Below are 70,350 nucleotides of genomic sequence, written 5' to 3'. Positions count from 1 at the left end.
GCGTGTTAAACGTTCGGAACGAATCGCTCAGGAGTGAATCATGGAGGAAGGAAAAGAGACTGAGCAATTCGTCAAAAACGATAAGAAAATACTCGGTAAAAAACGTGACCGAGCGTCCCGACGATGGCGCGTTACGCTCGATAAAGGAAGCTGTTGTTGCGCAGCGGTTCACAGTTTACATAACGAACGTTAGTCATCCGTTGGTTCGATTTCGCGAACTCGCGACACTCGAGCCGACGAGGCTAGTAGTACGTGGACTTCATTTTTCTATTCGGCAATACTACCGAGTTGTTTTTTTCTTTTCTTATTTTTTTTCGTACGTGGAAAACACGAAAACCATTTCGCGCACAGCTCGTTTCGAGAACAGACCGGGCAGATCCGCGCGAGCACGATTTTCTACGTGAAAATCGCGAGGTATCGCGTCGCCCGAGTAGCTCGTCGAATCGCAGATGGCTGCCGAAGACCCACTGGCCCAGTTCCGCCCAGTTCGCTTCATCCCCTTGCATCGCTGCACCCTGCTGCATCTTGCGTGACGTCATCGCCCACCCTCGACCACCCGCCGCTACAGAGGCTACCCCTTCCGCGGTCCTACCACCTCTCCACCCTCTCGCTCTCCGCTCGAGTCGACTCGGCTCGGCTCGATTCGGCTCCGAGCTCACCCTCTCCACCTCCTCGTTATCCGACCGAGAGAAAACTGTGCCGCGCGAACCGCGAAATCGAAGATCCCGCGAATTAACCACCGTACGATCGAAAATCTCTATCGACCAACCACGATTACTTTTCCACGTTCACCGTCTCCTATTCTAAATGCAAACCCCGAGAAATTTCGCTTCAGGGGACGGTTCGATCGATGTAAATTAGTCCTCCGAGCTTTCCATCGACGCTCTTCGCGTTTCGGTTTCGAACAGGTTCACTGGGTTCGTTGAGAGTTATTTTTCAATCTCCTGTCCGTCGCAAGGTGGACGTTCTTCACGATAAGAGCACCGGTTCGCATAGTCGACGATGTACCGGTTTTTCCCCAGCGTGTATGCACGCGTCGTTTACTACGGGGATTTGTTTTTTGTTTTTTTTTTCCCTTTTCCCTTTTTCTCGATCGATCGATCGTCGTACAGCTTCGAATAACCAGGCCCGATAATACGCGCGTGCCGCGATAAGAGCGATCGAAGTTCCGCGGGGTACCACGCGGAGGCGCCACCGGACAGAAAACCATCGCATTGCGCTTCGCGCCTGCCTTCTCAACTCTTTTTTGTACGATACGAACGATAGAAACTGCCGCGACGAGCCGATTTCACGGTGCTTCGCAGGGACGAGTCAGCTCGTTTTAATAAAATGTAGATCATCGGGAGCCGTGCATTGTGATTCGAGTCGCTTCCCTGAGGGAAATTATACCGTCAACTATATTTCAAACGCCGCGACCTTTCCACCGTCGTTATTTATACGTTTCCTAGTCAGCCACTCGGGATTTCGTTGGTTCCTCCCACGGTAACTCAAACGGCGCCCGATCGACGTCCCCGACCGTGCCCATTAACTGCACACCCGTGATTCCCACACGGTTCAAACCGTTGCTCGATATTCCCTAATTTTACATTTCGTCGCGACCGTGTTCGACGAAACGCTCGAAAACTTACCGAGCCCATTGTTCACGGTCAGTCCGTAACAGAGACTGGTAAAGGTTGATCTATAATAAAGGATCGAACCACCTTTTATCCACTCGTTTGTATTTCGATCGCGGAACGAAATATTTCGCAACGAACGAATAGAAATCGAACTATTCGATCGAATAAACGACACGAAAGTCCTGGTAAAAAATTCGTAGACCTTTCGATGGCTAACGCGAAAGATTCAAAGGTTGATTCGTTGCGTTACAGAGACGTTAATATTATTATATCGGAACATCGTCGCTAACTTGAAAGCGACTGTACTTTAAAATGAAATTCTGCACCTCGCCTCTCGACAGACGTTGGAACTGTATTTTTTCTTGCACGACAAAGGCGTTAACACATTCGCTACCAGCGTCACGTATGTGTGACGCCCAGATTGGCTATTGAGAGTCCGGCGTCACACATGCGTGACGTCAATTGTTTTTTATGTATTCAACGGGCGAACAAATGAACGCGAATATACGGCCCAACGTCGAAGATGTATTTGCCGCACATTGTGAAACTTGTTTGTTATTCGTATCTACCACATTTGAAATGTGTATAAGTCAAAATCTGCAGTATATTGCGCAGAAATATGGAAAACGTGGCGTGGTGTTGTTGTTATCGCTGCAGTGGAACAGCGACAACTTCGAGTCTCTTGCGAAAAGAAATTTCGCAAATCAGTATTACTCTATCGAAAGTTAGGTGATAACTCGAAAGCGACTGTACCGCGAAAAGAAATTTCGCGAATCAGTATTACTCTAAAAGATCGTCGATAACTCGAAAGCGACTGTACCGCGAAAAGAAATTTCCCATTTTCCTTTACACCGGTAATCGGTACTGTATTTTCTCTTGCACAATATTAATCTACGCTATTGGAAAATTCTTGGCAACTCGAAAGCGACTGTACCGCGAAAAGAAATTTCGCAAATCAGTATTACTCTAAAAGATCGTCGATAACTCGAAAGCGACTGTACCATGAAAAGAAATTTCGCAAATCAGTATTACTCTAAAAGATCGTCGATAACTCGAAAGCGACTGTACCGCGAAAAGAAATTTCGCATTTTCTTTTATTTACAATGGTAATCGGAACTGTACTTTTCTGTTGCAAAATATTGATCCACGCTATTCAAAAATTCTTGACAACTCGAAAGCGACTGTACCGCGAAAAGAAATTTCACGAACGAATATCACTCTAAAAGATCGTCGATGACTCGAAACAGCAGTTTCTCGTTATTATCGTGTCGAAAGATTACCGGTAACTTGAAAGCGACTGTAGCTCGTAAAGAAAGGTTTTCGGTAGCCGGAATACGTCGTAACCGTTTCGTTAGCACCGCGGCTGTAAATATTTCCCGAGGAGAGGGTATCGTGGTACACCCCGAGGCAGGCGTGCCCACGAGCATCGTCTCTCTCCTCTCCCCACTCCCTGTTGTTTTTCGCGACCCACGCGCGGTCTACGTGTGCAACTCGGATGCATGCGTGCATTCGTGCACGTATGATGCAAGGAGGAGACGAGGAGGAAGGAGAGAGAGAAAAGTGGCGGTAGGGAGGCGCGTTGCTCCTAATGAAACTGGCGGGCCGTGAGCGCGATATAGAGAGGCGAGTTTTGCGTGCAAGGGAGGTGATTTACGATGGGACGTGTGTGTTTTAAGCCGGTTGCATACGGGAGCGCGGAATGTGCGCTTTTTATGGCCAGAAAAGAATGGCCGAAGTATAAAGGCATCGCGCAAAGGCATTGAAATTCAGCGGGGCCTTTATGCGTGCACGCCACCGGTCGGCTGGTTGCTACGGCTCCTCGCTACCGGTTCGTCGTCGCACCACCTCGGGGCTTTCGTGGGACTATCGGGCCCGTTGCGCATCACCGTAACGCCGTTGGACAGGGAAAGGGACGAGGTGGTGGCCAAACGAGAGAAGGGGAACCGGTACTACGCGAACCCGAAACAGATACGCGTGCACCGGTGCAAGCATGTGGACAGGTCGAAGTGCAGCCCCCGGGCTGCATCGGTCGCTTGCACTGTGAATACGACCGGCAACCCATTCCCAGGACGCTTCCAGGCGGTTCGGTTTTACGTTCGTCGGGCTTCCAGATGGAATTTTCGAGGCCCGTACCGATTTCCGGGACTTACCGACCATTCAAATTGCACGCGATGCAATTAGTCACCGGCCAACGTACCTCGAACCTTCAAGCTTTCTCAACAACATTATGCGCCAACGAAATACACAGGGTGTCGGTAGAGAAAAAAATTCCACGATCATCGAGCATTGCGCAAGACACAGGTTGAGATGCTGTCGCTTCTCTTCTTCTCTTAAAAAGACGGAAGGTGATTTTGTAAAAGCTTTCTCGCAAATGTATAATCAACGAGATCATCGTAATGTCTTTGATCACCTTTGGCAGAACTCTGGAACCTCTTTCGTGACGTTCTGGCGTATTAGTAGCGTGGATAAACGACCACCGTGACTAGATACAGTATCACTGGCACAGATGTTATTACTTTTGCGAAAATTATCCTCGAGAACCTTGAAACGCGTAATCCAGTAACTTTCACGGGACCTGCACGTGTTGGTCTCTCGACACTCGACGACATAGGCGTGCGAAGCCCTTTTAGTGCTCGTAAAAGAATTTTCTGCGGATAAAAACCGATCGAAGTCGATACGAAACGACAGAGGGGAGGCATCTGGGCGTACCGGGGAGTCGGTGCAGCATGTGTCACAAAATTACTATATTCTCCGGCCATGAATGGTTAAGCTCCTCTCGATGGAGATGCACGGAGCTGGTCTATCTTACTCCTCGAGTTGGGTACACAAAAGGGCGATGAAGTTCCGCGTACCCCACGACCTACATTCGGGACAACGGAACCGGGGATGCATCTGTGGTCCCGAGTATTCGTCGCCTGTATCACGGGGTCGCAGTATCTATCCTGCGAACGTGAATTTCAAGTTTCGATCGATCCGGTTTCTCGTCCTTGCGCTGGTAAATTCGGAGCGCGGAATGAATTGTGTTACAACAGGTAACGGGGGGGGGGGGGGGGACTGGATTCCTTACGCAATGACAGAAACTTTTCGTTTACATTTGCACAACGCGTCGCACCCGGCACATAACTGCACCGATGAAACGAACTTCCTAGTCGTAAACGAGAAATTGTACAACTTTTAGTCACCGGTTCTGGCATTTCCCAGGGTGTTACAAACACGTCGAGTTGAGTCACGATGCACACCTACTCGTTAAACCGATTTTTATCAATATCAGGGTAATTGTTTACGGTGAAAATGACGCGGTAATTGATTTTAGAAAATATCGAGAAGAAAAATTGAAAGATTCTCGGAAGAGTAATCCGTAAAATTCGTAGCTAACTTGTTTTCAAGTTTCGAGATAGATATCGCATACTGGAACGAAACGTGAGCATTCGGTGGTCTCAAGATTCAAGATCCATCGACTTGGGAAACTAAATAATTCCTCCGTTCGAATATCCGTAGAAATTGACCGTAGAACTGTAACCGCTTACACCGCGACACGCGTTGTATGCACCAGCATACGGGCACGGTGGTTGGCTACAAAGTTATTTGAATATCAATGCGCGTGCAGCTCCTCCGTGAATCGTTAGGCGTCAAGGTTACGCCAACCACCGTGATACAAAATTGCCAAGGGTTATTTTCCATCGACCCGTGGCCGGGCAAAATGTCGACCCGCTCGTCTCGGGATCACCGAGCGAGCAGGAAATCGAACCGCAAGCTGACCCACATACTCTACTCGCAGATGCAACGCACCACGGAGCCGGCTAATTTGAATTTTAAAGGCCGTATTTTATTAGCGCGGTTTAAAACGCGGGGCCGGTCGAATTCGTGAAACGTTGTACCGCGAGCGTCATAATTTTATTCCCGATACAGTGCAGGGGGAAGAGAGAGTGGTCGTCGAAGAAAAGGGGCTCCCTCGAGGCGGAATGCCAGAAGGGAAAAAGGCGCCGCGACGAACGGATACCTCTCTCTCTCTGTAGTGCCGTCGATCGGGAATTTCTTTCGTCGTTACTTACGATCGCGCGCGATCGTTTCGACGTCGGCGCCTTCGTTCCTTTTTCGCTCGTCCCGTGTCCCCCTCCACTCGAGCACGGCCTCTTTCTCGCGGAAGAAACGCTCCCGGAACAAAGAACGCACATAAATAATCTCGAGTTTCCAGCAGGCGTACCGATAATTAGATTCCAAGGACCGCCTATTTTGGCCCGGGAGTTACGCTAGAAAAAGAATCCTCTCGGCCGGAGTCGCCCTCGGTCCGCCCCCTCCCCCTTCTGTCCTCTTCGCCCTCTGCGCGACCCACTTTCGTCCGACAGTCCCCTCTTTCTCTTTCGCGTGGTCCTTGGGCCTCGGTCGCTCGCACCGCAGCGAACTTCCAACCGGAGGCAAACAAAGAGTCTCCCAATGGCCCCCATGGAAATGCGCAAGGCATATTTATGGCCGAAAAGCGTCGTACACTCGCTGCCAAAGGCGAACGGGGAGCGAGGAACCGCGAGCGGAGGGGGTGGGGCCCACGGAAGAAAACGATAAAGGTTCTCGAGTCTCTCTCTCCCTCTCTCTCTGTCTTTCTTGAACGGAGAATCGAGCGAGAACGAATCGAAGAAACGGACCAGGTCGACCATGGGGATTTCTGACATCGAGGACGTCGGTTTTACGACGATCACCTACCCCGAAAATGTTCAGGAAGATTAGAGAAATCGTTCCGGGAAATCTTCGGTCTCGAGCTGCTTCTTCGCGCGGTCTGCGCGATCTCTTATCGAATTTTCGGTGGAAGGAGCTACCAGAGGCGTGGACGATTTCATTCCGTCGTAGTATCGGTACATTTAACCGTGTATTTTCAACAGACAACGGGCGCGGGGAGTCCCCGCGCGGAATAGAAAACGGCCTTTGCGGTACTCCATTGAACGAGAAAGAAATAAAGTGAAGGAACTCGAGAACTGCTCCAATTCCGCACAATAGAGCGCGCAGGTAGCCGAGAGGCCCTCCCGTTGTCCTTCTCTTCACCGTTCCTCGTTTCGACGTCTCTTTGCTTCCCGTTCCGTGGGGATTGCAAGAGAAAGAGAGAGAGAGAAGAAAAAAAGAAAAAGATGCGCCCCGTAAGAATCGTTACGGCATAATGGGAGCAACGAGGGGCAGCCGGTGTACCGGTTGCTCGTTGCAGAACGCGATCGTCATAAATTCAACGCGCGAACAGCGCCACAATGCGCGTTAAATCATCCCTGCGCGCTTTTAAAACGGGCCTTGAATTATTGCCACGGCTTGGTAGGCGAAACGCGGTCGTCTTGCGAGTCGGCTCGACTGATTGTGAGAACGTTTCGTCGCGTCGCCGGTGGCAGAGACTCTAATTCGATACGAGCGAGCGAGAAGGAGAGGGAGTGAGATCTCCTCTCGCGGACTCGGCCGTTTCCAGTTTCGTTTCACGGAGATATCCGATCTGTAACGGTACGCGTCGGAAATAAAAGGGACCGGGATAAACCGAATGGCGAATTAAACGGCGCGTCTCTCCAGAGACGATGTCTGGGGTATTGATTTTCCTCTCTCGCACGAGCCAGCCGGGTGTAATAAAGGGCCATTAAAATCGGCGATTCTTCACTCTCTCGGCGACGTCCCTCTCGCTTTTCTCTCTTCCGAGCCGCCTATCTTCCGCGAGGATCTTCGCTCACGAGCCCCGGAGCCTGGTATTGTGTAGTAATAGAAAAACTTTCCGACGCTCTATCGCGCGGTTCGAGGTTGGAACTTTTTGTCAAATATTGCGAATTAAAACTTTCCAGGGGGAAATATTTTTCTAGGGAAAGTAGCCCGAGGAGTCGTGTATTATTTCTAATATCGATTTTTCTTAACGCTTGGTAACTCGACTGGAAACCCCCGATGAAATCTTTTAAATCAAACGTAGTCATCGGTCGTAGAATCAATTTCGAACGTGATCCTAAAATTAAATTTGTAATCCTTTACGGTACACTGCGGGTCGTCCGCGAGCTTACAGAGTGTAGGCGCTTTGTCTGCGAGTGCATACAAGTGCATACAAATGCATACGCGAGGCACTTACATTCTGTGAGCTGTGAGCGTAATCCTTTACAGTACACTGTGGGTCGCCCGCGAGCTTACAGAGCGTGGGCGCTTTGTCTATGAGTGCATACAAGTGCATACAAGTGCATACAAGTGCATACAAGTGCATACAAGTGCATACACGAGGTTCCTACATTCTGTGAGCTATGAGCGTAATCCTTAACAGTACACTGCGGGCTGCCCGCGAGCTTACAGAGCGTGGGCGCTTTGTCTACGAGTGCATACAAGTGCATACGCGAGACACCTAGACTCTGTGAGCTCGCGGCCGGTCCAGAGTGTACCGTAAAAGATTACGCCGAGCGCATACGCGTTTGTAAACGCGTCTTTTTAAAGAGGAACCGACTCCTCGAATCCCACCGTCTGAAAACAAACAAAAGTCCTCGCGCTCATTCCCTATTCTTCCGCTGGAGCGTGTGCCGCGTTGAAAATTTCGTCTGCCACGGGTGTTACGGCACGTGCGCGTGGAATACACGCCGGAAGCTACGCAAGGGTTCGGGGGTGGAAATATGAAAGGTGTTTCGGGGATAGACGGAGGAACGACATCCGACGAGAACGAAAGTGATTTAGCCGTAAACGTACGTGCCACTCGCCGGGACGAGCGAAGACGAGTCTTGAAGGGGGTCGGAGGGGGCAATCGGGGGTGTGTGAGTTACGCGAACGCGTCAAGGCTGTCGGGGAACTCACCGGGGCCACATTTCTCTTGATTTAGCGAAACAATCCGAGCATCTGAATTTCAAATATGGCGTCCACCCTCTCCTCCCTCCCTCTCCAAGGGTCCCACCCTTCGGATGACCTGTGACAGTGCACGAGAGGCGCGCGAATTAGCTCGCGAAAGAATTTCACCCGCCTCGTCTGCCTTTTCTTTTTTTTTTTCTTCTCTCCCCCGGTTGGAATGGAGCAATATTCACGGGGGGAGCGTCGCTTTCGTACGGTCCTCCTTTCTTCTTATTTCCTCGTGCGTATCTGAAGAATTTTTTTGTCTTATATTGTGGTTGACGATGTTGGTCTTCGGGTCCCGGGAAAGAAGGGGAAATTGATGATTTGTAGGGCACTTGGAAGAGAGAAAGACCCCCCCCCCCCTCCCCTCCCCGTTTCCCTCACCGGGGTTTCTTCCATTGTAAAATCAAGTATTCGCAGGGGTAGTTTTAGCAGTCGCAGCGGGAGGACCTTGGGAAAAATACATTCGCGGATAATTTTATTCGCGTACCCTCGGTGTTGGATATCGACGCGCAGCTGCATTAAAAATAATATAAATCGTTCGGTATGATTCTTTCGGAAGCATTTCGGTACGCTTTCCCTTGTTCTTTTATTCTTTTTAAATTTTCAAAGCATCCACGGTATCGTTTCTCGTTCGAATTAAGCGTTTAGTCTTCGCGAATGTCCGTACGATGATATTTCCATCGTTATCGATATTTTCGCGAGTTGTTCGACTCGTCGCTAACTTCTAAAACGGTCAACCTGTAAACATTATGCACCAGGGCAGTGCAACCGACGGCCCGGTAGCCACGCGCGGCTATTGCGTTTATACCACTTCCTTCGTTCGTAGCTGACGATAGTCCCTGCCTGGATGGTGGGGATGTTACTTTGGCCATTGCGGCCAGCCTGTGTGCAGCAGCACCGGTGTAAACGATAAGTGAAACTCGATACTCTGCCTCGAGCTCTTATCGTTTCTCGAAACGCTTGGAGAGCGACTGTTCCGACGTTGAACGTATTAAGGAATACTCATCGATATTCCCAGCACGCGGTGTTAACAAATGGAACTCTGTACAGCGAAATCAATCGCGTTCGGTGAACGAACGTTAAGAGACGAATCGAACATCGCTGGAAATCGATCCGCGGCGGAAAGGTCGTCGCTTTACGTTATCCAGCTATGGTTGATCGTTCGCTGTCCTCGATCCGACTCCGTCATACATCCTCGAGCTTCCAGGGGGGACCGTGAACACCGTGGTCGCGCGTATCCATGGTTTTTCTCGGTGTCCAGCGATTTGTCGCACGAATTGTCGTATTCCGTCGAGCTGTTCCCGATTAAGGGCCGGTTCGTAATATCGGCCCGCGTGAGGGATTGCGATCCATTGAGCACCCGCGTTCCGTGAAAATAATGATCCAACGCCCCCCGGGGTCCTTTCGAGGACCGTTCTACGTACCATAATTCCCGTACCCTCGATAACTCCGACTATCTCGGGCCATCGTCTAGCCCGAGGGGCCTCTAAGACGCATCGAGAACATTTTCCTCGATGTACGTTCGCGTCGGGACGCCGTCGTCGAGTGCCACCCCACTGCGTTTCCGTTTTAATTAATTCCACAACGGTTAGGGGAGTGGCATCTGCGTCCTCGCGAAACCTGCGACAACGTTGCAAACGGTGGCCTAGAGATGCATCAATTCGAAGTAAACGCTCCCAATAGGCCGCGCAAGGTAATTATGCAAGGAGGAATTGAATCTTCGACGAACGTTTCCGTGTGTGATACTGTTTCACTTTCAGAAGGAGGACAGAAGAACCGAGTACGAAATTGGACAAGTAAACACTCCAATGTAGAGAGTTACGGTGCTGGAATAGCGGAGGTTCAGGGATGGATAGATCTTCAATGGCTGACTAGAACCCAGAGACGTTCAATGGCATATAAATTATTCCCGGTAAGTGGTATAGCGATTAAATTTGCGATAATGCTACCGATCGAACAAAAGTTCAACTCGCAATCAACGTGCTAATCATCACCGATATAAAATATTTCAGTATTTTTATCTCGAACAATTTCTTATCGTTGATCCGATAATTGCAACCAGTGCCTTGAACTAGTCTCCGGTTCTATTAGTATCACCGAGGTAGCGAACGCAATTGCCATTAATCTTCGATATTTCTCCCCATCGTCTTCTGCAACAAGACAATGTTGCTCCCCGGTTGTACCTATTCTCTGTCTTAACCCTCCAATCTGACAGCTAACGACGTCTTCCTGATCGCGTTATTTTTATTTCGTACAATTTATCGATCGAATAACTTGCAACCGGTCTTCGAACTGGTCCCCAGGTCTGTCACGACTATCACCAAAGCAGCAATCATCGTCGATCCCCGATGTTTTTGCTCCGTCCTCCTTGCAACGAGATTGCCTATTTACTGCACGGCTACAGTCGACCGGTGATCACGTGTCCGACGTTCACGAAAACGTAATCCCTCGTGTACGCGGGAGGGACGTACGGTTCCTGGTCGGGTGCGTAGAATCCCAAGGTCGCGATAATTTGCAAAAAAGGGGGAGCGGAGAAACACAGGAGCCTGTTATGCGCGTCGTAGCGGCAGCTGGGTAGCAGTAGCCAGTTAGCCGGGTTATGCGGGGCCCAAGGTCTCCCGCTCCTAAGGGCCCCTATTACGTATTAACTCTCTCTCACATGCACGCAACACGCGTGCGCGAGCAACGATTCACATCCGTCCCCCGTTCCCCTCTCGTATCCAAATAGAAGGGGGAAGCGGGGAAGACGCGTCCTGGCCGACCTTCCCGCGAATTTCGCACACGTGCTACGTATGTGGGTCAAGCTGCACGCCCTTCAAAACAAAATAGTTCGAAAGCGCAGAATCGAGCCGATCGTGCTTTTCAACGCGAAAATACGGACCGTTGATCCTTGGAAAAAGTAACGGGGATTGCGAGCCATTGTCCATTTATTTTTTCAACGTTCGCTCGAGGTTACCCAAGTATCGAATTCCGTCTTTTCATCGATTATGCGCAATTTAAAAAACCGACGCAGAGAATATTTTTTAGGCTGAAAAATCGGAACCGTTATATTTCTCTCTTCGTGCCACGGTACTCCCCACCGCTCGTGTCTCGGTTTTTTTCGTTGTTTTCGTTTCAGGACCCCGAGCTTCTAGGTCCCAGGAAGTTACGCGAGAAACAGGGTTACAGAGAGGCGAGGCGCCGTGGTATTTGGGCAGCAGCAGCAGCAGCAGCAGCAGCAGCAGCACGTGTTCGAGCTCTTTTTATTCGCGGCGGTGGTGATCGTAAAGGAGTTTCGGGAACCTTGGCCGCGCGACGATTCCGCAGAAAAATATTTCTCTCGGTCGGTTCCATTTCGGGGGATGCCCTTGATCTCTGACACAGATGGTTCTTTACGATCGCGGCGATGCGCGCCTCCTTTCGATTAACTCGGACGCCGTTTCATGGTATACACCGGGATCGTTACGCCTCGATTCTTTATCGGCGCCGAAGCCGCGTATCGGGTCGTTCCATGGTAACGTTACGGTACGAGGGGCGAGGGGATTAGACGCGAAACACGCGTGCAGCGTGTAATCTCTGCCGGCTAGGCTGCCGTGTACGCGAAACCCTCGATCAGCAACCAGCAATTTAATCTTTAAGCACGATCCTCTGCTACGTCTTCTTCGCTTTCCGCTTGTGTTTACCTTGCCCTGTAGTTAACGAACGTGGAGGGAATTTTCGACGCGGTGTAAGAATACCGCTCCGGTGTGTCCGTGATCTAAAGGGGTCTGCACACGAACGATATTCTTCAAAATATTTACCATCTCGATACAGTTCTGCAATTAGATTTTCAATTCAGAAGTTCGTAAACCTTCCGTCTCGATTCAACGAAGTATTATCAAAAAAAAAAAAAGAAAATCATTATCAGAAACAGTTGCATTTGTGTAGTGTCGGAGCGCGAGAAGAAGGCAGACGAGTGTTTTCATCCCCTCTCTACTCTACAAGTTCCCCTACTCTACTGGTGGGGGAGCTGAACTAGTATGGTGGTACACGCATCGACTTTTTTCTCACGAACGCACACTAGTTGTCGAATTGCAACGTACCGTCGCAAGCGTCGATGATTTATTACGCTCTAGGCTCTGTTATGCACTTGAATAATTTCCTCAGTTTTGAAAGAAAAAAGAACCGATGCATCAAAGGGTTAAAGGGAGGAGACTGGCGCGCAATCCTTGCACGGTTCTCGCAGGCGAGAAATCCCGGCTCGTTCTTCGTCTTGACAAATGCCTGGATCGGCCCCAAGCAGGCAGATGCCTAATTTACCAGTCCTGATTTTACCTCGCACCCCACAAGACGCGTCACGTCGGAGGGTGAAGCCGGAATATAGAGAGGCTCGTCGATGAATCTATATCCAAACCTCTCCCCCCTTCCTCTCGATACGTACGCGTGTATACAGCCTTTTCCATATGACGTATCGCTGTGATTACCTTGATGTAGATCCGTCGCTGCGTTTCGTGCCGATAACGCATCGAGAATACACGAACGTCCCTTTTCTCTTTTCTCTCCTGGTCCGTGTATCGGTGAACGCATCGATCATCGTTGCGCCCGCGATTTTTCATCGGGATCCCCCGGCGTAAAAAAGCCCGCTGAGATTGAAAAGCCATTCCACCGTCTGGGAATGCGAAACGAGGCTTTTTCTGTACACGGGGCCCCCTCCTTCTCCTGTTCCCCTCTTCACGAACGAGCTTTCCGCGCTTAGAAGCGATTAACCCGTCGCGACGCCGCGTAACGCGCGCGAGCGTTGACGGATCGGGATTTTAAATACCGCCGCGACGAAAACGGCGCGTCAACCGAGCCGATTTTATCCCTTTCGAAGCGTAACGCCGAGCGGAAGAATCTAAGAGCCGCGTGGTACAAGAGGGTTCCTCTTGCGTGGAGTGTTCTTTCATCGATGTCGACACGGTGCCGTTTCTTTCACGCGGAAGAAACTTCTTCTTCGCGTATGAAACACGAATTAAAAGATTGTCGAGAAGCTGGTTCGAGAGGTCGACAAAAAGGAGAAGAGAATGAAATAGATAGAAAGAGATATAGATGATAATTAAAAAGAAAATCGTATTAATAGTTATGCAGTTTGCGATTGATTCGTTGCTACCTAGGTTCTTCGGTACTCGTACGAGTCGTTCGGTTCAACTTACGTCTCCGTGCTCGTAGCTGCCAACAATGGTCCCCTTGGCAGATTGCTTATCACCGGCGAGCAAACTCCAACAGCGGTGTTGATTTTTCCTTGAACTTCGCATACTCTTTCAAATCTGTATATATTTCATATACACGTTGGTGTAACATTTTCTACGCACACGTTCACGACCGCGAACCAACAAAGTATCGTGTCACGCATGAGAAAGTTAAAGCTGACCTTGGACACTTGACAAAGGTTGCGCGTGAGATAGTTGAAGGTGACCTTGGAAACTTAATAAACTCCCGTATAAGAAAACCGAAGTAGATCTTGAAAGCTTATATTATATATACGCGCAAGAAACTATCGTCTCGAAAATTCTTCGAAATCCTATTATCGTTGTTAAAGAAAATTTGGATTCATCCTCCAGTGACGAGAGAAATCGAATCGTTAGAACCACTCGGTTCACCCTGTACTCTACAACGATGGAACCACCACCACGCTGGTTTCATTTACACAGTACGGGGGTGGGTTGTATTTCTTACGGCAAAAGATTCCTCCGAATGTTCGGGCATTGGTACTTCTTCTTGATATAAAGCGAGTGTATCCATCGTATACGGATTCCGCGTTTCGCGTCTACCGCGGAACAATCCTGACCGGTGATTTACTTTCTCCATTCGATTTTATGGAAGGCCTTCCACTCTTGGCTCTTGCCTGTCTCCGTAGGAACGAATCGGGGTATCCGACGGTCCGGAAGCACGCGTCGATTCGCCTCAAATCGTCCGTGGCCGGGAATTATTTGCCCGAAATTATACGTTTCGCATGCCATCGTTCCCGGTTCGAACGACACCGTCATCCCCGCGTCGTTGCTTTTCACTCGAAACACCCTTCCGTCCGATGATCGAGCACGCGACTTCGAAGCGTTTACGGGCAAATTTTCGAGGGCACTTCTCCTCCATCCGTGCGAGCGCGTCAACTGGCTGCCGTTTATCGATAAAGCTGAAAAGCGCGCGAAACATCTGCCGCCGCTTTCGCGATCACGAATGGAAAACTGATTCGAGGCGTCCCGCTCTCTTCGACGCGAGTTTATTGCTCGGTCGTACGTCAAAAGTACCCGTGTATCGATCTTGTCTACGCCGAAAAAGTCTCGAATGTATTCCACGAATGGATGAATTATTTATTTACCTGCGGGTGCGAAGCCTTTGACGCCCCTGATAAAACGTGGATAGGGAAAGGAGTGTGATAGAATGGGGATCGAAACGGAACTTTTTGAAAGGAGGTACGAAAGAAACGATTACTTTTAAGTAAAATTTTAACTGAGTGCGACTCACAAATCGGATAGACAATCTTTGAAAGTTTTTTTTTTTTTTTTTTTTATTAATAGTTTACCCGATTTCTCTTCCTCGTAATCAATGTTCTCTATGAAATACGAGACCGAGTCGTTTCCCGCGAAATTACCCTGTAATAATGTTATAACTTACATACCCGGGGAATGAAATTATCTTTCATCGTGGTGCGTCAACCGCCGTCCATTTAACACAGGATGTAAAAATGATCCCGGGTGATGAAAAATGTTGGCGATTCCACGAAAGAACGACAAAACGTTCGCGATCCGCCGCTCGAATCGCATTACTGTCGTCGCGGTACTTTCGCGTGTTATCCGAATGTTATATGCATAAGGAGGGTCGGGAGGGGGGGGGGGGGGGGTAGGGAAAAGGTAATGCAGTCGAAGCAAGCGAATACGAAAGCAGCGTGTGAGTTACGAGCTGTTCTCTAAATTCCACGATGGCACGTCATAAGTCGAGAGATTTAACACGGAGTCGTCCGCGATAGTTTTCGTCAAAGACGACTGGAGAAAAGCGCGCGAGATGTTCCTCGGGGTGCTCGATCGTCGAAAATTTAAACAATATCGTGGAAGGGACCACCTCCGGGTCCGGACGGACCCATAATTTCACCTCGTTTGCACAAATATCTTCGACGAAGGTTCTATCGCTTTATTGTATGAAAACGAAAAGTCCACAACGGGTCGAACGAATGCAAATCATTACCTGTTTAGAACTGTAGTTATTCTTCGATAGTAGTTTCGTACTGTCTCCGCCAGGGTGAAGCACCTAACTCAATTCTGTACTTCGACTGGCCCATATTTAGATCCTACACTGTATTTTTGGACCGCCTGTGATCGAACTGAAAAGTTTCTCCGGGTTTGAGAAGATCCAGGTAAAGCAAGGATTAAACAAACGAAAGGTGGAACCTTGGCGCGGACGAATCGTTATGATCTTCCGAATAAACGAGTTCTCCGTTTGTTTCTAAGAGCAATTCCATAAAGTGCTGCTTGCGCGGCAGTCGGAAGAAAGACAACCGCAAATTACGATGCCTGGCGGGTAATGCGGGGTTACGCGTCGCAGTTGCCTCCATTAAATTCATTTCACCATTAGTTTCAATCAAACGCGCGTACGAAACGTTGCTCTCGAACTATAGGTCATCGAAAATCGTTTCCGTGTGCGCTCGCGAGTCGAACAGGGAGAGCGAGAGAAAGAGGCAACTCTATCGATAAAATCGATTTCCGGGGCAGATGGTTTTCTTCGACCCAGTTCCGTGACTCATTGTTCTTTCCTCGCTTTCTCTGGGTCAGGAACTTTTCAAGGAACCGGTCCATTAATTTTTTTCACCGGTGTACAGTGTTTCGAGGAATGCGAAGAAAGTAAAAAATTTCATGTCCGACGATTCATAAAGTGTACCTTAAAACACCAAAGAAGGAGCGTAAATTTCAATGCTACTAACTAATTCGTTTCTTCTAATTTTCCAAAACGATATTATAATAGTATCGTTAGATATAGATATAAATATAGATATAGATATAGATATAGTAGAAATTCTATAGCTTTCTTAGAATATTAACAATTAGAATGTTAAAAAAAGAAAGTACCGAAAAGTATCTTAATGAATTTTTGTATACTAGGACACACATTCGTTTAAAGTCCATGTTTTTTTCTTCTATGCATCGGTAGATGCGTTTCTATGTTCTCTTTAAGAAACTATTAATGCATTTAGGTTGAAAATCGATCGGTGTGGAAGTTACGATTATTTTTTTCGAGAACTGCCCGACGTTTTTTTCATTTCGTCACGCAATCGGCTGGCGTTCGCGTTATTGTCGGAAGGCTTGCTACTAATTACAGGGCTTTTGCGTGCCGACAAATTTTTATTAGATCGTGTATGGATTGCCACGTGGCATACACGGTACACACCGAGTGTCCACGAAATTTTCGTGACGCGGCGTCGTACGTTTTCGCGAAGCTGCCAACTCTCCTTGCTTATCGGCCCTATCTACCCCTGTCCTGGTCAATTTATTCCACGATCGGTCTCGTTTAACCGTCGTATTTCATTACGATCGGGACCGGTGGCGAACCTCGCTGCGGCTGTATTTTACGCGGCTCCTCTCCGCTTTAATTTCGCTGACATCTGCGTTGGGTGCAGCGTTTAACGACGAGTGTTTAAAATTTTCCACCTCGGTGAACTCCACGGTTAAAAAATTCACAAAGTTCGACGAGTATCGGAGGATTGTTCGAAACAAATCGAGGACGGTCGTTTTATTTTATTCCGACATCAAAGTTAGACCTCGTTTCTAAGTAGTCTTGAACGAAGAATCGGAGCACGTAACGTAATCGTAAATAATTAACGTTGCCTGACAATATTATACAATTTTCATCCGTTACACTTTCCAAGCCTTTTTATCTTCTTGCATCTTTGAGAACCGGTTTGAAATTTAAAACCACTTTACGGTTATATATAATTTCAAACTTCCATTTTATTACACCGAAAACTCAAGATATCTATCTTTGTGTGTAAAATGACACGCAAAAAATTGTGTATATCAATTTGGACGGTGTAACGTAATTGGACGATCGTTGAATTACCCGTTGCACATTTTACGTCTGTAGTAAAAATTGAAGTTGATCGCGGCAAGTATCGGAGGATGATTTGCAACAAGTTTTTCTACTTTGTCGGAATCTTTGATACACCATCTGTGGTTAATATCGGGTCGTAAAGAAAAACCGGGAGATATCGGGGACACGGTAACGTAATTACGTATTTATTTCACTTTTGGAGTCGGTTCGTGAAAATACGTAACACTCTTATCTCCGGTATCGTCTGAGTTTCGTATGCTTTGCGGGACCAATTTCGTCGTAACGACACGCGAGTAACGCGCGGATACGAATTAAAGTAACTCCTATGTATCAACGGGGATCGTAATTTCGCGCGATTCCATCCCTCCACCATTTTGATGGGTCCGTGCACCGTGTAGTCCGTGTGTAGGAACGATTTTACGCCACCTGCGTAAACGTTTCCTTCTTTTCGGTGGATCGCGTGGGCCGGCCAAGGGCGAAGGGTTTCACCGGCAACAGGAAATGGAGAGAGGAGTAAACGAGGACGGGGCACGGGGCTTTTTCGCTCCCTTCGGGCACCGACTTAATGGCGACCGATCGGCCATACCGTTGTTTACGATTAGGATCGTGGCTGGCTAGCCGTGAGACAGATAGAAATCCCAGGGGCCCGTCTTGACGCGAGGTGGGAGCCTTTCAGGGAGAAAGGGGGCCACGTGGAGCGGCGAGCGCTTCCTGGAATCTAGAATAGCGGTGTAACCCGTTTTATGGGATTTCGTTATCGGTCTATTCGGTCGGTTATTACGCGCCGTTAGGACGAAACCGCGATGGCTCCTATCCGATCGCGTTCCACCGATTTACGGATCGTAATGGTCCAAGTGACACGCGAGAATGGCGCTCGACGTAGCTTCGTTCTCGTTCCCCTAACGGAGCCGGAGAACCGGGGAAGATGGAACAACCATCGTGTTACAGAACGCGTGCAACTATTTCTGCGACCCGTATCGCCTACGATAATCTCGAGGCAAACGTCTGTACTCGATCGCCATCTGGTGGGCGTGTTACAGTTTACGGTCGTCGAATTTATACCTACGATAAATTAAATAAAATAAGGGGCGACCGTCGGAACGGGAAAGGGGATAGGTGGTTCCCGAGAGAAGAGACCGTGGAGACTGTGGACAGTTGATAAAACGTGAAAACAGGACTGGAGGAATCGAGGAGGATGGGAGAGTAGTCAGAGGGAGGGAAGAAGGTACAGTTTGCACCTTTTACGGTGTAAATAAATGTCAAATAAATACCACCCTCATGTGGGTCGGGGGTGTAGCACTGGTAACGAAGATAGGTTGAGAAAGTATTGAATATAACAAATTTACTGTTTGAAGTTAACCTACAGGGTCAAGTAACACGGAGTAAAGACCAAGTAGTGTAGAATTAGGTAGGGGTAAGAGGTGTGTCCGAGAGCGTTTCGAAGTGTGAAATAAATAAGAAAAAAAAAGAAATATTAGGATCGAAAAGTTGGTACGGGTAAAAGTGCGTCGCAATTAGGGTTCCCGGCGGCCATTAACGCGTAGCCCCTGGCGGTGGCCGCGAGATAAACACCCCTGGGTCGGACCGCTGGAAAGGGACAAGGTTCAACGGAGAGAGCCAGCCCGAGTAGGGAAAATCGATGTAATTGTCCAACGACGGGCTCGTCTGCGGGAAAAAACGTCTCCGGGCAGTGGTCCCCGGTGCAAACGGGGGCTCGAGTTTTCGGGGCGGCGATTTTTATTTTTTTCGAAGCGAACGCCGCGAACCCCGGCTGGTCGTGATTGACACCGTGGGGAGGACTCCTAGAACACGCGTGCACGTCCAACCCTACGGCCTGCAGGATTGGGGTGAAGAGAAAAAGGAGAGGGGGTTGCTGCTGCTGCTGCTGCTGCTGCTGCTGCTGCTGCTGCTGGCTGGCAGCGATGGCAATGGCGACTCGTCGAGGGTCCTTCAACGTTGCCACCCCAGTCATTACTTCGGCATTAACGGGGGATGATTTTCTCCCTCTTCTTCGCGGATTCACTGGTTCATCGGGACGCAGAGAAAGAAAGAGAGAGAAAGCCAGAGAAGGGGTTTCCCGTGGAACGAGTGTCGAGGAAAGTTAAATCGTCGGATTTACGAGCTCGTCCACCCTCTCCATTTTCTCGTTTTGCTGTTGTATCGTCGGTATTTGCAGTCGTATCGTTGACAACTTTTGCGTAACGAGAGAGATTACACTCGTGGGGAAAAATTGAACCATCTTCGGAAGCATTCCCGTGGATAAGGTTAAGGAGGGACTCTTCTTGCAGCGAGGTACAATACGGTGAAGAAAGTTCGGAAAGTTGTCGTCCGAAATTGCGATTAATTAGATCGCGAGAACCGTAACGAGGCAAAGACCTTGCATTATAAAACGCAGGTATCTCCCCGTTTGGAACGTAACTCTTCGTTAGTTTCAAAAGGGGTGGGCGCTTAATTAATCCGTTTGTTATCTGAAATAAGAATAAGTAAGGTCGGTCGTTAGTCGACGCTTCTTGAGTTTTTCGCTCGACTTTTATCGCTGTTCGACCAGGTGTGACTGGTGCATATTTTCCCCCGATAAAAGTAGCGGCCAGATTGCAGGTTATTAGCCGCACTCGCGTATAAAACTGCGCTCTAACGGGGGATAATTAACGATAATGTCCAGATTGAACAAAATTCGAGATCCCGTGTTTATCTCGTGTTTCTTTTTTACATTGTACAACGTTCAATTAGAACGCAGCTTAGCGAGAAACCGAATACGATTACCTGGTGGAAGTACGTCGGTTCTCCGCCAGACGGCGCCACATATGAGCATCACTGTTGCCGAAGTGTGTCGGGGCCTGATGAGGAGAGCGTATCTTTCACCGCGACACGCTTAATTGTCCATTTTAACCCGGTATTTTTGTTTCAGTTTCGATATTGAACTCTAGTAGGGCACCGGTCTACCGTAGAAGTCATACTCGAACGTCCCAGCAGTACGAAAACCACGCTGGAGGGTATATTCGTCTCGTAGGTAGTTCCAAGATGGCGTCCAAAGGGCGCGAGACGCATCGTTCGCCGTTAAGAACCTTTAATCTCGGTCTCTCTCTGCGGTCGTCGTCCAATTTCGGTCTGTCCATTGTTTCGTGAGAGGTTGTCGACGGAGGATTCGTAGTATCCGTATCGCGTCCCGCAGCTGCTGCGGTTTCCGGGCCCGGTGTGGCCGAAAACGTAGCCAAAATTGCGTTCTTCCTTCGTCCGATGTTCCACGAATCGAATCTGGTCGTCTCTCCGTCCTGTTCTTCAACCGTTTGCGCAACCCGAGGTTTTAAATCGTCTCGCGTCGCGTCACGATTCCGCTCGCGAATTTCTCAGTCACGATCGTCGTTCGTATGAAATTCGCTCGCGAACGCGTTTTGCATCCGTGAGAGAGCCCGACCGAGAGAACAAGTATGACTGGTGTAACGCAGCGAGCTGGACGGTGGGGATAGAAAATGAAAAAGAGAAAAAGAAAAAAAAAAAAGAACGATAGAGAAAAATACTAGAGAAGAAACGAAAGATCGAGGATCGTTCTCCTTTCACGAGTCCTCTTCTCGCTCTCGACGGGACGAGGCGATGGATTATTGACCGGTACGGTAATACGACGCTAGACACGCGCGTTATTGCGCAATCAGACGTCGAACCGCGGTCCTTGGACTCCATTCTGGATGGAAACTGTTCGTTCGCGCTCCTTGGACGGTAGCTCCGCAGCGCACGCTTCTCGGCTACTGGCAGCAGTCTCCCGTGAAACGACCCGGTGAAAGGCTGCAGAAAATGTCAGATCGCGGCGAGCCGGTGGCCACGATCGGCAATAACTTCCTTGTTTAGCGATAAATCGATCGCGCCTAAGACCAAGGAGCGAGGGTAAACCACGCACACACGGCAGCCCGCCTCTCGTTCGACGAACACCCGACCGTTCGGATCGTTCGTCCTGGATAATTTACGACGCCATCTGGACACTTCCAAACGTCCAACTGATCGCGATTGGGCATCGATGGTGTTTCAATCGACGACGGTCTCGTCGATTCGCGGGACCGTGCAAACGAGGTTTCCACGGCGAGAAGTAATTGTTTGTTTACGCCGGTGATGTAACTCACGGCATACGGTTTCTGGGTTGCGCGATCGTCAGATTTTATTCGTTCCGGGATCCACGGTATCCCCGCCACTCGAGGGACACCCATCGGACCCGGTGGCCAATGAAATACGACACGAGCCGGTGGCTACTTTCCGAGGAGCCAGCTGCTGTCGGAGGAATCGTTAAAAAATGATTTTTTTCCTTTATCTTTCACTTCACGCCTATGAAAATATCTTTTTGTACCGCGGCGATGGAATTTTTCGGCCAGAAATCAGGCCAAACGCGATCGCGTTCAGAGCGAGCGAATTATTATGAAACGTTCGCATCGTTGTCTTTAATGGCTCGTTACGTGTGCAAACATTGATCGATTTGCTCGCGGAACGACTCAATAGTTAAATAGTTTCGTTCGATACTCGATTCTAAACCACGATCATCCCTTTCACCCTCGTTCTCTCGGATTCGTTGCTCTTCCTCGTTTGCTTCTGCTCCTACGCGCTTTCTACGATCGAATTCTTCTACTTGATCAATTTTGTACGTTGTAATCTTTTCACGGTGTACACTTTGTTATCTTCTCTTCGTCAACCGTTTTTTCTTATTCGCCCTACACGTTATAAGGTCCTGTCCGGTCCCGAGTCGCATTTAGCGAAAATTTACCGTTTTTACCGTATTTCGTGAAACAACGATGGTTCGCCAGATACGGTACCACGAGTACACGATTCGAGGTTCAGATGACGCGACATTAAACTCGGGAAGAAAATATTTCGTCGAAGCATCTAGAACGGATCGTGAGTCTCGTCACGTCCATATCGGTCGACCGACTCCGTACAATTACGTACAAGTGTACGTAACAGATGTGTATCGCGGTGAAAATGTTTACCATTAGCACCGTTAAAAATATGGAGCAACGATAAGCGGGCACGCGAAAGACCCGAGCACTCGTTCCCGCTCGTAAGTACATCGTCAACAAAATTTTTATCGTTGGCACGTACAAATAAATTTATTTGCATCGGAGACTGTTTGCGCGGCGCTTATCTTTCTTAATTCGGCTCGTGTATTTTAACTTTCCAATTAACTTAATTCACTTAATCGGCGTTTCTCGCGAATCTATGCAAATGATTGCGTTTCTGGCTCGTACTAAAAGCGATTCAACAACATGGATTCCGTATTTTATGAATCAGAATGTACGAGCGAAGCTTGTACAGATTCTCTCGCTAGAGGCGCTCAAAGACGGTAGTTGCTATCTTTCGCCGGGAAGGATTAGCGACACGCGAAGTAAAACAGCATACCGAATCCCGTGTAGAAACTTCGCGAAGAATTGCAAGAATGTAACGTGGCGTCTATAAAAGGTGCAGAATTGCACAAACTTCAAAGAACAAAATAATCGAACACGAATGATCGGAGAGGCATTGAAACCTTTGCAGCACCATCGTAACCGGTTAAAGCTGAGGAAACAATAGCTTCCAATTGCAATGTTTTACAAGTTGTTTCTTTTTGCAGAGGAATCTTCCACCATCTAGGATTCTCAACCACGGACATGCTCGTTGCTAAGATAACTTATAGTGAATTCTAGTTTAGAAGCTACAATGTCTCATCTGACATTACCTAATTTACGTCGCTATTATTATTTATAGCGAAAAGTACTTTCTCCTATAATTGAAGCTACTGTAACAAGTACTAACGATCGTTCCTGCGTTTTTTCAGTAATCGTCTCGTTGCATAGCAAAACTGAAGAAAAAGAAACGAGTTCCCTAAATTCGGGATATTTTTCAACGAAAAACTTGGAGTGTACAATCGTTAAAATAATACTCGACTACCGTGTACAGTTCGTTGGAGTTTGCGCCGGCGCCACAGGTGAGTCGTCGTCGCGCGTCCACCTTCGTCGGTGGATTAATAGAGAGGAGGAGGAGGAGGAGGGGAGGTGAGGAGGCAGAGGGACGAATTCTCGGTAAGGAGTCGGGCGCACCCAAGTCTTTCGCGCCAAGTTCCCCGCTGACACAGATTTCACGAAGGTGGTCGAGGGGTTCCTTTAAAAACGTAACAGCTCGGAACCGTGAAAGGCAATTATCCCATCGTTATTTTGCTCTCGTGGGATTTATGATAGCGATTCGGCTCGTGTGATGTCCCGTGAAGGAACGAGCGAGTCTGATCGGAACCGGTGACCAGGTTCGGTCGTTCAACTATCTGTTGTCAGAGGAGTGCTTATGCGAAAGAAGCGAGTGAAAGTCGAGAACGACGAGTGTCTCGTCGCCGGTTTGCCCAAACGAACGAGTATAGCGTTCTTAGAGGATCTGCTCACAGAGTGGAGGAAGACAAGGGTGCCTTTTGACGAGAGGATTGCGTCAGACCCTCCTCTGGGTCAATGGTAAAACCTGTATTCAGTTTGTAAACCAGTATTTCTCGAGAAGTGATAGTTTCCATCTCCAAACTTGAATCTTCTACGAGTATATGGTACACTCCCTAGAGTACCTTGTAAAGAAAAATTGAATGCCCGGTGCAAGTGGGCCGCAGCTCGATGCCAAGGGCAATACCGATCAAGGGGTTAACCATGCGATTTGTGTTTCAGTCTGGGGTCCGTTGATCTGGTCGATGGCCGATTCGCGCGAGACGACGTCAGGTTCACGAACCTCGAACCAGCTCAAGGATGCACGTGGCTCGCGTTGCCGCGGAATACGTGCCGGTACGCGCCAGCTAGCGAAGCGAGCGAACGAGCGAACGAGCGATTGCATCGCGAGAGGATCGAGGCGCGCGAGCTCACCAGCCTCGGTGAACGCTTCTATTCCGATATTTTATGCCAAGTGGAACGGTTCGCCGCGCGAATTCGCGCGCTGCATGCGAATGACGATAGAGGCGACTCGCGCATAGAGAGAAAGGGCAACGCACTGCGGTGGCGGCTGCTCACGGTGGACGCCGACGCCGTCGTCGCGGCGCGGGGATCGCGAGTTATTGACGCTTATCTTATATTCCGCCTCGTAGGAATTTATTCGGACCAGGTATTCGTCGAGGCTTATCGCGAAGACCGGTTTACTATTTCCTGATAATTGGTGTTCGCCGTGGAGGGTTGGAAGTCGTTTCGAATAGACGTCGTCGTGCCCTTTTCGAATCCACCGATACGAGTATTGGCGGGAAGGATTACTGGAAAGCACAGAAAACTTTAAACCTGTCGATGATTATCTAATCCGTGATTCTGGGCAACGTTGAATGTAGAACTTCCCTGAGCAAGTGTCACGGGACCTCCTGTCGCACAATATTCTTCGGAGAAAATCATTTTTAACGTTACTTATTAATCAGTCTGTGTACCAACCGCATAAAAAATGACAGAGGGCTCGAAAACAACGATTAGAAATAGATTGCTCTAGGCTCGTAGAAGGTGCGAAGGTATTTGTTTGAATTGACAACGATGTGGACGATCGAAATCCATTGACTTTTTTTTGGATCGATGAACGAGAATTGTGTGTCATAAACGATTCGACGCGTTAATTTCTACACACCTATTCCTACCGTCATTCTATACCTTGTACAACGAAAATGAAGCGTTCACCTTTCGTTCACACATAGCTAACCGTCCAGATGATCGAATTTATACGTACCGTATGAAACTGCTCAAAGAAGCGTTCTGTGTCTGTTATACGCATCGTGTGGTCTAGTACCGGCAATCGGCATAATCGCATAAGGAGATTATTACGTGTGCAAGGAGGAGAATTGGCCAATCGGATCGCTGGACCGAGAATTCCAAGTGTTCGACCAATTGAGCTGTCCAGACCGTTGATAGATTCTGCTTCTCCGAGCCTGATATCCGGGAATGGCTGTTGCCTGTAATTAATATCGAAGCAAAGAGAGTCAGTGACAGCGACGCGGCATGGGGATCGTGGAAATGGGAACTCGAGTTTGGTAAAAATACGGTCCGCGAGTTGCAATTTTTCAGCTTGAAAAAAAAAAAAAGAAACGGAAAGAAGGACAACTTGATAATTAACATACCGGGCCGTGGAAGTGCTTCCAATGTATTACTGCAACGATGCGAAGCTCTATTTAAAAAAAAAAGAAAGAAATAATAATTATGCTCGAGTCGCAAGTTTCCTACCCGATAAGCGAAAAGAAGAACCGTCGAACACTTGGTAATTAACACACTGTTCGATGTATCGGCGTTTAAAATTCCACGCGATATTTTTTTTCAATAATGTGGGCCTCCGTTAATCATGCACCTTGACAGTCCCTCCTATCGCGTATCCAGCATAGTTACAGCCGGTTACGCGTGCTGCGCGATAAGCCCGTTCGACCGAGCGTAGCACGCTAGCCGTACTCGCGACATTGTATAACTATGTGTAGAAACATGTTGGAAATTAACGAGAGAGAAATTGCGCACGTGCCAGCCGGCGTTCGACGTTATTGGCCGAGTCTAATGCCGGCGTAACGGTGCAACGTCCGAAGCCGACCACCAACTAGCTCAAGGAGAAAGAACATTGGCTTCGCAGCCAAGAGTTTTCACGCTTCGCGGCGGTTTTACTGCCTTCCTACGTGCGCCATGGTGCCGCGTTAAAGCGCTCTTTCGCTCGTCCAGTTCCTTCCCCGATCGTTCCCGCTCTCCTCGGCGTCGCGCGAAAATCTCTTGTTTATTTTACGCTCCTCGTAAGCTAAATCGCGCGCATTTATTGGCCGCCTTCTATCCGACGAAACCTTTTCACTTTGCTAATCTATAAGGATGAAGAACTATCGATGTCTACTTCGATTCCTTCAAAAATATATGTATTTCGATTCTTTCTGGATTTTCGTTCGCTCAAAAATACAAACGAAAATGTACATTGCTACAAATTTTCCTTTCGATCTAAGTGCCTAGATTTCGTTTCGTTATTCGATACCCAAATGCTCTTGCCTCATTCAGGTGACTCGTTGTGTGCACTGTAGTTTAAACGGTTGCTTCTTTCGTTTCCAATGGTTATTCCTTGTTTCTTTAATTGCATTCGTGGTTTCTCACGTTAGGAACACACTTCTTTTGCACGATCGATTGTACTCCGTGTTGCGAATTCCACTACGCGCGTATTATCTGAAACGATCGTCCCCCCCTCGCAACCCCTGATGTACAGCCAGGAAAATACAGCGACAGTTATCGTCGTTGCCGGACGCGCGAAAGGGGTTTTCGCTTTACCCTCGTAACATCGTCCTCGTACATGTTTCCTTGGCAACCATAAATAGGTACCTTGAAATTTGGCCCGCTCTCGTCCGTTGCAGGTGGTACGCTTGTTTTCTGCTACGAGTTCAACCGGTCCCGTGGTTGGTTTCACGTTTCTCCCCGTATCGTTCTCTTTTAAACATCATGGAAACGATTCGGGCAGTGTCACACGGGACCAGACACCGTTAGAGATCAGTTTCTGGAAACACACTTGGTCGATGATAATTTAAATCCCATTGGTTTCTCTATTGCGAGCTCTAGCTTCGTTTTTCTATACGAATCTTTTCTACACGTATATTTTCTGTATCGTGCGGCAATTCGTAAGGGAAGCAATTTTTCGAAATGGTCTATTCGTTGAAAGCCATCGAGAATCGTTCGGCATGGCCAGTGGTCCGCGGAAGCGTCGTTGTAGCCAGGGACACGGCGAGAGGGTATCCCCCTTTCGCGGTGTAGACGCGTGTGCACGAGTGTGTTACCCTGGCAACGGTAAACAGGCTTCCCTGATATTTTCTCTGGCTCGTATCGCACAGGTGAACACGACCCTTTCACGCGGTACACCGCGGTGTATTCCGTTGGACCCCCTCGCGTTTCTTTCGCGCGACGCGTCCGCCGATCTGTCCGTCGCTTTGGATTAATTTCCAATGGACTCTCTCGTAAAAGCTTTTATCGAACCGACCAGTCCCCCTACCCCCTTCCTGCCTTGTAATTTTCCGTATCGACCGTGTCCGTTGAGATTTCGGCGCGTTACGTCCACGGGAACGACCGCAATCTTCGTAATGGACAGGAATCTGCGCCGCGTCGCTACAGTCTCGACCAACGAGTCTTTTCTCCACGGTAAATCGTCTCGAAGGAGGGATCGTTTCCCGTACGCTTGTCCGCGCTTCCCGTTGCACGACACCCATAGCGATGGGGTCGAGTCTGTCGCGAGTTTCGCATAGATGGCACGATACTCGCTCGGTGCACTCTCGGTCAGTTGCACGTTCCTGCACCGAGGACCTCGTTTCTTGCGTCTAACGTATAGTGGGAACGGTAGCTTGCATATAGAAAGGAACCATGGTGGAGGGGAGAAGCACAGGTATCATAATCGCGTTACTTCTTATAGCGAGGTACAGCACTCTCTCTCTAAGAAGTAGATTTTACCTTTACGATGAGAGCTGGATGTCGACTACACGATAAGAGCTAGATTTTATCTGCACGATGAGAGTAAATGGTCCTCGACGCTCTCTCCTATCATTTTTGTTTCACCTCTAGCTGGAGGGACATCTTTGTTGAAGGAATTAAAAGGAAATTGATTTTTGTACCCCCTCCACGCTATGAAGTCAAGATAGTCCCGAGCTGTTTGCATTTAACGTACTCTATCCTATTCGAATCGTGTCCAAGTGAATAATTATTTGACGAAAATCTTCGCGAAGAGGAGAGATTTAGTTATTCCGAAGTAAATTCGTTGATAGAAGTGGCTAAGTAGAGGGTAGATAATTTCTGTTGATCAACGAGGTAATAAAAAAAAGATCTCTTCATTGGAGGTGTCCTCATCTTGTCACTGTATAGGTAGGTCAGGTTCTGTACCAATACGTTGGCTCGGAGGATGCCAATTCCGATTGTTAATATAATTAAAAAAGAATCTTGGACGTGTTTCACGACAGCCTCGAGTCTTTTATAGGGAGACGCAAAATTCGATAACGAGGAAAACGCGCCACCCGCGTTTTAATTGAGATATAAATTCATGGGTTCGCGACCGTAATCACGATCCAATTTCATTACGGAATTTAATGGCCACTGCGCCTATAAAACCGTTGACGATATTTAGCCAATGATCCGCGTCTCTCCGCAAGATTATTTTTAATCTGTATAATCGAAAGAAAAACGAGGTGAGAAGGTTTGGTGGAGAACCGGAGCAGAGTGAATGAAATAAATTACGTCCAGATGGTAATAATCGACGAGCTTGGACGAAACGAATCTATCTCGTATTTTTACACGGTCCTTTTTCCATTTTTTATTTTCATTTTTTCTTTTTTTCTTCTTTTTACCTTGTTTCCAGCAACGAATTAGCATACGTGTCGCGAGATCGCGTGGATTTACGTCCCGAGTGCTCTTAATTTGCGCGATTATCTTATCGGCGAACAAAGTCGTTTGGAAAGTTTATTACAGAATGGATTGAACGGTTCTTTATCGCTATTTACCGTGCAACTAATCGTCCATCGAGATATTGTTCCGCGTGAAAGAAATAGATAGATAAAGGTAGGTTTAAGTGTTGCAAAACAATAGTTGGCGCGCAATCTTAATTAATCGTCGAGGACGATGAGAGATTTTTCTATTTCGGTGTTTGTTTACGTTCGTTCAAGTATTAGTCCCCTGTGAAAAAAATAATTAAAGAGGTAGCTTCGAGAAAGACAATGTGTGCAATCTTAATTAATCGTTGGAAGCGACGAGTTTTTGTAATTAGACAGGTGGATAAGGAAACTTCGGTAACTAATAGGTTTTCTTTATTTCATATTTTACAGATTTTTCAACGACCACAAAGGATGGTGTTCAACACAGGACAGGGATGATTTTCTGACAGTGAGACGTCCAAGTAGTGTGGAAAACTCGAGGTGCTGCAAGAAGGTAAGTACACTACACTATTCTTACAATAGAAGTATTATTTTTGTTGCTCTATAATTTCTTCTGCTCGAGAATTTTCTATTCCAAGATTTGTCCATTTTAAAATTTTTTTACTTCGAATTGTCTTTGCGTGCGAATTTTTCAAGAGTACATATATAAAATAAGAATCGTACGTTGGTGTTCACGATGCATAAGCCCGAGAACTTCGTAACCATAAGCGTATCCCTGACGAGGAAGACCGTTCCGCTCCGCTGTCGAATGGGTCGCCTTCTATCAGGCGTCGGGGATCGTTCACCGATGAAGTGGTCGCACACCAATTAAACACAATCGGAGGCAATTAGACAAGACTGTCCGGTGATTAAAGCAGTGAAACGCTGTACTTTCAATTGCACGAGACCTCGAGGAATCTGTCCTCTCTATCTAATCGATTGTTTCCTAATTCGTTATCTTGTTTTCGTACGAGCGCAGCATCTAATTTTCCGTTAACTTGTTTCTCGACGATCGACAACGCAGATTGGCATTATCGAACGAAATTTAAATCCACTTATTGCCGTTGGATAGAACGTCTAGACGCAAAACGGACGACCCGTACCGCGAAAGATTCCCAAAAGCCTCCGTTATGGAGGTCTTCGATTTCCATAAATTGTATCCCCGTGACGGTGGTACGCTCGTTCCGACTTTATACGCCCTTCGTGAACTAAATTTTCGACCGTAAATGGACCGTTAGAGGCAAGGACACTTTATATCGCGCTACTTTATCTCGCGAAGAAGCATTGTACGTTTCTGGGTTCCTCGTGATACACGTTTGGAACCGTTTAAACCGTGTCTACTCTCTCGTTCCATGATTTCTCTCTGCTCTCGCACGTGAAGCTTCAATCCCTTCGAACGAGCTTTAAACAAGTAATCGTCACAGTTAGGACATACTATTGTACAATTTAGTATACGTATTCACAGCGATAGGTTCTTAATCATTTCACATTCTCTTCTTTATACTTTCTTCTCCGTTTCTTAACCGTTACCGTTCGAAATGCCACCGATGATATATCTCGCGTGTCTACTCCATCTCCCCAACACACTTTGTCTCGTATCGCAAAAAAAAAAAGAAAAAAAAAGCTTCACGACCAAAGTGAAGAGTCGAGGGGATTGAAAACGATTGGAAACACAGGATTTCGCTTAGGTTGCTGTTTATACGGTTCGACGATTTTCATCCAAGGGGGAGGTAGGTGGATGGTACATTGTTAAAAGCTTCTGCAACGCAATGGCCGACAAGTCCGTCGAGTTTTTTTTTTCGATCGTTCTCCCGTAAGTTTTAATTGGTCCCGGTGTGCCTCTTCTTCCGTTGATTCTCGTTTTGCACGGCTGGTCGATAATCCAGCAGAATCGGTAATTTATGCGGGTGTTTCGCGTTTCGCTGTAGTGGGCTTGTTTGTCCGAAGCGTTAGTTACGCGAGAAAAGTCACGGTTTGCGGAGATTCGATGCGATAGCGATTAAACCTTGGGGTGTGCACACGTGGGTAACGCCGCACGGACAAGCTGCCTCGTACAGAACTTACCGTACGCAACATTAACCCGTGACTCGATAATTTACCACCATCACCTCACCCCCTTGATAAATGTTGCTGCAACCGAACGAACTCGCTCTTGTATCGACCATCGTTTTCTATCAGAAACAATCGACACGTTACTGGCGCCGAATCGACGAGAAACCATTTCTTTCATTCGAAGATTGGAAACACAGTCTCGAAAAACTTATTAAACCACTCTCATATTAATATTTAGTTCAACGCGATTTGTACTTTGGGAATCTCTGCTCCAAATTATTAACCGCGTATTCAATCAACGAGAATGATTCGATTCGATCGAAGACCTTAACACTGGAAGCGAGAATAAATGATCGAATTCGTAAGCCAAATATCCGGTACCCTCTATCGGGATGTATATTTCTTTTTACTTCTGTTTGTTGAATCATTTTTTAAAGCATTTGCTATTACACGCGCGAAATATTCGACGTGGACAAGATGTTCATTTGACTAGCTGCAGATAATACCAAAGGTGGCACAGTGATACTAAATGTTCGCAAAGATACATAATAAATTACGGCGATAAAATACGAAGGCCGAGAAACATGATATAAAAACTGAAAAATTTCATGAATCTACATCAGACTAGAATCGAAGAGTCATCAGGTCAGATTTAAAGCTAAACAAAGTTTTCAACAATGGTTCGTGTCGTTATTATTCTACTCGTTGCTACTGTTTGCATTGGCAGTAAGTAATCCTAACTTAAATCATTTTTTTCTTGTTAAACAATCACAAAATAGAATAAAGGTATACGAATCGAAAGATAAATTTCAACGAAAAAAAAAAAAAAACTTTCAAGTATATCCTATTTTGAGAGATCGTAAATAATAGTTGTAAGTAACTTATTTGGTGATCCTGTTTTTCATAGTGATGAACACAGTGGTAAACGCTCAATGCTCTCCCAATGAACAGTTCAAACAATGCTCAAGTGCCTGTGAGCCTACGTGTTCCAATAAATATCCTATATGCGACAGTGTTAGTATCTTTCTTGGTGAAGTATAATTTCGTGATAAATGAACTTAATTTCGTGATTCGATCGTTTCAATGAAATTTAATTGGTTCTCTTTAGATATGCAGATCACCTAAGTGCCAATGTCAAAGAGGGTTCGTGAGGGACAAGGCTGGAAAATGTGTTCCAATGAACAGTTGTTGAAGTGAATGATTTTATTCGTTAATTGTAAAGTATATCTACCTTTCCAAGGAAGTATTGTAAGTTTTGTGAATGGAAATTAAATAATTGTTTAAGTATTTATTGGTGAATCCGTTGTATCTCTCTTCGCAATTGTGTATCGTCCCGTCTGCTCGATCGATAGGAGCGCCATGAAAAAAGTAAATCTTATCTGCTATCGATGAATCACCGACGGATTTAACTTATCTAACCTGAAGACGAATGCGTAGAATCGACGACGATTCAGCCCCATTTCTTTAACGCGTCACGTTCGTGGAAATTTAAAACACTGCGACGTATTTATACACATAGAATTAATCAGAATCGTACCGGTTAACGTATCGTAAGAGAAAGGAGGTTGAATGAAAATAACACCATACCGTTTAACAATTTTTTTTATTCCATTGTATTCCTGGGGAATTGTCGAAGGGAAGGTTTTTTAACTTTTTACGCGAGCTTATCGTATTTTAACATGTGGCCCACACTTTGGGAACCTCTACAGTAGTGATGTAATAACGCTATCTCGAATATTCCTTTTAAAATTGTCAAATCTTTAACAATATCTAATCTTGCCGTCCAATTAAACACTTTGTTTGCAATAATCGCACAGATATCGAGGATGATCGATTAGATTTAATTTTTTCGCCCGTTCTTCTGCAAGACTTGCTTAATATTTTCGCGATGATCGATATGCAATTCCATAGTAGTGAAACGTAGTTTGTACACTCGAATCTCCAAAGTGACACGTTTTTTGAGTTATCTTACCACACGCGATGTGTGGACGTGTGACGCAACTTTCGTATTATGGTGCCTCGTAACGTGAATTTCCAATGAAATAATACAAGTTTCGGCGAAGTTGCGACTCGCACGAAACGTGCATGCGTCTTATAACGTAAATTTCGTGTTACGGTGCCTCGTAACGTGAATTTCGAAGAAAAATTCGAACGTCACGAACTGTACGATAAAATGCGCTTGATATTTGAAAACGATCGGTTTCGAAACGGGGAATTTAGTCTCGAAGATAAAGTGGATAGAGGTCGTAAAGTCGAGTCGGCCATCGTTGCATTAAGGGATCTCGTCGAGAAACGGGTAATATTTGGAAGATTTCTCGTAAAACTATTCAACCTCGTCCCGTACAAATTGTTACGGTCCTGACAAAGTACTTATGGTTTCCGTACGAAGCCAATATTTATATCCACGTTTCCCGACATGGAAAAGCTTTTCGAATTTAAAGTATATAAAGTTCTCCGAAGTAGGAATCGTAAACTTACGGGATAGATTCGTAATAACGAGCAATGTACGATCAACTAAGCGTGATTAATGTTTATAGAAAAATATATCTCAACCCTTTGGAGACAGTGTCTAGTAACAGATAACGCTTTTATCATTTTGAACCAAAATGTCCGTCCACGAAGGGGTCAATACTAGACTTGTTTGACAAAAGTAGAAGCGTCGTTATTCGATAATTTATAGATAATCGTTCAGTGTACATTAGGGATCAATCGAGTAATTTCGAGTCGAATTGTTAGTAAATAAAAATCTTCTCGTTGAATCGTCGTTTTCCAGGTATTTAACACTCACGAGTGAGGACGCACTTCTTCTCCCGGTTTCTCACGTATCCTGGTTTACATTCGCAGCCGATCTCGCACATCTGAAAACAAAGTGTCACTCGTTAGAGGTCAGATGCACGTTCTTTCGTTTCGAATTGTGAGTTGCAAATGCGGCGCTAACCAGGGTGCAGATTGGCGATGCACGTTTCTCGCAGGTGTCTACGCAAGGCGATCCACAAGTATTGAACACTTCGTTGGGACCACACTCTTGGCTGGTACCGTGAGTCTCGGGATTGGCGACTGCAACAAGTTCAAATTCGGATAGTATACTGTCTTTGTCTGGTATATTATCAGTACGTTAATTGTTGACAATAGCAAGGAAAAGTTTTCAATTGTTCCACTTTGATTTTAACGAGCTTTCGTAGGGTAATAGCAATTTCGAATGCAAAGAAACGAGGATTCAGAGATTATCGTTTGATAACCAACAATAATCAAGAAGGATCGAGGAGAGTATTCGGGAGATGTTGATTCACTCACCGGTGTAAACGACAGCCACGATCAATAAGAGAAGAACTACGCCACGAGACATGGTAGTTGTTTGTATACTCGTAAAACACGAATGACGATAATCCGTGGCTGGGATCAGCTTTTATACAATCTGCTGCGTGACCAACACATCGTGTCTTCCCTCTTAACGGTACGTTTCCTAAATTTTGCCACTTCCCACGCCGTCGTCGCGATTGGTATAGATTAGAGTACCTACACTCGATACAATCGTCGCTACATTATCTGAGTTCATACTTTGTAACGTATACCTCGACCTGATGCAAGCCGACGCGATGATCTATATTTCACCATTGATAGCAATTACAATACCGATATTGTTTTATACAAAGTTATTTTGTTTCAATTTGAACAAGGTGTTTTCACGAGTGTTTCCAAATTTTCTCACAGGTGCGCGAAGACAGATTTTTTCCAAGATCTCTCATTTTCAACGTATACAAACTGACCGCGATAAAGAAATATTATTAATAATATTAACTGACACGTATTTCGAAGATTTCGTGGAAGTGTATACAATCAGAATTCTTCCAAGATTATTCTCTCTTTCTTTATTTATACAAATTTGATACGACGAAGAGACATTATTTTTCATATTGAGTGTAAAGTATTTCGAAGATTTCTCAGAAGTGTCTAAAGATTATATTTTCCCAAGATTATTCAACATCCTTGCGCGACTCGTTAACACGTTCTATGTGCCTAACTGTTTTGCATTCTATTAGACCATCGAAGTATTCGAGCCAGGGAAATACACGGTTCTAGTAATGATACATCGTTCTCACGCGATTTTGTCGCATGTTTATCCCAAACAACATAATCTGACCGTCTCTAACCTCATCTTAGTCGCAATTCATATAATGTGTACAAAATCGTTTTTCTACGACTTATTTTCGCCGATGACTCGCAGGAAATACCATTAATTAACCAAACAGAAACAGGGTTAGGGTATATCACTCGGGATAACGATTGGTTTGGGCAGTGTTTACTGTGTAATCTCGCTTTCAATATGTCTCGTGTTTGACGAAAAAAGAATAAACAACCCATGAAAAAATTCGAAGTAGAGGCTCTAATTTTAACGAATTCTCTCCTCTGAGAAAACATCTGGAGTGATTTTAATGCTGAGATTTTCACGGCGGAAAATATCATTCAATGTGTAACTGATTTAGCCAATATCGTGTTACTCAACACACCGAGGAGAAATGAATTTATCATCGTGATCGGTGTATACGAAATGTTGCGAATAAAGTCAATACATGAGTCATATAAAATACGAAGTATTGTATATAGAGTATAAATATGATTCGTGTAAAGTATCAGAAGCTGTTTTCTTAGAAACTAAGGAAGATATCCACTTCGTTTCTATTTTAATTTGAATCGATCAGAATGGCTGACTTTTTATGGGTGATAGGTGATGGAAATTTCGTTATTTGGGCAAGTCTTACTAAAGTGAGTAATATTTACTCCAATCATTTTTTTTTTTTTCCTTTCAAGGAAGGTGATAAAATACTTTAATGGTAGTCTTGAATGGTAGAGGGAATTCTTATCGTATGCAAATGCAAGCAATTATACGAGTGTCCTCGTGTTCTATACTCGGTTGATTTTACGTTGTTTGGATTGTGCCGAGATCTTTGTGGAAGCGCGAGAGTGTTTGCGCAAAAGACGCGAACCGTGAAACGTTTTCGTATAAAGAAATTCTATGGAAAAAAATTCCAGTGGAAAAAAACATTTCGGTATATGAAAATTCCAGCATAAAATAGTTTCAAGGAAAGAAGAATTCCTTAAAATTGTTTGGGAAAAGTATTCCACCGTAAAAAATGTCATCATAGGAAAATTTTATAGTAAAATATTCTCTCGTAAGGAAGTACTACCGTAAATAATTTCAAGCCAAGAAAGTTTACCATGAAACGGTTCGTTGGAAAATCACGTAACGATCCCGCGAACGTACGAAAAGATATCGACGGTACACTTTTAGAAGTGTTTTGTCACCAAAACTGGGAAATTAATCGACAGTATCTCGGGCGGTAAATACATACACCGCGAAGTACTCGAAATAAATGACAAAAATTGCCAAAGATCTCGATTAGATTAATCGTGGATCTCGAGTGTACAAACAGTTGCAGCTCGGTCTTTGGAAATTTTCCTGGTGAACTTCGACGATGGTAAATATTCAGAAATTCGTCTCTGGATCGCGTTACGTGTATAATGCATAACCTTTGCGAGATAATTTCCATCGTCGACTTATATTTGGGACGCCACGTTCCCGACAAGATCCGATCTGACCGATAGGTCGTGATCTTTGACACGCAGATTCCCTCGAGTAAAATGTAATTGACCGCGTTTAATTCAAGAAACGTACACATCAATATTTACTTGCTGTACGCGTTAACGCACAATGGTTTATTTTCATTTTACATGTTCTGAAACATATTGTTGAATATACAAGTACCAGCTACAATTCCCGTTTTCAATCTAAGGTAACTAGGTACGGACGAGTCGATGTATACTATTTCTTCTTCGATTCAGCGGTTGTTCGTCGAGAGTTTATTATACAACGACTGTAAAAAAAAAAAAGAAAAAACACATGTTATAAATATTACTCCATGAAAAATTAGTACGATTGTTTAAATACGTACCTCCTATGCCATTGGATCAGTTAAGAAAACAACCAACTATGGTCACGCATCTGCCTTGTGTGTTTCTGAATAATCCTGGTCGACAGGCGCAACCCGGTGTGCAAGGCTGAAATGAGAATATAGACATGTATATACACATATGTGTATGTGTGCGTGCGTGTGTGTATAACTAATTTTGTATACACAGTTTCAGTATGGAAAAACGTTAATTTTCTTACCACCGGACAGGTTCCAATATACACTGTGGAGCAGCTTGGTTCACACGATTTGCATGGACTGAACTGCTCGTTTACGTCACATGTGGGCTCTGTTAGTTAATAGAGAGATCGAAAAATGAAAATTAGAGTATAATCGACGTGGACATTTTTTTTTCTCGTTTATATGTACATACGATTGCTGGTTGGGACACTGGCAGCGGTAGTGGAGGGGGAATTGGTTATATTATTACTGGGAATGGGCGAAGTTTGCGAAGAAACTCCATCGGAAGTTTCTAAAAACATAATGTAATCGTTACTTTGCTTTCGCTTTTAATTTTCAAAGCCGTTTTCCAAAGTTTTTCAGTATTGCTATTCGGACGTTAGCTCGGGATAAAAACAATTCGAAAATTTGAGGTAATACTGGCTTATTTGACTTTCTAGTGCACTATCATTATTTAATATTCATCGTTTCTACGATTTCGATAATTTTCGATTTAAATCATCGAGTGTTTATCTTGGAGATAACTTTGTAACAGTGATCGATTTACTATTTAACTGCTAGTTTGGGCCATATATAATTGCTACTATTCCAGGAAGGGATCGAAAAATTAAGAATTATAATTAGATTATAATCTACGAGAAATACTTTTTTGACGTTTATGTATACATACGGTTGTCAGTGCCAGAGCTAGGTGAACTTTGCGAAGAAACCCCATTGGAAATATCTAAAAGCATATTCTCGTTACTTTGCTTTCACTTTTAATTTTCAGAAACGTGATTCAAAGTTCTTCGGTATTAATATTCGGACAATTGGAAATAATTAGTAAGTTTCTGCACTTGAAAAAAGAATTAAAGAAAATCAATGAGCACGTAAAGAGTGTTCATCTTGGCTAGGCCAAGATAATTAGTTGGAATTATCCTATTAATAGGATACCAAATGTACTTTTTTTTTAATTTTAAGTATTCAATTTTGTTACAACAATGCATACAGATACTTACACAAAATACAAGCAATCAGTGCCACGAAAGTCGTCATGGTGATCGAATTCATTTTGTTGATCTTCTGGAGTAGGATATTACACTCACAATGTTCAACTGTGAAATTAATGAAATTCCCTTCTGAGTGCCGCTTTTTATACTCGTTCTCCTTCGCTTACTAAAAGAGAGTATAATTCATTTTTGACTTTAAAATCGTTATTTAAATTAGCCGATGCGTATCTCTGTGTTTACTCTTTTATACAACCAGTTATACTTTTCTCAGATAAAAGCGGCGACCTTAATTTTCTCATTGTCACGGTTTCACTTCAGAATAACACCCAATGGGAGATCAATTGCACTTGAATGGGTGACCCCTTTAAACAAACACGTTGCAACGTTACTTAATCATGGTATGATCTAATTTCAACGACTCTATCGATCTTTCAAACACACGAATTTAAACGATCTTTCTACCTTTTATTTTCTAATTACTTTCGTTATATTATATCAATTATTTTGAATTATTGAATTTCATCAAAACAAGCTCCTGTTTATAACAATGATAATAATTGTCTATACACTACATAAATTCTTGAAAGCAACAAACTCGGGATACATCTGAAGGTTAACGAATCTTGTTAGTTTATTCAATGAACAGGATAAGAGTGTACATTGATGTTGAACGACTGTCACGATATTAAGCTGTTTGCATGCATCTCGTGATGTGTATTTTAGGATGATTTAGATGTCCTTAATGTTGAAAGTCCACCCTGTAGTCTCTCTTTATAATGTCTCATTATAATGAAACATAACATTGCAGTACAGTATTGTTTTATTTAATTATACTTCCATACATTTCCTTTCGAACGATGATTGAGGGCAAGTAACATCGCAAACTTTGATTTGTCGATAGAAAGCGAAAGGAAGAACTCGTGAAAACATTTTTCCATGTTCCGGTGATAGTGTTAATAACAATATTGGGGAAGTGTGCAAATCCCAGCTTTGCTTCTCAAGTGTCCGTATTTGCACTGACAACCGATTTTACACTCCTGTAAATAAACAAAGAGTATCGACAAGTGTGTTTACAATTTTCGTGAAACATACTCGTGATCGTTTCGCAAATTTTTTCGCGACGATTCTCTCATGAAGGATATAGCACCGGAGAATGAGTCATCGTAATCATAATTCACGCTGGATTGACTCATCAACTACAGTTGATTTTGGGGATTCGTGAGCCTGATTATAAATTTTACGAAATGCGTTGGTGTAACTATTATTATTATTACAATGTGTACTGTCTGTTATGTTTGAACGAGTGTTACATTATTAAAAGATCAACAGCAAGATCATTTAAATATTTTAATATTCATAAAGCAGAAGTGACCTTAAATTATAAACAAGAGATAGTCTTTGCTATTTTTCTTTTTTTCTTTTTTACACTTCAGAATAAAGTTTGAATATTAAAGTTTGAATCTTAAAATTACAAGATATTGGCTCGATGTTCGCATTAAAAATTGACGTGTTTCATACCTACCCAAGAATAACCCAAGAATAAATGTGAATTTACACATGTAGAGTGATCTATAGAGTATTTATTATTTATTTACATATAGTATTAAATTGTTGTCGTGTTTCTCATGTTGCTCGTGTTTGTAACATTTTTTCTACAATCAACTCAGTACAAGTCAATAATCGTTTCTTCGTATTTTTATACATTTCACATTGAACAAGTGCTCAGCGGAAACAACATATAGAGAGATAGAAAAATAAATCTTGGAGATGTCGATAAAAAATTGTTCCATGGCTGGTGGTGGTAATTAACAATTGTCAGGGAGGACGCAAGTTCCCCCGCCGTTTCTCAAGTATCCAGTCTTACACTGACAGCCGATCTTACAATTCTGAACAAATAAAAAATCGAGTTAAAGTTGTCTCTTTGCTAACAAGTGCAAAAGACTTTGCTCCTAGTATCATTTCCAATTCGTGTGCTCACCGATTTCAATCAAAGTAATTTACGATTATGTCGTACCCGATCTATTACATTTTTATCGTATCTTTTTAAAAATAGTGTCAATGAATCGACGAGTACTTCCCGTTGAAAATGATCAGAAAACACGACATAAATTAGACCGATATCGATCGGTGCAACATTTTAATCAGGAACGTTGGTACATTTTCAATATCTGGAATATTTAAATCGATTGCTCGTATAAAAAAAATTCGTTCGATTTATGTCGTGTTTGGAGTCATTTTCACCGGAAAATCTTAATCGATTCACCGATACCATTTTTAGAAAGATAGAATAAAAATTATAAAAATTAAAATTTTTGCAGTTGGGTGTATATGGTATCTCTTCGAAGTACACGGTCTCCGGGATATGCTGAACCTCGAATCATTGAAACTCGAGCGTAGATTACCGTATATTGTCATCGTTATCAATATTATTCCCATTCTGCATTACTCATTGTAAAAAAAGTGGGCTCGTACACGCGAACGAACGTGTTAAACACGGTTTTAAAAATGAATTTCAATACTGACGTAAGTGCAGAAATCCGCTACAGGTACAGCGCATGTGGGCTCGCATGGTGATCCACAAGACCTGAACTCCTCGTTCAAGCCACACTGTTGGCCAAACGAACCTTCAAGCAGAGAAACATTGTCGCGTTACCCTTCACTGTGTTTCCCCGCTGATTACGCCAATGACCGGTTTCAACGTTCGAGGACAAGCGAAAAGAATCTCTCCCTTCATCGAAGAACAAGAATTTTCTTTCTTTCTTTCGGAAACATTCGTCACTTTTAAGGAGTAACGTTACGCTAATTTTCGGAGAAATAATTTTCTCTATTTTGACATTTATTACGATTGTTCTCTCTCAGTTGGAATTTTTTTCATAAAATTTGCAACCCGAGCAGATTTATCGTTTCCATCCGACATTGTTCTATTTTTTTTCCTCTCCATCGTGGAATTACTTTACAGTTTGTCCTCGAGCGGAGAGACCCCATATTACACGACTCGATCGGTTTTAGTTCGGGTCCTTTACTCACTGGCAGAGAACGCTGCCAGAACGACGAGTAGAACAAGAACGATTCGAGACATTGTAGGTCTGTTTCCTGAAGAGATTACGACTGACACTAAAACTCGGGGAAACTACTTGGCTTTATATAGTGGTGTTACGAAACAGTGTCCAAGATCACCGACGTCTTCCCTCTTTCTCTCATCGATCTTCGTTGTTTGCTCGTCTCGTCGCTTCTTCTCTCTTTATCTTGTTCTCCTTCCTGGTGTGGTCATCCATTGCTCGTGAACGAGGAAGCGAGACTCGAACGTTTCTATCGGTTATCGTCTGTTCAATTCCTCGTAGATGTTCTTGAACGATCTCTGTCTGGGATCCAAAAATCGTTTCATTCTCCTCGTACGTTAAAAATTGCTTTCCCTGTCTAACGAAGAATTACGCGACATCGATAAATAGTTTCGTGGCACCATTCTCTCAGAAATCTACGTACGCAACAATTTTCAAACCCTTCCACGAAACCGTTCTCTGGTTCACTTTATCGTTGATTCGACGATCGTCTATATTTATCGAAACCGTGCATGGCAATTCGACGAATCGATATTTGATATATATTTCCCAGGAACGCGTTAACTAACACCAATATACTCGCGTTGAATGTTTATCGAGTCGCAATAGCGATTACAATAGGAAAAAATAAGTTAGATCGTTGCACAGGCTCGTCAGCAGTGTCAATCGCGTGAAACTAATAAACAATTTAAAAGCAGCGTATGCAAAGTGAAAATGTAGTTTCGTGATTGACTTTGAAACGACTTTTACGCGCTAAGCGCGATCATTGCCACTGATTAACGTACGATACCAAGGCAGTTTGCATTCGTGGCAGCAGGGATTTCTCTCTTTCTACGCAACGGGTGTCCCGAAATAATACGGACCAACAACTCGAGTATCTTCTCGAACAATCTCTCCAGAATTTCGATTAATTCGTTTTTCTAAAATTATTGAGTATTTACATCTAATTTTCTACGAACTGCAACACGAACTCTGTACTCTACCATCGTGCAGCGACGAACGATAAACAGATCGGGCCCTTGTTGGATGAAAATACGTCCCAAAATATAACTCCGATAGCTCAGGCTCGTATTCGAAGATACGACAATCTCCCTGAACGAAACAAACATTCTCAAAAATACTGTACAATCGAATTACCCCGTTGCTAATGACCTATCAACTGATGCGACGTAAAAGTCAAAGAAGAAGAAGAATCGGACACTCTGTACGATTACTCCGCCTCGTTGACGCAGCGATTCTCGTTGTAACGACCCGTCAATCGCGGGACATTGTGCAGATCCGACAATTAGCGACTTTCGCGATAGAAACGCGAACAAGGTCGAGGCAGGGGGTAAATTTCGGGCGATTGAATCGGGGGAAACTTCGTTGCTGAATCGCTTTGTCGGAACACGATTCCCCGAATCCGCATTTGCTTTTATCTCGAAAGCTGCACGGGAAATTCACGCCGAACTATCGCCACTCGGAACCGGACAGAGCCTTATAACGCGTACAGGTCGAGCAATTTGTTCTCCTTTATACTCTGCGACGATGGTAGTCACGGTGATCGAAGAAAACGACAGCAAGCGAAAATGAATAAAAGTGAAGAGACTTTTCGTCCGTTTCGAGGAACTTGTTTCGGAACGAGGTATCTGAAAGGGATCCAAATCGCGCCGGAAAAATTTTATCGACGCGTTGTAAATATTTTCGCGAGAATAGGATAAAAAATTTTTAAATTTCGTTTCTTTTTTTACCGAGTACGCGGTCTTTAAACGTCAGCGTGCAATTTCTTACGTGGTCGTCGACTCGTGTCGTATTTCACGCTCTGCTGGTTTCGATGGGAATCCCCCCGATGGGTGGGGATATCGATGATCGTACAACGAATCGAATTTGACGATCATACGACAAGAATTTAGTATAATTCGCCGCCAGGAAGGGACAACGACCACCGAAATCCCACCGCTCGCTTTTCTCTATTCTCTCGGCACTGCTTCTTCCTTTTTTTACCTTTTTTTATTTAGCCAGACCGTAGTCGACAATTGAATATCCGACAGTCGAAAATGCTATTTATTATTGAGCACTCAGAGCCAACTTCCTCCATTACACCTCCTTTTATCCTCCCCCTACATTCGTCCCAACGGTGGTCGAGTATCCCCACCAGAAAATATACAATTTCACCTAGCGTTCCACGATCGAGAAATTTTTCTGACCAAGGAAGATGAAATGCGAACGAACTCTTTGCTTCGATTTAATCTAGCCGAGGTCACTTTTTATTTTTAGAGGGATGATGTGTTCGATGTGTTTTTAATCGAGAACAAATTGATCGATATATCGCTAATTGTATTTGCATTTTAATTTTATTTATTTATTACCGTAATTGCGATACAAATACTTCATATATTTATAAGAAATGCGGAATATTGATAAACAACAGCCGGGTAAGAGAAAGGGAGCTCTCGTAAGGCGAGACTCTAAAGGATACGATTTTTTGGAAAATTCGAACAGAGCAGTAGAGTTTTCGATATTGTCTCGACCGAGTTATACGAGCGTCTGAAGGCGTCTGAATGTCTTCGTAGCCGCCCCGTTTCTTCGTCGGCGACGACCAGCAGCCACTGACAGCGGAAAACTCGATTGCAAGCCCTCGAGAGACTCTGCTCCCCTTCTTCCTTCCGTTCTCGTCTGCGCCCTTCTCTACTCTACTTTTCACCCCTCTGTAACGTCGCGTCACAGGAGGCGACCGTGGCTCCTTTGTGCCGAGGAAGGGCCACGATTTCACCCCCTCGCGCTGGAACACTCGTTCTGACACACTGACCCGATATTAACGCGTCCAATCAGCCCCGCTCGATGCTTCCAATTTTCGACGAGAAAATCGTCAATTTTTTTTTTTTTTTTTTTTTGAAAAATGGTCTGAAAAAATAATAAAATTTTCCTTTAAATTATCAATACTTACAAATACTTATACTCAATATTCCATCGATAACGACGAGGTTTCCAACACTCACCGACTTCCATACACCCCCAAAACTATTATCGGTTCACCTCCATGCTTCGTAGTTAGATCGTGGTTAATAAAATTTGACTCCCGTTGTGTTAAACGGAACTCGAATAAATTTTCCACTTTTTATAGTAACGTGGAGTTTTCCTGGACAACCGTATCTCCATGGACATCGCTGATTAATGCTCGATGCTATTAATGTACTCATTGGTCGTTAAGAGATTTCTCTCATTTGCCAACAGAGATGGGCAAAACTTCAACCGGCTGGAAAATTGCTCTTTAGTCGATCAAAATGACAAACATGGAATTTCGTGGAAGAAATTTATTCAAGATTATTCTCCGATAACTTTTTCAACTAGTCGAACTGAACACGGTGGAAAAATCCCACGAGTCCACGGATAACTCTTTTACATTGGAATTTCCCGCGTGACTGGATCATAATCGGCACTAGTATTTCCAGAGACCTTGACGCCCCTTGTATTTTGCTCTTGAACGATATTCATTTCTCCGGATACGCTCCGTGTTCGAAACTGGCGCACAGGTCAGGTTGAGAGACGCTTTTAATTATCACGCCCTCGACTTTCCGCTTGCGAGGCGCTATTAAACGCAGTCGCTCGTCTTTAATAAAGTGTCTGCTGAACGAGCCGTGCCGAAACGGGGGACGAAGTGAAAAGACGATACAAAAGAGTCAGGACGACAGGATAATTTCGTGGACGCAGAGTCGAGTCGTGGGTGGGGATATTGTCCCCAAGGTCGATGAAATTGTTTGCAGTTTCGATGACTCAATCTAGAAAGAAAAGAAAAGAAAAGAAACTGTATTTTCGTCTCTATATTATTAACTCCACCTGTACTTGCTCATTATCTGGGTATTGTTCAATTGCACAGCTGCCATTGCAGCCACGGATGCACGGCAATGAAATTGTTTGCACTCTCGATAACTCGAAGATAGCATTTTGTCCTCTGTGTTCGCTATAAGCTCGCACGTATACGATTCCTCTCGATGTCTCAATGTTTCTTGACTGTAATATATTCTAGATGCACCGGTTTGAATCACGATGCACCGCATCGTGTGGCAATGCAATTACTTGGACGATTCGGTATCGATTCCGGGCTTTTCCCGAAATTCGTTACTTTCGCTCCGCCGAAATCCCCGAACGTTGCGCTTTGTCATTAACCACGTGTTTAATGACGAATGCGACGTTCGGGGATTGATAAGGTGCATAGGTCGTGTTTAAGAATTTACGTGCTGTATTTTACACGGTAATTTATTGAAGACAGAGTTTATTTACTTACGTTGCTTACTATTAGGTTGTAATTTTGCATCTTTCTGTCGCTGAAATTTTATTTGCAGTAGAATTTCTTTACTCCAAATTTCTTGACGACAGAATTTTGTTTACGTTTGGATCTTTTCAACTCTGGAATATTTTTACGCGAAAATCTTCCTTACGGTAGAATCCGTTACACTTTAAAATTTTTCCTTCAAACTTTTTAACCAACAATATTTGTATCGTCGAATTTAGTCTCACGTTGCAAAAAGGTGGCGCTGCGTTTATCGTTAACCTTGAAATCGTACAATATTTAACACAGTTAACGCATACTACTGTTACTCGTATAAATTATGTGCATAATAGATCGGTAATATATATATGTCGAAGAAAGAAAGGAAAGAGGGGCTAGAGGGAAAAGGGGGAATCACGCTAACGCATACTCGCCACAGATATCATAGACAAATATTTATGCGACGTATGTATTACACAGACAGATGTATTATGACAGTTTATTATGTATATAAACTGTCCTTCGTGACTTCCGTGCATCAGTTGAAACTGACAAGACTACCGATCGTTTCATCAACATGCTGAGAATCTTTTTCGTCGTGTCTGTCGCGCTGGCCATCTTTTCCTCGAGTAAGTGATCCCATAATCAAGTGCTTTGGTCGTTAGGATCGTCTGGAAGCTCCGGTAATTGTTTCTGTATCTCGTTTCCAACCAAATTTACTCTCTTCGGATAAACAAATGTATCTTTCGTGGTTTTGGAGAGTCGAATTGATAAGAGATAAGTGATGATAAAGCTGCCTGTGCGTACAAAATTTGTTGGTGTTTTTAGCCACATTCGCTCACGAACTGGTCTGCAATAAACCGAACGAGATATACAGTTGTGGATCCATGTGTCAAACAACTTGCACGAATTTAGGTCAACCGTGTCCCATCGTTAACATCGTGAGTATGCAAAAGTGAAAAAAATCGGTCTGGATCGATCGCTGTTATTGAATTTTAATTTGCAGAGATGCAACGACGCGTGTTATTGCAAAGAGGGTTACGCCAGGAATTGCAGAGGACTATGCATCCCCATATCGTCGTGTCCTGGTAGAGGATGTTCTCTGTGGAAGAAGTCCGATTGGTTCGCGTAAATATCGTGAACCTAATCACTGCGTAAACGTAACACCGACCTCCGTTGCTATAGATTTTTGTTCCTTTGTTTTGTGAAAGTAGTACTGTTCGGTTCTCGAATTGTTGGAGAAATAGAATTAAACTGAAGGTAGTAGGCGTATCGACAATTTCTTCGAAGAGGACGATTGTTATTTTACGAGGTATTGTGGTCCTGCTAGGGCAAATTAGACTTAATTTCTGATCGACTTTTCGACACTCGAGCCGAAATCGTCATCGTTCATCCATAAAAAAAAAAAAAAATACTTGTAAGACACACGGTTTCGGTTACAATAAACCAAAATATAAAGTACCAACACTCCGTTGCAAATAACGATCCACGTCACTCGTATTACGCGCACCGCTTCGATAATATTCCCGAGGATGTGCATCGTGCTATCACTGTTGATTTTTTCAACGTTACACATCCGTAGAGTGCGCAATTCGACGATCAACTATCGTTGCAAGACCGCGAGATATTATAATACGCGGTGGAATCGGATTTCCGTCGTTCGTTGTTAGTATTTTAAATAATATATTAGACTGGATGAAAATAATCGGTGAATCGCGATGCACAAGTATCTGCGAATGTTATTAAATGCGACAGTGGCTATTTCTGTGCGTTCATCCGTGTTTACAATATACAAGGTGATCCATATGAAGTGTTACAAGACTTTGATATCGACTTTCTTAAATTAAACGTTTGAGTATACGTAAAAGACTCGATAACTGTTCAGGGGCACAAGTATATGATTTTGAACACGAAGTAACACTATTTCGATATCTTTCGTCCCTTTCGCTATTGTAAAATCGCTCTTTACTTTGTTCACTGCTTCTCGAGTCTCTTTTGAGTTAGACTCTGCAGCCACGATACCGAAGACCTCAAACAATCGACATATCAAACAATTTGACCGGTCCCGAGTAGAAGAGGCTCACCAATATTTGGACCCGTAATGCAATCCACGTCGTAGTCGAAAGTGCTGAGGTCTCCATCTTCCAGTTTCCTCTATCCCCCTCTTTCTGTTTGGCCTCAGAGAATCATCGTGAGATTACGCTGGACCTTATTCGAGAAAGAAAAAAAAGTTTCCCGATAAGGTCCGACGTCGTTGAAAGTTTATCGCATCGCGACACGCTCTTGTTCTCTCGAATCCACGTGCAGGCTGCTCCGCAAATGATTATCTGCGCTTGAAGATGATTGCGTTCGCGCTACCTCGAGTTTGCTTTATTTAATAATTATTCCGTACTGTCGCAATTTTCGTCGATTCGAATTGTTTCGGACATCCCCGTCCATAAGTATTTGGAGCTGAAAACTAAGGCTCTCTCTGTAGGTGTTGTATTCTTATCGATAATACGACCTCTTCGATTTTTTACTATTAGCTATATTTCGTATATCTTCTTAGTTATTTCAACAGGGACCAACTCGATCCTCAACCATCTCGGTCAGACACAACTCTTCAATTCCACCTAACAATTACCTAGTAATCACCGAGTATCCTAACTTCCTCCATAACTTGTACCTAGTGACTATCTGTATAAACACGTAGTGTCTAATTTAGCGACTACAAGGTCGTAACACTTACAAAATAACAGCAATATCAGTAACGCATTAGCACTTATTTTTCATCTCTCATCTTATTACGCAAAATGAAACTGCATTTCTACCGTACGCTAAAGTACGCTAAAGTATCGAACATTTTACCAGAAAAGTGGACCAAATATCTAAAAGTTGGTCATTTCCATCGTTCTCCAGTAATCTACGGTTCCTCTCTGCGACGGGAATATCGATCTCGTTGCTCGATCGCGAAATACCATCGTTTCGACGATGGTTAAAATGGCCTCCATGTAGCCGGTACGGTTCTGGGAAGGTTGATTAGAAATTCCAGTCGCGCGACGTGTCGCAACGCACGCGTACACTCGCGAGGGGGCCCCCCGCGAGCGATCCGCACCGCGTATGACGCACGCTCGTGTAGGAAGATAGGTCGAGCGTATCGCGCGCGCACAATCCCTCGCCTCGAATTTCGCATGCTGCTCGACACGTGCGCTGTACCGATCCTCTCCTACCATCGTCCCGTGGAAGCCCCACCATCGAACAGAGAAGAACTCTTGGCGACCTCGACGGTGGAAAAGAGAGGCCGTCTATGCCCCGAGGGGTTGCTCGAGTTCCTACCAGGCATTTGTTTAATTGGAAACCGACATGGCCGCCGGTTCACCCCTGCATTCGATCCCCCCCTCTATTCGTACGACCGCATCGTCCTGGAAATACGCGCCACTCTGGCACGTGCGCGCGCTTTTCCACCCTGTGACCTTGATCTTTTTTTTTTTTTCTTTTTTATTCTCTCTTTTTCTTCCACCTCTCTTCTATCGTTCGACGACGTACGCGCGATGGACGACGGACGCGTCTGGTCGCGATCGGTGTGATTTACGGGGCACGTGAACGATTGAACAGCGGGAGGCTGGGGTACGAGGAGTATCGATCGATTTTACAATGTTGCTAAAGAGGAAAAATAATTTTTTTTCTTTTTTTATTTTAAAATTTGTTTTTGGTAGATCGTCCGATTCGTCTTTTAGCTACGTTTCCGTACAGGTGAGAATACACGGGTGGTACCTGCGTAGCTTTGACTATGGAAAAGAAATTTTCTTCGGTAAAAATGTCCGAACGACGACGATTGTGAATAGAAAAGCTACACGATGGGTTTCGATGGATACTATTCGAGTCCCATTGAACGCGCGCAATCGCACCGTAATATAAAAAGCGGACGTGGAAAATTTCAGCGAGCGAGTCCGGAAAATGCGTACGACGCGCAGATTGCTCCCCTTTGTTGGTTCACTTGTCGTGCAAGCTGTTATCGGCACGGGGAACCACTGTAGAGGGGGTTGGGGGTGACCACGAAATTTTCAGGCAACGAACATGGCCGACCGGAATCAACCCCTCCGCGACTCGGCACCGATGCGAAGTTTCCCGCGTTCCCCTCCCCTCGGTCCCCTCCTCGTGAAGGGAATAAGGGCGGCACGGATCCTGGGCCGTATTCGGGGCGCGTTTTACGTACTGCGTATATCATTATCGCGAGTTCATTTCTGCTCGGTTGGACCCCACCGACTTCGACTAAACGTTGGATCAAAGTAACATTCCACCCGCGCCGCCTATAATTCGCTCTTTGCGGGATCTCTCCTACGAATAGAGAGAGAGAAAGAGAGGGGTGTCGGCTTTGTTCGCGCCGCTATAAAATATACCAGAGTCCCCCAGGGGGAGCATATGGCGGGACAAGTATGGAAATGTTTCATTTAGCGCCGATATTCCGGGTACACTGAACGAGGGGGGACAAATCTTCGGTAACATCGGTAAAGAAACGTTTCTCGGTACGAATTGCAGGGCTTTCGTCACCTTCAGATCTTACGAACGTTTAGGTCTGTCTGAACGGTAACTTCGGAAAAGGTACGAATGAACTTTTTGGGTAAATCGTCACGGTGGCTTTCCGCGCTAACCGTGCCCCCTTTTGCACGCGCAAGGGGGATCAATCGGGTCGTATTTATTCCCGGATAATTAATGAAAACGAGGGACGACTTGGAAGGGGTGGAAAAAAATACAGGGTAAACACCGTCGAGCAAACTCGCGAGGCGGTTCGAGCTCGCAAAGTCTCTCTCCCTTTTTCGTCCCCCCTTGCCCCCCTCGTCCCGAGAGGGTAATTCCGGGGAATTTTCTTGAGCAGTCGAAGCCAGGGAGCCGCGTGGCGTTTCAAAGTCCGCGGATATGATAATCCCGACGAAATGTAAATACGAGCCTAGCATGAATATTCAATCGACGCGCAATGAGCTCACGTGTTTGTTTATGCGTCCGGGGGGGGGGGGGGCGAGGGGGGGGGGGGGGCTCTCTGTTAAATTACTTAAAACCGGTCGCAGACGGATCGATGGAGAGGACACGAGAACAACCGGTGTCCGATTCGTTACTATTTTTGACGATTTGGTGGAAAAAGGGGCTCGAGATTGCAAATACCACCAGAAAGTTTGCGTTTGTTCTCCCAGATAATCGTCAAACCTTGCAGCATTCGAGATTCAGGGGGGGAACGAAAAAGAAAAGGGGGTCGTGGATCGCCATTAGTCCAAGTCGAGGCGTTAATGGAACGACTTCGATTTGTAAACGTTCCGCGCGAAATTTCCTCGGAATTCTAGGGATTCCTACATTGGGGAGGGGGGTCCGGACAAGACGGAAATTTTCACTACCCCCCCATCTCACCTCTTTAAAATGACTCGATTTTTTTCCTTCTTCCCCAGTCGAAAGATCCTTCTAGGGACCCGTCGGCTATTCCCCACGAAATGAGCGTTCGTTCGTACGAATGATCGGTAAATCGATTGGAAAAATGATTGGGTGGTTCGTGCGCGGCTTGTCGAACATAATCGCTCAGGTCCGTCGAACGAAATAACGGCCATGAGCAAGATAAATACGTTCCTAGGAGATCGTTTGACAGGGGAATTTGCCCTTCGCCCGAAACGAACGGAGATTTCTATTAGGACGAAGAACACGGATCTCGTTTTCGGTTTTCACTTCGCAATTAGCACGCTACGAGCCGGGAGGGCTGCCTCCAGAAACGATCGATGACTGTTTTACTCTCACGTACTCGTATGGGGGACACCCTCTGTCCAGGATCCCTCGCGCCCTTCGGGTAACTGGACGGTTGCAATTGCAAACTTCCACGTCGAGGAAGGGACACTCGAGGAGACAAACGTCAAGCGCCAGTTTCACCGTAGCTGTACTTCAAAGCAACGACCACGTCATAGAAACAGTGACTTTTTCTCTAACAGCAGGGATTCCCCAAACCTTTACGAATCTCAGCGATTTCTGAAAACAAGTCTCGAGCCATAGAATCTCCCTAATCCAGTTCGTACCACGTATACGTTTAAAGCTCGTTTCACCAATTTTTATGAAACACAACCGCTTCTTGTACTTGTACCGTATCTTTCTTTGAAAGTTCGTTCGGACTTAATTGTTCCAAAATCGAAATAAAATATCGCTTAAAAATGCGATCTCGCTTCGTAGTTGACTCTGAATTTTCACGTTAACCGATTTTGTTGGAATACGAGAATTTAAATGTACTCTCGAAGCCCCTTGATTCCCAGCCCCGCGACGCGAGGTTGAAATTTTGACAAGTATAGGTGAGAAAGAACAGATTCGCTTTCAAGCAAAAATCGATCGACCGGAAGATACGTTCGGCTTCGAGCGTTAAGAGGATTTGGTTGGCCAGTGGTGAGAGGGAACGTTAAGAGAATTCACCCCTCTGTAAAGTGGACCTCGACCGCGAGAATCGGCTGACACCGCCGTTTTGTTTGCCGCATCGCGGAAGTCTGCGCGTGATATCGATAGCAACCGTTCGAGCGCAACCGGCTTTCCGTGAGAAAAATGACATTCGAAGAGTATCCACTCGCGGAGATTTAACGCTCGCTCGTCCAGGGGCTGAAAAATTCTTGGAACGTTTTGCGCCCGAAAGCACCGCTCGTATCGCGAGCGAAGATACATCACTGATGGTACAAAATTCGAACGGAGACGAATTAAGGATAAAGTGAATATATGGGACACTTTCTATTCGATGAGAGCTCGTGTAACGCGTTTTCAATTCCGCGAGGCTTACGCAGTGGGACACTTTTCATTTCTTCGAAACCCTAAATTAATCTTTACAAGTTATTCGGATGGATATTCTGTAAGGTGCATCATAAACGATCAGTATCGTGTAGATTCTATATTGTACCTTCACGTAACGTAGGTCGTGCCTGTATCGATAATTGTGTCACTTGGTGCAACTGCACTTTTCTCTCGAGTCTTTGTTAATCGGAGTATTTCTGCTCAACGCCATTTTCTAACGCGAGAGTTGAAACAGAAACGACAATTGGTGGAAGGATCGGTACATTAAACGTCGCTAATCTCATTCTCATTCAGCACTCGATGAATTATCGGTGCTACCATTGAAGGGAGAGTTCCACGTTGTAACGTTCGCGGATACCTACCACTGTCTAGGTTAGTGTGCCTTTAACCCCATTGATTCGAAGTCTTCTCATCGTATTCGAACCATCGAAGAGGGTACAGGAGACCCTAGACTTTGGTCTTCAGCAGTTGCAAGGATTCTTGGGTCGTTCTTGTCGCCGGAGTCAACGCTAAAATAGTACCTACCACTATCAAGAGGGTTGGAAGCACCAGACCTCATCGTATTCTAATCATCTAGAATAGATACCCAAGACACTAGGTCGTGGATCGCCAACAGTTGCAGAGATATTTTCTCTCGGTTCGATAGTATCGCATCGTAAAACCTGGTCCATTTGAAAGACACCGAAGCTCTCTTAAAGCAAAGAATCCTCAAGATCGAAGAAATAACAAACGCGTGAAAGTCTCGCGAGAAACTCGTACGGTGTACTCCTGGCAACGAAACGAAGGATTCGGGGGATACAAGGGTCTCCCCGAATCCCTAGAAAACTCCGTAGAAGCAGAGAACAGGAAGTCTTCCCTTTTGATCCTGATACTCGCTCGGTTTTTAATCCTCGGTGTCTCTTGGCAGCACGGGCATGGCCAAGCCGGAACGCGTGGATTTATGCGTTCAGGTTTATACACAGCAGCCAGGTTGGGTGAGGGACGAGGGGAACGTCGACTTTAAATTCCGTCGATCGAGCGGTGAAAAGCGGCGTCGCCACGGACTACCGTCGGCCAACCCTTCGTCATGGCGGTTCTCTCTGTTTTGGAGCGTTATCACGTCCCCCACAGGGAACTTAGAAACGTTCGGCCGGCCCGTGCCTACCGAGATTATCCGTATTGGGGAGCAGAGCACGCAGCGACGAGACAATGCCGGGATTTCGGCCCCGCTCGATGCGCCTCCATTTCGCTTGATCTGACTCCCTTTCGTAGTTAGCGGTACGCGTGACTCCGCGGCGAGATCTCGCGAGGATTTCCTACCAGGGAATCTTCGTCGCGGGTTCTGGATTCGCCGGGTGAAGGTCGTCGATCGATAACTCGTAGTCCTGTCCCCGAGATTGAACCGTATTAAACTTCGGCAGCAAAAATCACCGAACAATCCTCGCAGACTCGAGTCCAAGCTCTCGCGTAACTCAGAGATGTATCGTTATTACGTAGAACCCCCTTGGTAGGTCAAGGTAAATACGTTCTACGTTGAATACCAGTTTCCCCAAGAGCACCAGATGCTCCAAACTCTGTACTACGACTCGATCGACCCTCGAAGGGCCTTTGTACTCACTGGGTAACTAAAGTAGGTCAAGATATGTATCCTAATTTGGGTTAAGTATCAGCTTCGTTGAACAGCAGGTGTCCCGAACTCTACATTTTAGCCTCGTGCTCTCAGGGGGGTGTTCTATGAACAACGATCGAATCGATTTTCTCGACGATTCGCGCGAGTTCTCTCGATGGTCAGATCCAGACACCACGGAGGAGGATGGTGTACGGTTCCCAGGACGCCTCTGAAATTCGATAATGCTCGTCTCGCGTCCGCCAATGTTATTAACGTCTGCTCGGGAATGAATCACGCGTCGACTTAATCGCATTAACGATAAACGCTTCGGGCCGCGCTGGGCTGCCCCGGGAGCGTAAATATTAGCCTAGAATATTTTCTCTCCAAATGTTGTAGCCGGTTGGGCAAGATCTTCGCGTTTACGTCGGTATTTCCAGATTCTCGACGGAAAGATCCAGGGATGAGAACGCGAGTCGCATTAGCAAGTGGTTTGCTCGCGCGAGAAGAAACGCTCGTTACGTCAACCGCTATTTCGGGCCTCGAAAGCGGTGACTGTTCGATCAAACAGTGTATTTTTTTTTTCCTCTTCTTTCCTCGTTCCACGCGTTGACTCTTCGCAAACGCGGAAAATCGTTCTCTCGTTTCGCTTTATCTGTTTGACTTTGTTATCTACGCGAGCGATTCCATAGAAGTTCATCAGTCACCGTTACCTACGGCGATTACCTAAAGAGTATTTTTCTTTAACCCTGGATTAGTCCGGTCCAGTCCGACAGACCCTGATCAACAAACCTTGATCTATATCTTTCGTCCAAGTCCCACCGACCCGTTATGCACCGACGTTTATACAGTATTTTTATCGTTAATTATACAATTCCAAAGGACAGGTGTGCACAGGTGTAGTAATGTCAATACGGCATTCTATCGTAAAGCGAGGTGCAAAGAGATCAGTAAACACACTTAACGCACTTTTTCCTTTTACAATATATTCGCGAAACGTACGAAGAAAAGACCGTACCTCGGGTGTAAAAATAGGTAAATAAATTTACTGTGAAAATTTTCCATTCAACGCGAAAGCATCGTATCAATTTCTACGTTTAATATTTACCGTACAAAAATCCTTGCACAATTCTTTTTTTCTTCATTTCATACGTATTTAATTCGTTCTCGGTAACGTTGATCAAGTTAAAAAGAAATTAACCGAAATTGCGGGTCGTATTCGCTCGATTTCGTGCACTGTTTAAAAAAAAAAAAACAAAAAACCACTTTTCAAAGGGAGAAACAATCCCCCGTTTTGACACGAGCAGCGTTCGTTTGCCGAAGGACCGTAGACGCGAAAACGTGAAATAATTACGCGTCGCCAAACACGCGCGTTACTCTCCCTTTATCGCAAACGACGACGGCGTCCCGGCGCCCATCGACGTTCCTGCAATTGCATTGGCCGTAACCGATCGACCGATGTCGTCGTCGATGATCACCGTACTCCCGGTTAATTACGACAATAGATACGCGGTTGTAATCCCAGGTAGCCAAGGGTCCCGGGCCAAGAGAGAAAAGGGAAAACGTGCAATCGGACCGCGCGCTGTTTGGCCAAGCTCGAACCTATCGAATAACTCGCCCCGTCCCAGGAGTATTTGCGCGGTACGAGCGGAAGGTATCCGGCCTGTGGATCCACGTAGTACAAATTTAGTGGCCACCCTTGTGTATACTGTCTTCGACGTGTTTCCCTTGTAATCTCCTGAGAGCCGAGCCGATGCACGTACCCTCGATATGCCTTTTCACGACCGACCCCTCACCCGACAACGCGCTTCGTTCGATCCTCGGTAATGTCGACGATTGCCTCGGCGCACGTACACAGAATTTTCAGAGGCTGCCTCGAACGCTCTACACTCGAATCTGATTTAAATTTGCGGCGCGAGAAGAATTCCAATCGATTCACCGATGGACAAATCAATTCTTCGGGAATAAATAAATATATGACCCAACGGAGGAACCAAGTACTTTCTCTACTTGGGGAAAGGCTCTTTTCATCAAAATATGATCCAAAGGGTTACTTTACACGTAGGACAAGGTTTTCTTTTGCAGAAGAATTTGCGTTGATACCGCAAGTGGATAAAAGTATAATCCAAGATGTTGGGAGAAAAGTACTTTCTATATTCGCGCAAAGGTTCCTTCTTTTGAGAATAAATACCCCAGCTATCGTTTACAAACGTACCAGAGTTTGTCCACTCCACATATTACGTAATTTGGCGGGTGTAGAAAATTTAAGGTGCGAGAAAAGGCGTGCACCCTACCACCGAAATTCGGGTTCTTGTTCCGTGCGAGGTACAAAGAGAAAAGAAAAAAAACGTACGAATCGAGTCTCGGGGATTTTCTAAACGAGAGAAATCAGTGCTCCCCGCGCTGAAGGTTGGGTCCTCGATATATTAGCGACGGGTCCAACGGCGATGGACGGACAAAAAATTGGAGCGATCTACGTGATCGGAATCCAGGGGGGGACACACGGGTTCTTCGCGACATGGACGAGCGACCACGGGGCGTTAACTAACGCTATAATCAAGTAAGCAGTTTAGTCGAGCGATCCGGTTACGTCGACTTAGCCTTCCGTATCGACGAGGCGTCACTGATTGGTTTACAGATCTGCTGAGCCGAACTCAGACGCTCAAAGGCCTCTCTAGTTAGCCGTAGCCAACCAGCCAGGGATCTTCTACTCTCGTCCCTTTTCGCTTCGTCCCTTCCGTTGCTGTTTCATTAATTTTCCTCTGATTCTGTCTCGTCCCTCCGCTCCCCTCTCCCTTCCACCGGCGTTTATCGAACTTCTCCTTCGCGAAGGCTTTGCACCTTTGATTTCGCAAACCATCCACCCCTCCCCTGGCACCGTCGGGAAGACAGCCGAATTACCAGCACGGTCTATAAATAAATTACGCTTAATTAGGATAAAAATTAATCGTCCAGGGGTAGAGACTTTTGAAGCGTGTCGGGGTACCGGTTAACTGAGAGACGCTCGAGAACGAGCTACCTCGCGAACACTGTCGACCCCGACGCAAACCTCCATTATTCTTCGACTGTCGCGAGTTTAGCTCCTCGTCAACCTGGGATAATTATTTCGAAGCTCGACGAGCCGGATAATTTAATTAACTCTTAATTGCCAACGCGGATTATTTATACGAATTTCCAACTGCCCTGGACGTCGCGTTGAGAACCTTCGTCCGAGCTGTCTCTTAACGAAACAACGGTGAATTCAATCGATCCTCTCTAACAAAAATTATTTTTAACCTTTGGAAAATGTTACACAGCCTGATACACCGAGATAAGAATCGAGAAGTGAATTTTTAATTATAACCGATCTATGTAATTTACCTCTGTATCGATCTCCTCTGTACTTTTAACCCTTTGCACCCGAAGCTTTTCTGTTACCAAAAGCACCTCGATGAAATCCTTCGTATCGTGAAATTGATTTCAAACGCAACATGTTCGTTTCAACGTTTCATATACATATGTTTACATCTTGCAAGAAAGGAGTAATTGAATATTAATTTCAATTCCAAACCACGATGGTTTTCCCAATTGGAGAAAGTACAACGAATTAAGCGGATCGTTTCTCGAGTGGAAAGGGTTAAATACATCCTCGAGACTATTCAGACGAGACTGTTCCATCGAAAGTGAGCATTCACGATAGCAGCACGCACTTTAGAAGATTTCGTTTCGGATGACGACCGTCATCCTCGCGACCAGGGTCAATCGATTCGAGGACTGCATTGCGGCGAAGTGATGGCGAAAAGCTGGACGCGGTGGAGACGGTTGCACGCGATATTAAAATGCGCTCAAAGGGACGTCCATCTGCGAAACGACGCGATAGGCGATCCGACGCGATAATAAGGGGGACTGGGGAATTTATCCAGCCGCCGAAAGAAAAAAAAAAAAAAACACCAGTAGAACGTTAGCGAAAGAATTCACGGGGGAGCGCGTGGGAGATTTATGGGGAACACGTGGCATAACTCGGACACGTCTACCTGGCCGTTGTTTTCGCGAGAGAAGAGCTGTACTTATCCTTCGACAAAATGTACTTTGGGGTCAGCGAAACGTGAAAAAAAAAAAACTTGCGAAGAAGCCCCTAGACGTTTTCGTCGATTCGTCGAGCCCAACCCCGAGTTTCTCGGAAAAATATGTTCTCATCGTTTCGAGAGGGGGAACAAAGACAGAGAGAGAGTGCCTCCTCGTAACGCGCGGAATGGATCTAATTTTAAAGGGGCACGAGGATAGGGTACGTCAGCTTCTCGACGGACGTGAAAAATGTCACTCGTATGCAAAGCAAATTGCACGGTGGCCCGTTTCATTATTTTCCCTCCACCGCGGGAAATTTTAATTCTCAGCACGGGGGATATCGTTCGCGGGTCCCATCTCCCCCCCGTTTAATATAAGGTCACGGGGAACACGAAGGGCCAGGGACACCTGCGGTCGGTCCTTTAAAAATGATTAACCTGCTCGAACGAAACGGTCGGACCACCCTCCCCCCCAACTCGACTTCGATGAAAAATGGATCCTGCCCCCCCCCCCTTGTGTCCCTCTTCATTGCTTTTAGGAGGACGCAAAGGCGTCGTTAACTCTTCCAGCCGGTTGCGCGCTTACGAGCCCGATCTTTAATGATTTCCTGCGGCAAACATTGCCCCCCACCCCCTGGATAAACGTTAAGGGGAAGGGGGCGACCCCTGCGAGCCGACGACGTTGTCCCGCGTGTGTACGAAATTAATAACTAACGTTTGCCCGTGGCACAGGCTGTGCACCGCTAGCAACAGGCCATTTTCGATATTTTGAATAATGGCGAGAAGGGTTGCTCGCGCAATGCTTCGATGATCTTCCGCGGGAGGATTTATGGCGGTGAAAACGTTCAGGGGCTACCAGCGGTTTTTTCATCGCGATAGACAGGAACCGAAAAATAAAACTTACGTTACATTAAAAACGAATGTATACTTTACAATACTTTATCGATCCCTCGTTCTTCGAAGTAGACACAATACCACTTGGAAAGAAAATATTGGGACGCTCATGGGAAATAAAATAAAACGTGGAAAATCATCGGGAAGTTACTATAATGCTTTAGAATTATTGCTAGGGTCGATTGTGTAAAAAAAATTCTTGTAAACTTTTATTTTCGTATTTCCTCAATGTTGATATTTACCGATTGTCGAGGGATGTCTAATTACGTTTGTACACGAAACAGATGACCTAATACTTGAAAGTGGAACTACTAGGAACTCCTAGAACTTGGGGAGGGGAAATACTTAGACTGCAGACGAATTGAACCGCACAACTGCTTGCACAGTTTCGCGATTACGATCGAAATACGATCGTTCCTTGCGTTACGTTCCGTGTACTTGCGCTCGATTAAATCCCTCCCCCTTTCCCTTTGTCGTTTGGTCGAAAATTCATCCGATCCTCGATCGAACTTGTTGCCGATACCGCGACCGTGGAACGACTCGTACAAGCAACGGGTGACACGTCGTTTTGACAAGCGATTTGTCACGCTAACGAGCATCCATTAACGATCGCATTTCGAACAGATGCAATCGTCGCGCGACGACGTGATTCCTGAAGCTGAGCCACGAAATCGGCTCGAGCCAGGGAATTTCGGTGAATTAAATTCGATGAGAGGGGAAGGGGACAGGCCTCCATTCCGCGCCATCAAAATTAGCATTCCGAGGGGAAGATTACTCTTTGCTGAGAATTCTTTGTCAAAGAACCCACTCCCGCTTCTTGGAAGCCTCTCGACTCCCAGCAGTCCTTATTATATTCCCCCTATCGATCGCTCGTTATGCGAAATAACCCTTGAAGTACACTTGGACGAACGTCAGCCATGCGTCGCTAAATCGTGAAACATTCGTTACGATGTTCAAACCGGTTCATCTGATCGTTCTAACTCGTGTCGATCACCAGTGATCGACGATGAATTTCTTGCAACAGTCGAAATTACGCTGCCTGTAGTGATAGATATTATAAATGTTTTTCTCATTTTTGCGTAATCATAAATGCATAATTTGAACATGCACTGCGTAGCAGAGGTTCCTAGCAATGTTTCAGTACCAATTTCCCATAGATCCTTAACGAAAGTAAAAAGTTATTAACAATTTTCTATAATGAAAGGAGTCGCCGACGCGTGTTTTGTTCCAGGTTATCGATATTTTTGTCGACTTTCCGTATCGATTATTGCAAGATTTGAAACCGCATTGTGTAGCAGAGGTTCCTAGCAATATTTCAGTACCAATTTCTCATAGATCCTTAACGAGAGTAAAAAGTTATTAACAATTTTCTATAATGACAAGAGTCGCCGACGCATGTTTTGTTCCAGGTTATCGATATTTTTGTCGACTTTCCGTATCGATTATTGCATGAGTTGAAAACGCATTGTGTAGCAGAGATTTGTAGCTAAAATCCGAGACTACTTTTGCTACGATTTTTTACCGCATTAATTAGCTACGCGTAATTATATTGAAAATTTCGCGTTACCGAAATCCTGTACACCACGTGGCAATGTGAATTCCGCTGACCGAAATCAGGCGCGGGTAGCAGGATCACAGAATGTTAAAGGAGGTCGTCTAATGACAAAAACCACGTGGGGGGTAACTTTTTCCCGCCGAAATGTCGCAAAGGGGAATAAACGTTAATTTAACACATTTACGGAACAAATATGTGAACTTTCAGAGTTGCATTACGTAGCAAAGAACAGTGGCTAGATTAAAGGATACCTTTGGCAACCATATTTACCGCGGTTAATTAGTTACAAATATTTTTCTGCAATAGTCGTAGTTACTGCGACAAAAAGAAAATGCCGAAAAAGTGAAAAAACGTTAATTTCACACACTTACGGAGCAAAAACGTGAGCATTTAGAGTTGCATCACTTGGCAGAGCACAGTGGTTAGATTAAAGGATACTTTCGGCAAGCATATTTACCGCCGTTAATTAGTTATAAACATTGTTCTGCTACAATCGTAATTACGCCGTCTGTAGTGATGGAAATTATCAATGTTTTTCTTGTGTTTGCCCGCTCATGAGTAGATAATCGGGACATGCACTGCAAGCAGAGGTTCCTAGCTGCTTTCTACATTCAGTTTGGTAAGCATATTTGTTGCGACTAAATAGTTATGAACAATTTTCAGAATTTGTTGAACCGTCGACGCGTGTTTGGTTTCTCGTTATCGATACTTTTCTCGTCTTTCCGTATCGATTATTGCATGATTTGAAACCGCATTGTGTAGCAGAGGTTCCTAGCAATATTTCAGTACCAATTTCCCATAGATCCTTAACGAAAGTAAAAAGTTATTAACAATTTTCTATAATGAAAGGAGTCGCCGACGCGTGTTTTGTTCCAGGTTATCGATATTTTTGTCGACTTTCCGTATCGATTATTGCAAGATTTGAAACCGCATTGTGTAGCAGAGGTTCCTAGCAATGTTTCAGTACCAATTTCCCATAGATCCTTAACGAAAGTAAAAAGTTATTAACAATTTTCTATAATGAAAGGAGTCGCCGACGCGTGTTTTGTTCCAGGTTATCGATATTTTTGTCGACTTTCCGTATCGATTATTGCAAGATTTGAAACCGCATTGTGTAGCAGAGGTTCCTAGCAATGTTTCAGTACCAATTTCCCATAGATCCTTAACGAAAGTAAAAAGTTATTAACAATTTTCTATAATGAAAGGAGTCGCCGACGCGTGTTTTGTTCCAGGTTATCGATATTTTTATCGACTTTCCGTATCGATTATTGCAGGATTTGAAACCGCATTGTGTAGCAGAGGTTCCTAGCAATATTTCAGTACCAATTTCCCATAAATCCTTAACGAAAGTAAAAAGTTATTAACAATTTTCTATAATGAAAGGAGTCGCCGACGCGTGTTTTGTTCCAGGTTATCGATACTTTTCTCGTCTTTCCGTATCGATTATTGCATGATTTGAAACCGCATTGTGTAGCAGAGGTTCCTAGCAATATTTCAGTACCAATTTCCCATAGATCCTTAACGAAAGTAAAAAGTTATTAACAATTTTCTATAATGAAAGGAGTCGCCGACGCGTATTTTGTTCCAGGTTATCGATATTTTTGTCGACTTTCCGTATCGATTATTGCAGGATTTGAAACCGCATTGTGTAGCAGAGGTTCCTAGCAATGTTTCAGTACCAATTTCCCATAGATCCTTAACGAAAGTAAAAAGTTATTAACAATTTTCTATAATGAAAGGAGTCGCCGACGCGTGTTTTGTTCCAGGTTATCGATATTTTTGTCGACTTTCCGTATCGATTATTGCAAGATTTGAAATCGCATTGTGTAGCAGAGGTTCCTAGCAATATTTCAGTACCAATTTCCCATAGATCCTTAACGAAAGTAAAAAGTTATTAACAATTTTCTATAATGAAAGGAGTCGCCGACGCGTGTTTTGTTCCAGGTTATCGATATTTTTGTCGACTTTCCGTATCGATTATTGCAAGATTTGAAACCGCATTGTGTAGCAGAGGTTCCTAGCAATGTTTCACTACCAATTTCCCATAGATCCTTAACGAAAGTAAAAAGTTATTAACAATTTTCTATAATGAAAGGAGTCGCCGACGCGTGTTTTGTTCCACGTTATCGATATTTTTGTCGACTTTCCGTATCGATTATTGCAGGATTTGAAACCGCATTGTGTAGCAGAGGTTCCTAGCAATATTTCAGTATCAATTTCCCATAGATCCTTAACGAAAGTAAAAAGTTATTAACAATTTTCTATAATGAAAGGAGTCGCCGACGCGTGTTTTGTTCCAGGTTATCGATATTTTTGTCGACTTTCCGTATCGATTATTGCAAGATTTGAAACCGCATTGTGTAGCAGAGGTTCCTAGCAATGTTTCAGTACGAATTTCCCATAGATCCTTAACGAAAGTAAAAAGTTATTAACAATTTTCTATAATGAAAGGAGTCGCCGACGCGTGTTTTGTTCCAGGTTATCGATATTTTTGTCGACTTTCCGTATCGATTATTGCAAGATTTGAAACCGCATTGTGTAGCAGAGGTTCCTAGCAATATTTCAGTACCAATTTCTCGTAGATCCTTAACGAATGTAAAAAGTTATTAACAATTTTCTATAATGAAAGGAGTCGCCGACGCGTGTTTTGTTCCAGGTTATCGATATTTTTGTCGACTTTCCGTATCGATTATTGCAAGATTTGAAACCGCATTGTGTAGCAGAGGTTCCTAGCAATGTTTCAGTACCAATTTCCCATAGATCCTTAACGAAAGTAAAAAGTTATTAACAATTTTCTATAATGAAAGGAGTCGCCGACGCGTGTTTTGTTCCAGGTTATCGATATTTTTGTCGACTTTCCGTATCGATTATTGCAAGATTTGAAACCGCATTGTGTAGCAGAGGTTCCTAGCAATATTTCAGTACCAATTTCTCATAGATCCTTAACGAGAGTAAAAAGTTATTAACAATTTTCTATAATGACAAGAGTCGCCGACGCATGTTTTGTTCCAGGTTATCGATATTTTTGTCGACTTTCCGTATCGATTATTGCATGAGTTGAAAACGCATTGTGTAGCAGAGATTTGTAGCTAAAATCCGAGACTACTTTTGCTACGATTTTTTACCGCATTAATTAGCTACGCGTAATTATATTGAAAATTTCGCGTTACCGAAATCCTGTACACCACGTGGCAATGTGAATTCCGCTGACCGAAATCAGGCGCGGGTAGCAGGATCACAGAATGTTAAAGGAGGTCGTCTAATGACAAAAACCACGTGGGGGGTAACTTTTTCCCGCCGAAATGTCGCAAAGGGGAATAAACGTTAATTTAACACATTTACGGAACAAATATGTGAACTTTCAGAGTTGCATTACGTAGCAAAGAACAGTGGCTAGATTAAAGGATACCTTTGGCAACCATATTTACCGCGGTTAATTAGTTACAAATATTTTTCTGCAATAGTCGTAGTTACTGCGACAAAAAGAAAATGCCGAAAAAGTGAAAAAACGTTAATTTCACACACTTACGGAGCAAAAACGTGAGCATTTAGAGTTGCATCACTTGGCAGAGCACAGTGGTTAGATTAAAGGATACTTTCGGCAAGCATATTTACCGCCGTTAATTAGTTATAAACATTGTTCTGCTACAATCGTAATTACGCCGTCTGTAGTGATGGAAATTATCAATGTTTTTCTTGTGTTTGCCCGCTCATGAGTAGATAATCGGGACATGCACTGCAAGCAGAGGTTCCTAGCTGCTTTCTACATTCAGTTTGGTAAGCATATTTGTTGCGACTAAATAGTTATGAACAATTTTCAGAATTTGTTGAACCGTCGACGCGTGTTTGGTTTCTCGTTATCGATACTTTTCTCGTCTTTCCGTATCGATTATTGCATGATTTGAAACCGCATTGTGTAGCAGAGGTTCCTAGCAATATTTCAGTACCAATTTCCCATAGATCCTTAACGAAAGTAAAAAGTTATTAACAATTTTCTATAATGAAAGGAGTCGCCGACGCGTGTTTTGTTCCAGGTTATCGATATTTTTGTCGACTTTCCGTATCGATTATTGCAAGATTTGAAACCGCATTGTGTAGCAGAGGTTCCTAGCAATGTTTCAGTACCAATTTCCCATAGATCCTTAACGAAAGTAAAAAGTTATTAACAATTTTCTATAATGAAAGGAGTCGCCGACGCGTGTTTTGTTCCAGGTTATCGATATTTTTGTCGACTTTCCGTATCGATTATTGCAAGATTTGAAACCGCATTGTGTAGCAGAGGTTCCTAGCAATGTTTCAGTACCAATTTCCCATAGATCCTTAACGAAAGTAAAAAGTTATTAACAATTTTCTATAATGAAAGGAGTCGCCGACGCGTGTTTTGTTCCAGGTTATCGATATTTTTATCGACTTTCCGTATCGATTATTGCAGGATTTGAAACCGCATTGTGTAGCAGAGGTTCCTAGCAATATTTCAGTACCAATTTCCCATAGATCCTTAACGAAAGTAAAAAGTTATTAACAATTTTCTATAATGAAAGGAGTCGCCGACGCGTGTTTTGTTCCAGGTTATCGATACTTTTCTCGTCTTTCCGTATCGATTATTGCATGATTTGAAACCGCATTGTGTAGCAGAGGTTCCTAGCAATATTTCAGTACCAATTTCCCATAGATCCTTAACGAAAGTAAAAAGTTATTAACAATTTTCTATAATGAAAGGAGTCGCCGACGCGTATTTTGTTCCAGGTTATCGATATTTTTGTCGACTTTCCGTATCGATTATTGCAGGATTTGAAACCGCATTGTGTAGCAGAGGTTCCTAGCAATGTTTCAGTACCAATTTCCCATAGATCCTTAACGAAAGTAAAAAGTTATTAACAATTTTCTATAATGAAAGGAGTCGCCGACGCGTGTTTTGTTCCAGGTTATCGATATTTTTGTCGACTTTCCGTATCGATTATTGCAAGATTTGAAATCGCATTGTGTAGCAGAGGTTCCTAGCAATATTTCAGTACCAATTTCCCATAGATCCTTAACGAAAGTAAAAAGTTATTAACAATTTTCTATAATGAAAGGAGTCGCCGACGCGTGTTTTGTTCCAGGTTATCGATATTTTTGTCGACTTTCCGTATCGATTATTGCAAGATTTGAAACCGCATTGTGTAGCAGAGGTTCCTAGCAATGTTTCACTACCAATTTCCCATAGATCCTTAACGAAAGTAAAAAGTTATTAACAATTTTCTATAATGAAAGGAGTCGCCGACGCGTGTTTTGTTCCACGTTATCGATATTTTTGTCGACTTTCCGTATCGATTATTGCAGGATTTGAAACCGCATTGTGTAGCAGAGGTTCCTAGCAATATTTCAGTATCAATTTCCCATAGATCCTTAACGAAAGTAAAAAGTTATTAACAATTTTCTATAATGAAAGGAGTCGCCGACGCGTGTTTTGTTCCAGGTTATCGATATTTTTGTCGACTTTCCGTATCGATTATTGCAAGATTTGAAACCGCATTGTGTAGCAGAGGTTCCTAGCAATGTTTCAGTACGAATTTCCCATAGATCCTTAACGAAAGTAAAAAGTTATTAACAATTTTCTATAATGAAAGGAGTCGCCGACGCGTGTTTTGTTCCAGGTTATCGATATTTTTGTCGACTTTCCGTATCGATTATTGCAAGATTTGAAACCGCATTGTGTAGCAGAGGTTCCTAGCAATATTTCAGTACCAATTTCTCGTAGATCCTTAACGAATGTAAAAAGTTATTAACAATTTTCTATAATGAAAGGAGTCGCCGACGCGTGTTTTGTTCCAGGTTATCGATATTTTTGTCGACTTTCCGTATCGATTATTGCAAGATTTGAAACCGCATTGTGTAGCAGAGGTTCCTAGCAATGTTTCAGTACCAATTTCCCATAGATCCTTAACGAAAGTAAAAAGTTATTAACAATTTTCTATAATGAAAGGAGTCGCCGACGCGTGTTTTGTTCCAGGTTATCGATATTTTTGTCGACTTTCCGTATCGATTATTGCAAGATTTGAAACCGCATTGTGTAGCAGAGGTTCCTAGCAATATTTCAGTACCAATTTCTCATAGATCCTTAACGAGAGTAAAAAGTTATTAACAATTTTCTATAATGACAAGAGTCGCCGACGCATGTTTTGTTCCAGGTTATCGATATTTTTGTCGACTTTCCGTATCGATTATTGCATGAGTTGAAAACGCATTGTGTAGCAGAGATTTGTAGCTAAAATCCGAGACTACTTTTGCTACGATTTTTTACCGCATTAATTAGCTACGCGTAATTATATTGAAAATTTCGCGTTACCGAAATCCTGTACACCACGTGGCAATGTGAATTCCGCTGACCGAAATCAGGCGCGGGTAGCAGGATCACAGAATGTTAAAGGAGGTCGTCTAATGACAAAAACCACGTGGGGGGTAACTTTTTCCCGCCGAAATGTCGCAAAGGGGAATAAACGTTAATTTAACACATTTACGGAACAAATATGTGAACTTTCAGAGTTGCATTACGTAGCAAAGAACAGTGGCTAGATTAAAGGATACCTTTGGCAACCATATTTACCGCGGTTAATTAGTTACAAATATTTTTCTGCAATAGTCGTAGTTACTGCGACAAAAAGAAAATGCCGAAAAAGTGAAAAAACGTTAATTTCACACACTTACGGAGCAAAAACGTGAGCATTTAGAGTTGCATCACTTGGCAGAGCACAGTGGTTAGATTAAAGGATACTTTCGGCAAGCATATTTACCGCCGTTAATTAGTTATAAACATTGTTCTGCTACAATCGTAATTACGCCGTCTGTAGTGATGGAAATTATCAATGTTTTTCTTGTGTTTGCCCGCTCATGAGTAGATAATCGGGACATGCACTGCAAGCAGAGGTTCCTAGCTGCTTTCTACATTCAGTTTGGTAAGCATATTTGTTGCGACTAAATAGTTATGAACAATTTTCAGAATTTGTTGAACCGTCGACGCGTGTTTGGTTTCTCGTTATCGATACTTTTCTCGTCTTTCCGTATCGATTATTGCATGATTTGAAACCGCATTGTGTAGCAGAGGTTCCTAGCAATATTTCAGTACCAATTTCCCATAGATCCTTAACGAAAGTAAAAAGTTATTAACAATTTTCTATAATGAAAGGAGTCGCCGACGCGTGTTTTGTTCCAGGTTATCGATATTTTTGTCGACTTTCCGTATCGATTATTGCAAGATTTGAAACCGCATTGTGTAGCAGAGGTTCCTAGCAATGTTTCAGTACCAATTTCCCATAGATCCTTAACGAAAGTAAAAAGTTATTAACAATTTTCTATAATGAAAGGAGTCGCCGACGCGTGTTTTGTTCCAGGTTATCGATATTTTTGTCGACTTTCCGTATCGATTATTGCAAGATTTGAAACCGCATTGTGTAGCAGAGGTTCCTAGCAATGTTTCAGTACCAATTTCCCATAGATCCTTAACGAAAGTAAAAAGTTATTAACAATTTTCTATAATGAAAGGAGTCGCCGACGCGTGTTTTGTTCCAGGTTATCGATATTTTTATCGACTTTCCGTATCGATTATTGCAGGATTTGAAACCGCATTGTGTAGCAGAGGTTCCTAGCAATATTTCAGTACCAATTTCCCATAGATCCTTAACGAAAGTAAAAAGTTATTAACAATTTTCTATAATGAAAGGAGTCGCCGACGCGTGTTTTGTTCCAGGTTATCGATACTTTTCTCGTCTTTCCGTATCGATTATTGCATGATTTGAAACCGCATTGTGTAGCAGAGGTTCCTAGCAATATTTCAGTACCAATTTCCCATAGATCCTTAACGAAAGTAAAAAGTTATTAACAATTTTCTATAATGAAAGGAGTCGCCGACGCGTATTTTGTTCCAGGTTATCGATATTTTTGTCGACTTTCCGTATCGATTATTGCAGGATTTGAAACCGCATTGTGTAGCAGAGGTTCCTAGCAATGTTTCAGTACCAATTTCCCATAGATCCTTAACGAAAGTAAAAAGTTATTAACAATTTTCTATAATGAAAGGAGTCGCCGACGCGTGTTTTGTTCCAGGTTATCGATATTTTTGTCGACTTTCCGTATCGATTATTGCAAGATTTGAAATCGCATTGTGTAGCAGAGGTTCCTAGCAATATTTCAGTACCAATTTCCCATAGATCCTTAACGAAAGTAAAAAGTTATTAACAATTTTCTATAATGAAAGGAGTCGCCGACGCGTGTTTTGTTCCAGGTTATCGATATTTTTGTCGACTTTCCGTATCGATTATTGCAAGATTTGAAACCGCATTGTGTAGCAGAGGTTCCTAGCAATGTTTCACTACCAATTTCCCATAGATCCTTAACGAAAGTAAAAAGTTATTAACAATTTTCTATAATGAAAGGAGTCGCCGACGCGTGTTTTGTTCCACGTTATCGATATTTTTGTCGACTTTCCGTATCGATTATTGCAGGATTTGAAACCGCATTGTGTAGCAGAGGTTCCTAGCAATGTTTCAGTACCAATTTCCCATAGATCCTTAACGAAAGTAAAAAGTTATTAACAATTTTCTATAATGAAAGGAGTCGCCGACGCGTGTTTTGTTCCAGGTTATCGATATTTTTGTCGACTTTCCGTATCGATTATTGCAAGATTTGAAACCGCATTGTGTAGCAGAGGTTCCTAGCAATGTTTCAGTACCAATTTCCCATAGATCCTTAACGAAAGTAAAAAGTTATTAACAATTTTCTATAATGAAAGGAGTCGCCGACGCGTGTTTTGTTCCAGGTTATCGATATTTTTATCGACTTTCCGTATCGATTATTGCAAGATTTGAAACCGCATTGTGTAGCAGAGGTTCCTAGCAATATTTCAGTACCAATTTCCCATAGATCCTTAACGAATGTAAAAAGTTATTAACAATTTTCTATAATGAAAGGAGTCGCCGACGCGTGTTTTGTTCCAGGTTATCGATATTTTTGTCGACTTTCCGTATCGATTATTGCAAGATTTGAAACCGCATTGTGTAGCAGAGGTTCCTAGCAATGTTTCAGTACCAATTTCCCATAGATCCTTAACGAAAGTAAAAAGTTATTAACAATTTTCTATAATGAAAGGAGTCGCCGACGCGTGTTTTGTTCCAGGTTATCGATATTTTTGTCGACTTTCCGTATCGATTATTGCAAGATTTGAAACCGCATTGTGTAGCAGAGGTTCCTAGCAATATTTCAGTACCAATTTCTCATAGATCCTTAACGAGAGTAAAAAGTTATTAACAATTTTCTATAATGACAAGAGTCGCCGACGCATGTTTTGTTCCAGGTTATCGATATTTTTGTCGACTTTCCGTATCGATTATTGCATGAGTTGAAAACGCATTGTGTAGCAGAGATTTGTAGCTAAAATCCGAGACTACTTTTGCTACGATTTTTTACCGCATTAATTAGCTACGCGTAATTATATTGAAAATTTCGCGTTACCGAAATCCTGTACACCACGTGGCAATGTGAATTCCGCTGACCGAAATCAGGCGCGGGTAGCAGGATCACAGAATGTTAAAGGAGGTCGTCTAATGACAAAAACCACGTGGGGGGTAACTTTTTCCCGCCGAAATGTCGCAAAGGGGAATAAACGTTAATTTAACACATTTACGGAACAAATATGTGAACTTTCAGAGTTGCATTACGTAGCAAAGAACAGTGGCTAGATTAAAGGATACTTTTGGCAACCATATTTACCGCGGTTAATTAGTTACAAATATTTTTCTGCAATAGTCGTAGTTACTGCGACAAAAAGAAAATGCCGAAAAAGTGAAAAAACGTTAATTTCACACACTTACGGAGCAAAAACGTGAGCATTTAGAGTTGCATCACTTGGCAGAGCACAGTGGTTAGATTAAAGGATACTTTCGGCAAGCATATTTACCGCCGTTAATTAGTTATAAACATTGTTCTGTTACAATCGTAATTACGCCGTCTGTAGTGATGGAAATTATCAATGTTTTTCTTGTGTTTGCCCGCTCATGAGTAGATAATCGGGACATGCACTGCAAGCAGAGGTTCCTAGCTGCTTTCTACATTCAGTTTGGTAAGCATATTTGTTGCGACTAAATAGTTATGAACAATTTTCAGAATTTGTTGAACCGTCGACGCGTGTTTGGTTTCTCGTTATCGATACTTT

The 70,350-nt window shown here is 44.1% G+C and overlaps 5 protein-coding genes and 1 long non-coding RNA gene across 13 annotated transcripts; 2 read left to right on the top strand and 4 right to left on the bottom strand.

Moving 5' to 3' along the window:
* The first annotated feature begins 31,474 nt into the window (after nt 1–31,474).
* Nucleotides 31,475–32,160, top strand: LOC143145308 (chymotrypsin inhibitor-like). The gene is made up of 3 exons (XM_076308563.1): nt 31,475–31,587; nt 31,769–31,875; nt 31,970–32,160. Exons 1-3 carry the CDS (start codon nt 31,539–31,541, stop codon nt 32,051–32,053), a joined length of 240 nt encoding a protein of 79 aa, XP_076164678.1. The 5' UTR covers nt 31,475–31,538; the 3' UTR covers nt 32,054–32,160.
* Nucleotides 32,161–32,445: 285 nt separating this feature from the next.
* Nucleotides 32,446–34,313, bottom strand: LOC143145307 (chymotrypsin inhibitor). Its single transcript, XM_076308562.1, has 3 exons — nt 34,156–34,313; nt 33,800–33,918; nt 32,446–33,719 (listed from the first exon to the last, which is right to left on the bottom strand). The coding sequence occupies exons 1-3, from the start codon at nt 34,205–34,207 to the stop codon at nt 33,639–33,641; spliced, it is 252 nt and encodes an 83-aa protein (XP_076164677.1). The 5' UTR covers nt 34,208–34,313; the 3' UTR covers nt 32,446–33,638.
* A 2,231-nt stretch (nt 34,314–36,544) lies between these two features.
* On the bottom strand, nt 36,545–39,660 carry LOC143145823 (uncharacterized). 7 transcript variants are annotated; one of them, XM_076309584.1, is made up of 8 exons: nt 38,462–39,423; nt 38,262–38,361; nt 38,009–38,165; nt 37,681–37,734; nt 37,204–37,302; nt 37,031–37,119; nt 36,813–36,918; nt 36,545–36,734 (listed from the first exon to the last, which is right to left on the bottom strand). In XM_076309584.1, exons 3-7 carry the CDS (start codon nt 38,058–38,060, stop codon nt 36,829–36,831), a joined length of 384 nt encoding a protein of 127 aa, XP_076165699.1. In that variant the 5' UTR covers nt 38,061–38,165; nt 38,262–38,361; nt 38,462–39,423; the 3' UTR covers nt 36,545–36,734; nt 36,813–36,828. The 7 variants fall into 7 exon arrangements, with proteins under 7 accessions (XP_076165699.1, XP_076165701.1, XP_076165698.1 ...); XM_076309586.1 differs by having other exon boundaries at nt 38,842–39,423; XM_076309583.1 differs by adding an exon at nt 39,522–39,660 and having other exon boundaries at nt 38,009–39,036.
* Nucleotides 39,560–41,182, bottom strand: LOC143145824 (chymotrypsin inhibitor-like). The gene is made up of 3 exons (XM_076309587.1): nt 41,027–41,182; nt 40,523–40,623; nt 39,560–39,885 (listed from the first exon to the last, which is right to left on the bottom strand). Exons 1-3 carry the CDS (start codon nt 41,076–41,078, stop codon nt 39,805–39,807), a joined length of 234 nt encoding a protein of 77 aa, XP_076165702.1. The 5' UTR covers nt 41,079–41,182; the 3' UTR covers nt 39,560–39,804.
* A 2,167-nt stretch (nt 41,183–43,349) lies between these two features.
* On the bottom strand, nt 43,350–47,878 carry LOC143145867 (uncharacterized). Of its 2 annotated transcripts, XR_012991787.1 has the most exons (3): nt 45,323–47,878; nt 44,037–45,048; nt 43,350–43,941 (listed from the first exon to the last, which is right to left on the bottom strand). It is a non-coding gene; the product is annotated as an uncharacterized LOC143145867 (long non-coding RNA). The 2 variants fall into 2 exon arrangements; XR_012991786.1 differs by having other exon boundaries at nt 44,037–47,832.
* On the top strand, nt 45,777–46,768 carry LOC143145866 (venom metalloprotease inhibitor-like). Its single transcript, XM_076309642.1, has 3 exons — nt 45,777–45,936; nt 46,136–46,248; nt 46,314–46,768. The coding sequence occupies exons 1-3, from the start codon at nt 45,885–45,887 to the stop codon at nt 46,437–46,439; spliced, it is 291 nt and encodes a 96-aa protein (XP_076165757.1). The 5' UTR covers nt 45,777–45,884; the 3' UTR covers nt 46,440–46,768.
* Nucleotides 47,879–70,350: the final 22,472 nt, after the last annotated feature.

Source organism: Ptiloglossa arizonensis, chromosome 4 (assembly GCF_051014685.1).
Source record: "Ptiloglossa arizonensis isolate GNS036 chromosome 4, iyPtiAriz1_principal, whole genome shotgun sequence".
Lineage (NCBI taxonomy): Eukaryota > Metazoa > Arthropoda > Insecta > Hymenoptera > Colletidae > Ptiloglossa > Ptiloglossa arizonensis.
The sequence above is the reverse complement of the archived record's forward strand: the minus strand, read 5'-3'. Positions and strand labels throughout refer to the sequence as shown.

Excerpts from the sequence above, each read along its gene's own strand:
- LOC143145307 (XM_076308562.1), bottom strand. The coding sequence starts at position 34,207 with ATGTCTCGTGGCGTAGTTCTTCTCTTATTGATCGTGGCTGTCGTTTAC. Across the intron at positions 33,919-34,155 it reads CGTGGCTGTCGTTTACACCG|TCGCCAATCCCGAGACTCAC; the intron begins GTGAGTGAATCA and ends AACTTGTTGCAG. Across the intron at positions 33,720-33,799 it reads CATCGCCAATCTGCACCCTG|ATGTGCGAGATCGGCTGCGA; the intron begins GTTAGCGCCGCA and ends CTTTGTTTTCAG.
- LOC143145866 (XM_076309642.1), top strand. The coding sequence starts at position 45,885 with ATGCTGAGAATCTTTTTCGTCGTGTCTGTCGCGCTGGCCATCTTTTCC. Across the intron at positions 45,937-46,135 it reads GCTGGCCATCTTTTCCTCGA|CCACATTCGCTCACGAACTG; the intron begins GTAAGTGATCCC and ends TGGTGTTTTTAG. Across the intron at positions 46,249-46,313 it reads CGTGTCCCATCGTTAACATC|AGATGCAACGACGCGTGTTA; the intron begins GTGAGTATGCAA and ends TTTAATTTGCAG.
- LOC143145823 (XM_076309583.1), bottom strand. The coding sequence starts at position 38,060 with ATGAATTCGATCACCATGACGACTTTCGTGGCACTGATTGCTTGTATT. Across the intron at positions 37,120-37,203 it reads CAGTGTCCCAACCAGCAATC|AGCCCACATGTGACGTAAAC; the intron begins GTATGTACATAT and ends ATTAACTAACAG. Across the intron at positions 36,919-37,030 it reads ATATTGGAACCTGTCCGGTG|CCTTGCACACCGGGTTGCGC; the intron begins GTAAGAAAATTA and ends TTCTCATTTCAG.
- LOC143145308 (XM_076308563.1), top strand. The coding sequence starts at position 31,539 with ATGGTTCGTGTCGTTATTATTCTACTCGTTGCTACTGTTTGCATTGGC. Across the intron at positions 31,588-31,768 it reads TGCTACTGTTTGCATTGGCA|TGATGAACACAGTGGTAAAC; the intron begins GTAAGTAATCCT and ends TGTTTTTCATAG. Across the intron at positions 31,876-31,969 it reads AATATCCTATATGCGACAGT|ATATGCAGATCACCTAAGTG; the intron begins GTTAGTATCTTT and ends GGTTCTCTTTAG.
- LOC143145824 (XM_076309587.1), bottom strand. The coding sequence starts at position 41,078 with ATGTCTCGAATCGTTCTTGTTCTACTCGTCGTTCTGGCAGCGTTCTCT. Across the intron at positions 40,624-41,026 it reads TCTGGCAGCGTTCTCTGCCA|GTTCGTTTGGCCAACAGTGT; the intron begins GTGAGTAAAGGA and ends CTCTGCTTGAAG. Across the intron at positions 39,886-40,522 it reads TAGCGGATTTCTGCACTTAC|AATTGTAAGATCGGCTGTCA; the intron begins GTCAGTATTGAA and ends TTATTTGTTCAG.